This window comes from Leucopleurus acutus (genome assembly GCF_964270905.1).
Source record: "Leucopleurus acutus genome assembly, chromosome: 1".
NCBI classification, from domain to species: domain Eukaryota; kingdom Metazoa; phylum Chordata; class Mammalia; order Artiodactyla; family Delphinidae; genus Leucopleurus; species Leucopleurus acutus.
Window position 1 is genome coordinate 25,167,826 of NC_139142.1, and position 69,352 is coordinate 25,237,177.

Sequence of the window (69,352 nt, forward strand, 5' to 3'; positions counted from 1 at the left end):
GAGAAGAGGCTTCTCTTCTCTCCCATGTATCCAGCCCCAGGTCCTGGGAGGATGGTTCCCTAAGGGCAGGGGCTACAGTCGGCCAAATCTCAGGCCTCCACGTTCCTGAGCAGCAGGGCAGCTACGCATGTTGATGACCTGGACCCCACGGAGGCCCCGGGCCTGGAACATGTGATAGCCTCTCTGACATAAAACTGCAGGCCCAGAAATCCACAGAGGCTCTTCTTTCTCATGAGCTGTGGTCATTCAGTGAGGCCTCAACTCTACTCATCCCACTGCCCCCCCGCCCCCCCGTCCTTCCCATCCCTCAGGGGGTCCTGAGCTGGTGGCTCCCCTGGGCCTGCCTTCTCTTGGCAGCCCTTCTGAATCCATCCCCCCAGGTCCCCTCACCTCTACAGCCCCAGCCCCCAAAGGCCACAGGAGACTCCAGAAAGTTCCGGCAGGCCCTTGGGAGCTGAGTTGGTCCTGCGTCAGTCTTCTCCTTGGCTCCAGGTGAAGAAGTCAGCAAGGCTGGCTCCCAGCCCTGGCCTGGAGACCAGCTTGTGTTGCTACACACTGTGTGGAGAGCTCTATGGCTTAGGTTCTAGCTTTTTTTTTTTTTTTTTTTGGTCGAACCGCACGGCGGGGTCTTAGTTTCCCAACCAGGCATCAAACCCGGGCCCCCTGCAGTGGAAGCATGGTGTCCTAACTGCTGGACCGCCAGGGAATTCCCATGGTTCTAGCTTTAAAATACAAAAATCTCCTTCACAAAGGAGAAGGACTCCTTTGTGAAGTCCTTGAGACATCATGAAACAAGGAGAAGGGCTATGGTTCTCCTACAGCTGAGAACCACCAAGGTTAGTCAGCCGTGTCTCTGGGTGGCTCAGGTCATGGATGTGGGGACACTTGAAGAACCCAGCACTTCCCAGGTGAGGCAGCTCAGAGGAGCCTGGAGTGAGTTTCTTTGGCTTAGACACATCTGTTTTTGTGAGGAAGGACAGGTTTGTCTGGGTTTGGAGAAAACCAGATGATAAAGGAGGGCCTCAGAAATGTCATGGACTCCAAGGATCTCACTGAGCCCAGAGGAAAAGCCACAGCGTTTGATCCCTCCCCTCCCCTACCCATGGCTGGTTTTCACCTCACACTCGGACACGTATCACAAAACTCCTGTTGAACTAGAGGACCAGAACTATGAGAAAAATATTAAAATGAGTTTTGTGCATTAAATGAGGATGGTTTTTATAAATGCTTGATAACGGAGGCTGTATTGCCTCTTTACTTGATTTAGATTTCCTTAAAATCTAAATTTTAAGGTGGCCAGCTCAGCTTTGGCCACCAGTTTTACGATGGCTGATGGAGCCTCAGGTTAACCAAATTAATATCAGACAGACAAGCAGATAGGCAACAGGCCCATGACGTTGAGGGGTGGAGATAGAGACGGCCAGTTAAATTTCCAGGAATAAGTGGAGGGACATAAGCTCAGTAAGAGCAGGGGCCATGTCTGCCATATCCCCAGTCACACAGCCACACCCGCAGCTCCCAGCGCGGGGAGTCCCCTGGCAGGGCTCACTGCATGCTGAGTGGGGGGAAGTGGGACGTGCACTAGCAGCTGGAGCAGGACAGCCACCAGATAGTTTCCTTCTAGGAAGAACCCCAGTCCGCCCGCTCATTATACCTAGTTCCCCATAGAACCATTCAGGGCTGGGGAGTGGTCTCAGGTTGTCTCTGCGCCTGTACCTTGTCCTAGATGTGGATTCTATCTACTGCCTGTACTTCCCAGAAGTCTCTGTGCTCCTCTGTTGCCTGGAAACGAGACTGGGAGGAGGGAGGAGTAGGGGAACCTGGTAACCTCAGCACTACTGGAAATTGTTTTGGATTATTTGGGCTCCCAAAGGCACCTGTTAGTGACAGGTAGAGCCAGCTGCCTCCTTAATCTGGGCGAGTGGTGGCAGCGCCCCGTTTGGCCAAGGCTAGCCCTGCAGCTTGCCCGCTGCTCCTGGCTGGGCCCATGTCTCTCCAGGGCCAGGGAGCACACTGCCGGGGGAGTTGTAGGAGCACAGCCTGAAGTATGGGCTTCCCTCCTTTCCCCTGAGTTCATTTTCTCTTTAAAATCCACAGGAGCTTGAATCACCTTCAATTTCAAAAGTCCAAGTCAGGTGACGGTTACTGATCCCTGAGCTGAGGAGATTAGTCTCTTATCTCAAGTCAAGGTTTCTTGGCGAGAGCCCAGCTGAGCCTTATGCAGCCAGGCAGGTCTGGAGTAATCTGAGGAAAAGGTCCAGGTGGCAGCAGGGCAGGGCAGGCACAGCATCCCTCACCATTGCTGTGCCTCCTCTACCTTCCTGGGCTTCTCTCTGGGCTCTGCCAGGACAAACTCACCTTGGGAACAAGAGTGGCCCACCTTGGTCATTCTAGAGCCTGGAGCCCAGGCCATCCAAGAGAGAAGGAGAGGCCACGAAGGAGCCCGGGATGAGAGGGGAGAACTAGGTGCCCTGGCATTGGAGCTAAAGAAAAGGGACTCATGGCCGAGAAAGGTGGCTTCCACTTGGACCAGACACATCTATCTTAATTCCTTGTTTAAACCTCAGCTACACAGGGGAAATGAAATCTCACATATGGAACATAAATGTCATCTTGTTTCACTCCCAGAAGTGACCCGCCTACAGTATCTCCCTACAGTATCTCTGCCCGAGGTGATCCTGGTTCTGGCTGAGCACTGCCAGGCATGGGGACCTGCTCCCTCCAGGGCAGCCCAAGGTAAGCCGTTACCCGGCTGGCCTCCTGCTAGCTTGGTCAGTAGCTGTTCATACTGCCCAAGCAGGAGCCTGCCTCCAGCTCCCAGCACCGCTCACACGTGGATGTATCCTAAGCACCTAATCCTGAGGCTGCTCCAGAGAACGCTGCCCCTGAAGATGAGGGACTGGGCTGAGCGGGCCAGCGTCTCCTCAGCGCTGCCATGGAAGTGAGCAACGGGACCACTCCCAGGCCTGGGCACTCAGCTGGTCGCAGGAGGCTTTCTTTCCTGCTTCTTATACCTGTTCTCTTCTGGATCTTGTCTGATTTTCTCAGGCAGGCTTTTGGGCTTATTTCTCTTCCTTGCCCTTAGGTCCCAGGGGCCAGGCCAACCACAGGGTGGGCAAGTGGCTGGCTGGCTTTCTCTCCTGGTCCAGACACAGAGGGATTCCAGCTAGGAAGAGTGTTCACCTTCTGCAACCCAGCTCAGCTTTAAGTGAACAACCCGGGGGCCTGGGCTTTAGTTTAATTACCAGATTTCAGTGTGGGCATTCTTTGGAGTCAGGTACAGTCGAGGGGACGGGAAGAGGCGCTCAGACTTCCTCATGGCTCTCTGGTAAACTCGGCATACGTTTTAGTCTACGTTCACGTCATCTTCATGACTGCCCGCGACACAGTCATGAAGACTTCCTGCCTACCCACCTCCCGGCATTCTCCCACCCCATTCTGCCCGCATGTGACAGATGAAGGGGCTGAGGCAGAAGGAGTTTCAGTGGGAAGGCAAATCCAGGGCCTAGAGTTCAAGGTCAAGGGCTAGGAGTTCAGGTCTTCCGCCTCTCCAGTTAAGGCTCGCTGGCTTCCAGGCCTCTTCAGCCCATGCAGCTTCTGCTCCCGCACCCGCTCCCGGCCCCTGCACCAGTGGGGCGCAGTTTGAGAGCTAGGCCCTCAGCTCAGGGGGTGTATCTGGCTGCCGGCAGGGGTGAGACACTTGGAAGGCCTCCAAGGCCAGCAGTGACTTGTTGATACGGCTGATGGTAGGGTAGGGAGTGAGATCCACCTTGAACCTGTGGCAGAGAAACATCCCCCTGAGCCAAGGTCTGCAGGGGCCCAGGGAGACTGCCCTGCAGGCGATGGGGAAGCACAGAGGCAGGGCTGGATGAGGTCCCTGGGGCTGGCCAGGGAAGGCCTAGGAAGGCAGCCCTGCCAGGTTGGGGGTCCTTGTTCACAGGTAGCTCTCTGGGGAGGGACAGTCTTGTGCAGTATCGTTTGGCATCTCAGTTTCCTACTGCTCCTATTCCAGGCCATGGCTATCTATACAACCTACTATGTGTAAGGCCAGTGCTGGGCATTTATATACAGATCATCTCCCCACCCATGTCATAAGCTTCTCAGGCGCAGGGAATGTGTCACACATTTCCATACCCCTAACAGTGCCCAGCACGATGCCTTCCACAGAGAGGTTCTCATCCATGCCCTCCTGAAGGGCTGATGGAGCAAAGCAGAGGCAGAGCTCACTGCCGGGCACAGACACACCACGTCTGGGGAGAGCAGGCTCTTGGAGTGGACTCTTGCAGGGGCGTCCACCAGGTGACACGCCTCCTCTTAGGAGCGGGGGCTATGCGGTATCACCTGGGCTGCAGTGGGCATGGGAAGGGTGTTACACCGGCTTCTGCCTGTCTCTTACGGCCACAGTGGCTGCTGGGGGCAGTGGGGGAGAGTCTGCGTGAGATGCTACCTCAGTCGATGAAGTCAGGGCCTGACTGTAGGAGGCAGCTGGGCATTTTGAGGGGAGGAGCCAGGAGGAAGAGGGAGGGTGGCAGGGCTGTCTCTTACCTGTCAGCATTTGCCACCTGAGGCGCTAAGCACAGATCAGCCATGGACACCTGCAAAGAGGGTCGGGCGGGCTTGCATCAGGGTGCGCACCCCAGACTCCCACCGGTGACAGCACTGGGGTGCTGCCCCTGGCATTCCCCTCTGCTTCTGGCTCTTCTACCCCACCCCCACTGCCCCACCCCCTCCTCATCTCCCCGGGCTGGCTGGGTCTGTCCCTGCAGCTGAAGTGCTTCTCCCAGGCTAGTGCAGTTGCGCTGACAACCAACTGTGGGTAGCCAGAGAAGGCTCGATTGCCTTAGTGGATGTTACTGTGCTTGTTCAAAATTGCCACCACAAGCACTTAGTGGGGGCTCCCAGCAGGGAGGGAAAGCCTCTGGGTGCAGGTGGGGGACTCTGGAACCAGAATTACCATAGAGCCAGGGCCTTAGCCTGTAGGAGTCAAGGGCACCTGAATCCTAGAATCCTAGCATTGGAAGGGAATGGAGACATCACCTAGTCTGATCCCTCATCTGATGGCTGGACCACCTCCTCATCTCAGAGATGAGGTCTTCAACTTGAATACCTCCAGCAATGAGAAACTCACTTCCTCTTGAGGCAGCTGACCAGGAAGGGGCTGAGAAGCTCCCCGTGAGCTAACTTCTGCTTAACGCAGAGAGGACGACCTTGGGTTGCTGACTCCCCACCCTTGCTACAGCTGCCTCCTCAGGAAGCTCTCTGAGCTGTGCCTGCCCTGGGCTGGAGGGAGGTAGCTGAGTCTAAGTGGAAGACAGTGGCAGCCTGAGGTAGGCCTGAGGGAGGAGGCCACCCCCATGGGCCTGGGGAGAGCTTACCTCATCTCCCACACAGTACTTCCCCGCTGTGCTCTGCAGGATCTGCTCCAGAGCTGGAGGGAAGCAACATGAATACTCTAAGGGGAGAGCAGCCTTTCTGGGCCTTGGTGCATAGCTATGACATGGCAGCTATCTGAGTGGCAGGCTGGAGCGTGTGCTAGAGGGAACACGGCAGTCAGATCTGGAGAGAGGTGATGGGCACATGGGGATAAGATGATGCCTCCCTGCGCTCTGCAAGTTCAGCTACCATTCCCTCCTCTGAGGGGACAAGGCCTGCCACTGGCCAAGGCAGCAGTTCTCACACCGATGTGCTGACACTTTGCTGGCCCTGGCTTCCTGCCTGGAGTGGGCAATGGAGCAGAAGTTGGGCCATCCATCTCCAAAAGGCCTCAGGCATGAGGTTCCCAGAAGTGCCAGGGGTTGAGGCCAGGTTGGATTCTGCCCAGCCCACTGCCTCCTCGGCCCTGCCCCCCCACCCTCATCCATGCCACTGCCAAGGCCAAAGAGCCCGGGACGCTGCCAGATGCCAGGGCCCCCGGTGTGAGGGCCATTTCTCTAAGAGGTCACCAGGGGCAGCTCACAGGGGCAAGGACTCACCGTTAAAGCCAGAACTGATGGCCTGCTGGGCCCAGGTCAGCTGGTTCTCCGGTCCCACTTGCTTCAGGACAGACAGGTTCTGTGTAGCCCAAGAAAACTCTGGGATGAGCTTTGGGAGCCAGGCTGAGCCGCGCACTCAGCCAAGTCCCCTCAGGTGAGCTTGGTTCCCGTGTGTCCCTGGCTGTACACCTGTCCTACCCTGGACCCTGTGAGCTCCCACCCTGTGGGCCCTGAGGTGGAAGGGAGGTGACGATCCCAGAGGCCACTTTCTCTGGCTGCCCTCGTGGCCCCTATCCCTCTGGCAGAGATGTGTAAGGGTGGAGGCACAACCCAAGGCCTCTCTCCATTGCATCCAATGCTTCTCCCTGACATGGTCCCTTGTGAGGAGAGGGAGTGTGACACAGGGTTGGGGAGGGCAGCATGGGGGAGGCACATAGGATTGGCTTTCAGGAGATTTGGATGTCTGTCTGCTTCAACTTCCTCTGTTAAAAAAAAAAAAGTGACATGGGGCGGCGGGCCACAGATACACAGTCAGGGGGTCTGTCACACTTAGAGTGACTCTGCAGTCACTCCACCTTTCTGGGGCTATTTCCTTACTTGCAAAGTCAGGGATTAGCACAGATGAATTTCTTTTTTTAAAACAGATGAATTGTTTTAATACTTTTTTGTTTTACCAGTGAAAACTTACCAAAAAAATCTTAGGAGAATCCCAATCTATGACACAGAACAGGTGAAAGGAAGGCTGCTCTGGTTAAAGGCGGGAGGCGGGGGCATGCGCTGCTCAGCCTCTCCCTGCCACCTGGCCCTTTCCCCACCTGGGCAACTCCGGACGTGTCCTTGGAAACCTGGGGCTTCCCAGAAGGCGGCTGGCGTCCCAGGGAGTGGATGCTTTCTGGCCTCCCTCCTCCCTCCGCCACAGGGGCCAGGGCCAAGCCCCTGAGAATCCCCTCTGTCCTCCTGCCACCCCGCAAGGCACCTCACGGTGGGCTGGCCAGGGTGCGCGTGCATGCGGAGGGGAGAGTGCATGCGTGTGGGGATGCGAGGGTGAGAGGCGTGTGAGGGAGAAAGCGCACGGGAGCCGCACCTGCAGGGGCTGGATGCCGCTGGCCAGGAGGTGGGAAATCATGCGCACGTGGGCCCTCTTCTTTGGGTCCTGAGGCAGGAGTCGCGGCGTGGGCCGGGTCTCCTCCAGGTACTCAATGATGGCCAGCTGTCCGGAGGCGAGCCGTGAGGCAGGGACCATGGGGGGACTGTAAACTCCTCTTCCTCCCCCACTTCCAACACCACCATCGTCACCACCCCGCTTCTTACCCTTCTTACCATCCTCCCCTTGAGCCCTGTGAAGCCAAGAGGCTCCCCAGGAGGATGAGATCATTTTGGACCCTTGTCCTACAGAAGTTAGTCCCCCATATGCTTGAGTCCCCCTTCACTTCCCAAAGCAAGCAAGCAACCTTCCTCCCTCCCCCGCTCATCCCTGCTGAGAGCTGGGTGCCCTGGGCAGACACAGGCAGAAGAGCTACAGGGAAGAGCTACGAGGTCCTCTTGCTCAGGGCACCCCGCTCATGAGGGGCCTCCCAAAGCCGCCACTCACTGACTGGCCAATGGTGATTCCATCAATCTTCAGGGCTGGCACCTGCTTCATGGGATTCAGGGCCTGGAATTCTTCAGAGAACTGTGGAGACAAGGCCCTGGTGGACTGGGCAGCCTGGCCTGAGCTGGCAAGCAGGAAGCCCCTCGCCTACTGCCCACCTGTACCTCCCTCCCCTGGGAAAGGCCCTGGCTCCCAGGCCCAGGGTGACACCTGGGGGATCTGTGAAGTATCCTGAACCCCAGTGGCTGCTGAGATACAGGTTTCATCCCAGTGGCCTGGCTATGTGCTTGTCCCTGCACCTTATATGTGGTCACCAAGGCACATCCAGAGGGCCTGGCATGGGGCGAGGACCCGCTCACCACCCGCACTTCTGGAGCCAGACATGGAGAGGCCAGGCTGTGGTGCGGAGCCTGGAACTTGGGCCCTTCCCATGGCTCCTCTTGCTGCACAGCTGGCCGCCCTGTCCCACAGGGCAGGGCCAGCAGCCTCCTCTGGCCATGGGGACCACAGGGCACATGCTCATCTCTTGCCTGCAGAAGTCTGCACCCCCTGCCGGGCCCCTCTCCAAGGCCTCTGACTCCTACATTGTGGCCTGGGGGCAGCCTCCTTACCTGCTGCCCCCCATCCTTTGTGAGGTTGATGGTTATCGTCTCATAGTCCATCTTTTTCAAGGCCAGAGCTAGGAGAGACAGCAGACAAGTCAGTGACAGCCTCTGACCACACTTCCCAGGGTGACGAGAGGGAAGGAGGCTTCTTTCTCCACACTGCTGGGTAGCCCTGTCGCCTTCTTCCCAACTTCCTGGATCACCACCCGCTCCCCTACCCCAGGGCCATGACGCTCTGCCTCTCTTGCCCCTGGACTCTCTGTATCCCCAGCGGACCTCTCATGCCTCTAGGTGGTGCTATGAGGGTGTGTGCCCTGGCCCGCTGAGGGCTCCTGGAGGGCAGCAGGGAAATGTCCCCTTCATCTCTGCCCCTGGCAGGGCCTTACCCAGTGGCAAGCAGGGCTTATTTGTTGGAGACATGCAATCATTCCTCCATAAAGGTCATCTGAGGGCCAGGGGAAGGTGCTCAGTGGCTGCGCAGGGCCCACACAGGCAGAGGACACTCTTGCTCTGTTTAGAGGAGAGCCCCTTCCTAATCCATTCTCTCCGTTCTCAGGGCTGTTCACTACAGATCCCAAGGCATCAGGGCTCTCTGGTGACCTCAGCACATCTGCTGTGACTCCCAGTGGCTGGATTTCCTCTCCATCTCCTTTGATCTTTTCCTCCCAGCACGGTGAGGGCAAAACACTCGGTCAACCCTAGTGGAGGAGACTGTGTGTGTAAGTGTGCACACTTGTGCCTTAAAATATGGCGATGGCCGGTATCAGGCAAATGAGCGAGGGGAGGAGCGCAAGACGTGTCGCAGTCTGCAGACAGCCCAGGAGACGCAGGGCTCCTTCTCAGCGCCGGTCAGCTCCACCCTGGAGAGTGGAAGTGGTCGGGGCCAGGCAGGAGGCCAATGCGTGGTGGCCCTGCAGAGAAGTGCCCACGCTGCTGGTCTGGCCCCATCAGGGCAGAGGCTCTGGGCCCAGGGAGGGCGCCTTCTTGGAGAAATGTGTCCTCGGGCACCCCAGTGCTCTTGCCTACTGATTCTAGCAAATACCAAGTGACTGTGGGAGGGGGAGGGTCATGAGGATGGCTTCCGAGTCAGGAACAGGCTCCTGGCAGCAGGCTACCTGGGTTTAAATGTCATCACATTCACTTGCTAGCTGTGTGGCCCTGGACAAGTAACGTCAGCCTCTGTGCCTGTTTCCCCATCTGACAGGCAGCATAGCGTAGTAAAGAGCATGGACTAGCTGGAGCTAGGCTAGCTGGTTCAGATTCCAGGCCTGCCTCTTACTAGCTACATGATCTTGGGCAAGTTACTTAACCTCCCCGTGCCCCAGTTTTCCCACCTGTACAATGGTGATGATAATAATACCTCCCTCCCAGGGTCGTTGAGGTTTAAATGGAGTCATGTACACAAAAACACTCAGCACTGTTCTCTTTCTGTACGAGCTGCTACGACTATGACCTTGGCCGAGGGCTGACTTAAGCTGAGGGACAGAAGGGTCGAACCAGGACTAAACCAGAGGGCCCAGTTTCTCCTTCCCGAAGCCTCTGGGGTCCACACTGGCCAGCTCTGTTTAATTTGCCAGATCAAATAAGATAAGAACTGAGGAAGGCCAGCTGTTCCCTGCCAGTTACCAAGGGTCTCTGGATTCTGTGAGCCTGCCTGAAGCATGGTTGCTAAGGGGCTTTGGAGAGCAGAGTGGGAGAGGTGGCAGGCCCAAGAGGAAAAACACCCCTCCCCCCTTCCTCTAGTTGGGCTTCCGAGGTGGAGGTGCCATTCGAGGCTGAGGGCTCCAGGAGACTGGGGATGCCGTGGCTGGTGCCCTGTCTGACAGAGGCTTTTCACCCAGGCCTCCCTCCACCCCATACCACCCCACTCCAGCTCTCGGTGGAGGTACAGCTCTTACCGATTCGAACTCTCCATGAGCAGGAGCTTCGGAAGTAGGAATAGAGGATGGGCTGAGGAGAGAAGACGAGGATGCATGTTAACCCGTGCTTGGTGGGTTCTCAGCCCCAGGAGCCCACTGCAGGGGAGGCAACAGCTCCCAGCCAGGGGTCTCCAAGCCAGCACTGTTTCTTCCCAGCCTGCCAGGCCTCCTCCCTCAGGCCTGCATCTGGAAAACTCAGGCCAGACTCAGAGCTCTCTGGGTGAGAGGCCTGGGGAGTCATGTGGGGTCCCTCAGCTCCAAACTGTGCTGTCATGCATTCCTGATGTCCAGGGGGCCCCCAAAGGGGCAGCCAGACTGCAGGTGCCCTCCTTACCTTCCTAGACTCAGCCATGATGATGTGGTGACCCCTGGCCTCTCAGGGAATGTCTCCTCCCACAGAACTGCGGGGCAGGGGGAGGAACCCTAAAGGGGTGGATCCCATGAGCCAATGGGGAAGCTGGGCTAAACAGGCATCAGGAGAACTTTGACTCTGGTCAGAAAGGGCATCTCTTTCTAATCTGGGGGAAGCTTTTTATGCTCCTGGTGGAGCCAGGTCTGGTGTCCTGGGCAGACAGCGAGGCCTGGTTTTGAAGCAGTAGTTCATGTGGTACAGTGGGCTGGGAGCTGGCATACTGGGAGTCTGGTCCCAGTGCAGGACCTAGCCCCGCATGACTGGGGACAAATCCCTACCTTCTCTAGTCTTCAGCTCCCTCATCTGTAAAATGAAGGGTTGCCCTAAAACGATAGCTTATTTTCTTCCAACAGTGGCAGAAAGACCAGGAAATCTAGTTTTCTGCACTTTGGTGCCCATCTCTTTCAACATTCCACCCACCAGTCCACCAGACTCTCAGCTGATCTCAAAAATAGCATCTGGAAAACTCAGGCCAGACTCAGAGGGGGGAACTTTCCTGGCGGTCCAGAGGTTAAGATTTTTGCCTTCCAATGCAGGGGGTGTGGGTTTGATCCCTGGTCAGGAAGCTAAGATCCCACATGCCTTGCAGCCAAAAAACCAAAAAACATTTAAAAAAAACCCAGAAGCAATATTGTAATAAATTCAATAAAGACTTTAAAAATGGTACACATCAAAAAAAAATCTATAAAAAAAAATAGCTGGGGAATATGCCCACTGACTCCAAAGCTGAGGTCATAAGCTGGCAGCCCACAGTGTTCTGTTTGGTCTATACTGTATTTAAAAATGTTTCAATTCATTGCTAACATTAAAAGTCACATTGTTTCATATACAAATCTTGTTGTCCGTTTTTTCTTAAAAAAAAAATCTGGAGATAATGAACTCAGTTTCCTGAGGAGCAAAATTGATCAGAGCCAATTAATGGCCCCTTTTAGAGAGGGCATGCCCTCTCAGATCTGCTATGGCCCCCACCTGGTCCACTTCTCTCATTTTTGTTACTCTGAGGCCCCTGAAGGCAGCAGGGTGTGTGACCTCTCCTCTAAAGTTTAGGGGACTCAAAGTTAATTTCTCTGGTGCTTCTTGGTCACCAGCATTTCAAAGCAGAACCCAGAACAGAGTTACCAGTAATTAGCACTCATGAATCTTCTGGCAGACACATATGTAGCCTTTTGGATGAGGGAGAACTCAATAGAATTTCTTAGATCACCCTTGTCTACCATCCCTCTGACTACAGACATTTCACCCAAGTTCGCTCTCCCTTCTGTATGCCCCAGCTCACCAAGCTGCTACCTGACCTTGCTTTCATCATCCCTGAACTACCAACTCCATCTTCTACTCCATCTTCTACGTGGGCAAGGGCACAAGTGGGAACCCAGTCCCTCCCAAGTTAGTTCCTGACCCTGGGAGTTCCAGTCTATTCTGAAGGCAACTTTCGTGGGGAAAGTGAAGATAGTTCTGGCACAAAGGTCAAGTGATAGGCAGCAGGCATTCTTGGAGGGAGAAGAGTTCGTAGGCTACAACTGGATGTACCCTGTTTCAGGGTACATCCCTTTCCTTATTTGGTTAGGCTGGAGGAGCCCCTGGGGCCAAGAGGCAGCTACACTGAAACAGAATGGAACCACTAGAGAGCTGCAGACATCAGCTTAGAATCCTTAAAGAAATGCCTTACCTAATTACTAAATGTTACACCTTTGACCTAGACTAAGGGTGACCACAGAATCACTGTAAATGCCCTGCCCTCAGGTTTCTTACTTGTGGGCCATCAGGAGATGTAATGGAGGGCGGTTTCTGATCTTTCTCTTACCAATGATAACTTCATAAACTATCCCATGTTCCTTTTTGCATTTGTAGGGCTAAATTTTAAGCCCAAGTAAAATATCCGTTTCATCACCACTCCTGGAGGAATTGTTTTTAATTCAAATATGGATTCTCACCACTCTAGCAGATTTTATTTTAAAACCATCTCTTACACATGATTTTCGAGAAAGACTCCTAAACTCCTATTTGGGAGTGAGTGGGAGGGCTATACACTGTTAGTGATACTATAGGGCTTCCCTGGTGGCGCAGTGGTTGAGCGTCCGCCTGCCGATGCAGGGGACACGGGTTCGTGCCCCGGTCCGGGAAGATCCCACATGCCGCAGAGCGGCTGGGCCCGTGAGCCATGGCCGCTGGGCCTGCGCATCCAGAGCCTGTGCTCCGCAACGGGAGAGGCCACAACAGTGAGAGGCCCGCGTACCGCAAAAAAAAAAAAAAAAAAAGTGATGCTATATTCCACCTGATGGGCCTGCCACCTTCCTTTGAGCTACAATAGCTATTCCAAATCTTTAATAGAGACTGATAACAGTGGTTCTGGAGTTAGTCCTGGGAAATACAAATTAAAACTGGTAATAAGGTCCCCAAGTGATTATGATGACTGTAAGTGCCACAGTTTCCCCTCGCCCCTGGCGCTCTCTCAAAATGCAAACAACCCTGAAAGGCCATTTAACTGTTAAGACCTGCCGGGCCGACCGGCAGGGCTGTGCGGATCAGGGAGACGAGGGACGACGCTTGGAAGCCCTAGCAGGTCGAGTGGGGTTGGGGGTGGGTGGACAGACAGATGAAGAGCAAGGGTACAGCCACCAAACCAAGCCGGGTACTCTCCACGAGGACCATGCACCTCGCGCCCAATCCTCTCGGGATCACAGGCCACAGCGGGTAGCGCGCAGGTGCAGAGCGGTGCCAGCGCGGCGCATTGCATGCTGGGAGTCACCGTAGGAGCTGTGCGCGGGGCCGAGCGGCTCACCTTTGACCCCGCCCCCCAAGATTTCTCCCTGTTTCTAAGTAGAGCCTCTCTCCCCGGATGCGTGACACAGACCTTCCCCACTTGCATCTCGCACTCTGGGCGACCCCTCTTCCAGGCCAGGAAACTTCGCGCCTGCGACTCTCCGAGTCGTCGACGATTCAGGCCCAGTGAGACCCCGACACGTCAGAACTTACGTCTTCGTCTCGGTAAAGCTAGAGCTTGGACTAGAATGAGCTTTAAGGTCTCTTCTAGCTTGCCCCGCCCTGCCGCCACGCCCCCACTCCTGGCGCTGCTGGGAATTGCAGTTCTTTGAGCCCGCTTTCTCCCCGGCCCGCCCGGACGTCATGCTCTGCGCCACTAGCCGCCTCCTAGCGGCCCGGGCGGCGACCGCGCTCCCCTTCCAGCCCAGAGTCCGGGGTAGGGAACTACATTTCCCAGGGCCCCCGGCTGCCGGCGCAGGGAACTACATTTCCCAGGGCACCCCGAGCCGCCGCTTGGTGACTTATTGGCGGGGCGGCTCGCAAGACCCAGCGTGCTTGCGGGCCGGAGGGCCATCCTGAGCAGGGGAAGGATGCTGCCGGCCGTAGGCGGAGGCCTGTCAGGGTCTGAGCTGCGTCCCCGGAGGGGCCGCTGTGGGTCCCAGGCTGCTAGGGCCGTGGGCCCGGACGTGGCCACCGAAGCTACAGCGCGGAGCCCCAAACGGCCTGCTCCGAGCTCGCGGCGCTTCGAGGCGCCCGGCCGGTGGGCTCTGCTGGCCCTGGTGACGCTGATGTCCTTTGCCACCCGCTTCCACCGTCTGGACCAGCCGCCGCACATCTGGCGAGTGATGGGAGGGACTGGGCAGGCACCATGGCAACTGGGAGGGAGGGGCGCGCCTTCTCATTGGTCTGGAGGCACGGAGAGGGCGGGATTCACAGGCGGAGGGGCGGGGCCGCGCTGGAGGGGAAACAGGTTTCTGGTGGTTGCCTCTGCCCAGGTGCAGTCTCCGTGAGAGAAATCTTTTTGCTCCGGTGTGTGTGAGAGTGGGATTCCTTAGGATCTGAGGAAGCAGTCTTCATGTCTTGCAGGTTATGCTGCAGCGTCTCACCTGGCTCTCAAATGGTAGCTTTTAAAGGTGCTTTGAACTGACCCAGGAGAATTGGAAATTCTTAGTACAGAATTTCCTAAGGCCTGCGTTCCTAATCTGCAGGATTTAGACCTCCACGGAGGGGAACATTCCTATCTGAGTACCACATTCTCGGGAGCCAGGACAACCTGTGTGCCCACGGATGATAACAAGTGTCCCAGGAAGCAGGTCTGGGGTCATCCTGTGAGGATGTATTTTCTTAAAGGCTTTATTTTGTAGGACTAAGGTGCAGGAGTCAGATTTCGTTAAAAAAGCTTAAAAAGTCTCCAGCTCGGAGGAAAATTTTTATACAGTTTGAAAATGGTTAATTTGTTTGGCCAAGACGTGATACCATGTTTTCTCAGTATCACTGAGGAGAAAGTGTAGAGGTTGTTAGAAATGGAACTCCTTGACTAAAAAGCAAGCAGGCTAACAAGCTATCAGGGTTACCCTACTTGGAAGTTAATGAATTAGCTTGTTACTATTTCATGAGTGCTGGCGGAAGATGTGAGACTCCTGGGTCAGAGTCAAAAAACTTATTACTGGTAGCAAAGGAAGCAGGATGAACATGGGCATATTGGATTCAGTTTCTCATGGCTCCGCAGTCCTACGGGGTGACGCTATGAGCTCAGATGGATGACTGCACACACTGTGCGTTGCCTTGCAGCTAAAGAGCAACAAGCTTGGGGAATTTACAAAAAGCAAGCGCACTTTTTGCCCTGGAGAGATGTTACCTCATCTCTCAAGGCTGCTTGGTGCAAACACAACTTTGGGAAATGGCCCAGGTAAAGTGCAGTCAAGGCCCTGCATTCTCCGCATACCCAGCAAGATGTGTGGAAGTACAAGAGACCCATGGAGGACTGTCTCTCCCAACAGTCTCACTCCTTGATTTTACACTCTCTTGGCTTCTAGCAAATTTTCACATGAATGTGCAACTCCGTTGGCTACTCTGATTAACCTGGCCGGGGCAGGGACCCAGTCTATTTAGTTTGTCTCATACAACATTTATTTAAAGCTGCTCTCACCAGGAGTCAAAACAGCAGGGTGGGGCTTCCCTGGTGGCGCAGTGGTTGAGAGTCCGCCTGCCGATGCAGGGGACACGGGTTCGTGCCCTGGTCCGGGAAGATCCCACATGCCGCGGAGCGTCTGGGCCCGTGCGCCATGGCCGCTGAGCCTGCGCGTCTGGAGCCTGTGCTCCGCAACGGGAGAGGCCACAACAGTGAGAGGCCCGCGTACCGCAAGAAAACAAAACAGCAGGATGAGGCCAACCTGTGGTGTTAACCTGTGCCCTCCGGGGTGCTGGAGTGGGGTGGGGAGGGACCAGGAAGTCTTATTTCAGATAGCTGAGATGTAGTCTAAGGCCAGTCTGTTAGCCATTATAGTCTGTACACAGGTGTTTAGACTGACCTCTGATTTTTGATGTCACTGCCAATAATTACAATGAGTTCTCCCATTTAAAAAGCAACTCCCACGCCCAGTGGAAAGGCATTCCACAGCACATTCTTCCCTGCATTCTAATGTACTACCTGAAGGGGTGCAGATCACTCCAGTTCAGGATTTTTTGTTAAACATTATTTGGATTTCCATCAGATTTGATTTAGATCATCATTACAGTGATTTGGTTAAGCCCCGCGGGCAGTGAGAGTCACTGCGTAGTTGCAGCCTCAATCACTATACAAGGCATAACCTAAGGTCCCTAGGGTGTCAGGAGAAGCTTATGAATTTATATCAGTCATACTAACAGAAGGTTGTGCCAGTCTGTGTTTTTGCGCACATGCGAGGGAGGTCCATGTTTGGGAGTTAATGTTGATGTCGTCAGGGACATGAGGATAGTTCAAGACCGGCCATGTCCACATGAGTTTTTCTGATTTCATGGTGGAATAACAGAGTCAGCAATAGGTCAGATTGCTAGCTACAGCTGCCACTGACTTAGTTGAACTGTGTTAGTATTTTGCCAGGCTGGGTGCTGGGCCTAGGAGGCAAAGAGAGCATTAATTGTTTCCCTTCTCTTTACATTTCCAGGGGCCTAAGATGTTCCTTCCCCAGGTGGAAAGGTTGTTTGTTTCCTCCCACTGCCATATAATAAGTGTGTCCCACTCTAGTACCTGTAATTTCACCTTTACTCCAGCTATTGCATACTAATATCCAGACCTTTCTGTCATGGGCACTGTCAGAAACTTGACAGAGACTTATTATGTCTCCCATCTTGGCCCATGTGAGCCACTGTAGCGGGACCTCACAAGCAGTGTGCTCAACCAGGTGATCTTTATGCACTAAAACCACGTCACTCCAACAAGAAAACCCAAGTGACTGAACTGGAATTAAGTTTGAATCCCATAAATCCCCAACTGCACCCCCAGGCTGATCCAGAATTGCTGTTAGGGGAGACCAGTCGAGCCCAGGAATAGTCAAGGAAGAATCTCAAATTTTCAAAATGGGTTTTTATAACCTCCACCCCTTTTGTTCTGATCATTACCCAGTTGGTGGCCAAGAGGAGATGAACACCTAGTTAGGTGACCAAACTACTTGCCTCAGGTGTGTGAACAAGGAGGAAGGTGAGGGAAGTTGACTCAGAAATCGTTTTGAGAAGACTGTTCAGTGCTTGACAATATCAGATACCCGTGGATGGCCTGGAGTGTGGAATGTCATCAGGTTTTTGGCTATTCAGCCATTGCAAAAAAAAAAAAAAAAGGGTGTACCATTATCAGACTGTAGATGGTTTGGAAAGCTGAAAACACAACACAGTTTAGTCTCAAGGGCCGCAGTGATATATCTAGAGTCAGATGATTGGACTGGAACAGCATCATCAGCACTAACCCGAAACGGTGTCAACAGCAGCGGGGCACCAGTGATAGCCTGGAACGCGGAACAAAGGCCTAGTACAATCAGTTTCCTTGGAGTGGTCAGTACCCCACGCAATGTGGCTTCCTTCACTGCAAGACAAACGTGCCAACTTCTGGCAGGAGTCACAAGTTACCACAATGTAGCAATGGCTTCTGCTTTGGAGACGTATAGTCCTTTACTTTGTGCCCAGTCCACGGTGGTAGATGTGTTTCCATGCCTGGTGTATTGACGTATGCAGGTGGCAATGGCAGCAGTCTGGATGGTGCAGGTTTGATCAGCAGCTTGATTCTAATCCGTCTTATCAGAATACTGGCCCTTACTGGGGGCATCAACATGAGTGATCCAGATTGGCCCATTGGCAGGCAGCCATGATTTTTTTCCACAGTTCTTGGCTCCGAAGAGGGGTGTTTTACATTTCTTAGTATATGGCCTTACAAGTGACACACCAGATGGTTAGGCCAATGGCAAAAGCCTAAGGGAAAATAAAAATATAACTTGTCTGTTTCTTAGGAGTATTGTCTAAGGCAAGGGTGATGACTTTCAATTCAGTGCATTGTGCCAATCAACCCTTATTGCAGTCGGTCTTCCAGAAACGTCAGTGGGGCTCGATGATAGCTACTGCCCTGTGGACACCATCTGCTTTTAATTTAGCCTAACCGTCAGTGAACCAGGCACAAACATTAGGAGGAACCTCTGGGAATCAAGACCCCACTGAGTCAGCGGCTTTGCTTCAGGCGGTGGAGTGGAAGATAGTTTCTTCCAAAGGGGCAGCTGCCACCTCTTCTTGAAAAACCAAGATGCCTCTAGGGCCAACACTTGAATATACCACTTCCATTTCACCAGCGAGGCTTGTTGAGCCCTTCCGTCGTTAGCCATAGATTTCAAGTTGACCCACCCCAAAGTGACAGTATCAGGCCAAAGAGTCCTAAGGTCTTCATGGTTCAGGCCCTCAAGTTCAACAAGAGCTTAGTAGTAGGTTGACAGTTGCCCCTTTAAAAGGGTGTGTACCTGGTACCTATGTCCAGCAGATGGCGCTGTCATGGAGCTCTCCAAGCCCCCCTCCCCAACCCCCCGCCCTGAAATTCCATCTTTAAAGCTGTAATGTCCCTTTCTCGTCTTGTGATTTATGTTATTTCTGTAGGACCACTTGGGAGGGGACAGGATCACCTCTCACTAAATTAGCAGTCTCTCAATGGGATAATCTTGGACACATATGGGATAAATACGACTATGTCTTCAGCAGTGGGAGACGCAACCGTAGTTGCAAGGGGCCTACCCAAGGCCACTTTCCCTTCCCTTCCCCACTGGGAACTTGGCTCAGACCCTATCAGTTGAATTTAGGTGCTTTTTCCCCTTTCAACTAACAAGTCTAATAGGCCTGCATCAGGAGCTATAATGACAGCCACCTAGAGGTTATGCCATTCCCAGGTGGGAGGTGTGGCGAGTGCTGGATGCAGGGCGCAGGAGGAGGCCTTTTTGCTCCGTCAGCCCCTCGGCAGGCTTGGCACCACTTCTTCCCAGTCTGCTTTCCTGTGTCTGGTGAGCACCTGGGCTTAGGGGCTTTTTCTTTCAGTCCCTGTACACACTGCCATGGTCCTCCCTGCAGTCCCTGGCACCTTTGGTAATCCCTGCGCCTAGCAAATCCTCTTACTCCAAGGGATTGAGTAGGGTGCTCGTGTATCCAGTAGGACTTTGAGCTTGAGTCCCCCTCCTCCCCAGAGCTCCCCACCACACTAGGATGGGTGTGTATGGCCTTTAGTCCCCTTTAGGGACAGGGAGACCTTAGCCCCACCTGTAATCATCTTACTCTTTAAAGAAGCTGAGATTGTGCCAGAGGGGGAGGGGTCACGGGACACGGAGGGACGGAGTGGCTCTGAGCCTCTAAGCAAGGCACACCTTTAGCTTGAGCACACAGCTCACCCGAGAACCTTTCAATGTTTTCATTTTACCCAGAGTTCTGCGTTGAATACCAAGGTCCTTACCACTGGCACCGTTAAGCTTGGGGGCCTCCTAGGTTCATCAGCCCTTCTGCGTTGAATAGCAAGGTCCTTACCACTGGCACCATTAAGCTTGGGGGCCTCCTAGGTTCATCAGCCCGTCCATCTTGCCTTTTGGCTGGGGCTGCTTAGCCTGTTGCCCCAGGGTTGCGATTATATCCTTTCCTCCTTTTGCCCAGAAGGCCGTGGGCAGGAACCAAGGCAGCATTCAGACTGTTTGTTTCAATCCTGCCTCTCTCCCCTCAACCTCATTCATAGGCAGGACAGTGGGGGATTCTTGCTACCTGCCTTCCCTACCACTTGGGCAAGAACATTCACCACCAGGGTGATTCCAGGGCGTCTTCTCTTATCCCCTAACCCAGTCCATGATGGCCCTTGTCCTTTCTCTTAAGGAAAGCTATGACTCAGCATCCTATGCTTGTCACCGAAACTGTCAGGGTTTGGGGTTTTATTTTTATGCTACTTGCCAACTAATGAGTTAGCCTGTCAGTGTTTTATGGATGCTGGCAGGAGACAAAGTCCTGGGTCAGAGACAAAGGCCTTTATTTCTCACAGCACAGCAAGCAGGATGAGCATCAGTATGTTGGCATCAGTTCCCCTTGCCCCCAGTGTCCCATGTGATACCCTGGGTCTGGATGAATGCCTGCACGTGCAGGGGGTTGAATCACAGCTTAGGAGTATTGATCTTGGGGAATCCGCTGTTTTATAATAAGCAGTAAACAAGACTGCTCTCTGTCCCAGAGGGAGACGTGGTGTCTTCCTCAAGGTTGCTGCAAGCATAACCCTGAGAAGTGGCCTGAGTAAAGAGCAGCCAGGACCTTGCATTCTTGGCGTAGCCTGCAAGGTCTGCAGAGCAAGAGAGAGCCAGAGAAGACCGTCCATCCCACCGCAAACACGCAGTAAAAGCCAAGAGGAAGCGTGACTATTGCTACTAGTTTTACTTGAAGTAAAAATCTTACACCCCTTTATCAATATGTTTCCAAACAGACTTCAAAACTAACCACAAATGTTGGGACAGTTTAAATAGTGCCCAGCATGTGTGGGACTTTATAGTCTGTAAAGTTCTTTCCCATGCGTTGCCTCATACCTGCCTGCCTGCGAGGTGGACTGGCAGATGCTACTGTTGTCTTCATCACGTAGATGAGAAAAGAGATCCGGAGAGGGGGAGTGATTTTGCCAGGTCATGCTCCCACAGTGGGTGGCGGAGCTGGGACCGGATCTCTCTTTTTTCTGCAAACGTATTTTGTCACACCGCTTGGAAGTTATTTTTCTGTTTGACATCGCCATGTCACTGTCCTCATTTCATGTCAAGCCATGTGCTTAGCAGACGCAGAAGTAGATTTACCCTTCTGCCTGTTTATTAGACCCAGGGTGTAAAACACACAAACAAAAAAAAGACCCTGCATTTTTGGTAAGAGCATGTTTTGCCCCTTATTCTGTAGGACAGTGATAACTACTTATAGAAGCTGACCTGGGGATGGATAGTCACTAGAAAGCAACTGTTCTTCTGAGCTGCAGGGAGAGATGGACAAACAGAAATGGCCAGGTTCTGCTGGGTTACTAGCCTGCCGCTGTGAAGCCCCCGTGTAGGGTGTGAAAGGTTTACTGTGGTTGTGTAGAAGAACAAGATTTTTGCATTGTGCTTAAAAGCTAGTGTATTAGAATCACTTACTTGCAAAATAATTTTTAAATAATTTGTAAATAATGAGGATAGGTTTTTAGACTGGTTGTTAACTTAGTAAGAAAGCCCTCACTTTTTATATACTTGTTAGTTCATTATAATAAGGTCAGTGAGTTCATAGTTAGCAGGTTAATTATCACAAGGTTGGGAGCAAAATCAGACTCCAGGCACAACCATGGTCTATAGGCTCTTACTGATCAGTAGCCCACAGTGTAGTTTGTAACAGCAAGAGTAATGTAGTTTCTAGTAGCAAAAATAGTCTTAGGGTTAGAAGTTAGCAGACTTGGGGCTTCCCTGGTGGCGCAGTGGTTAAAAATCCACCTGCCAAGGCAGGGGACACAGGTTCGAGCCCTGGTCCAGGAAGATCCCACATGCCGCGGAGCAACTAAGCCCGTGTGCCACAACGACTGAGCCTGTGCTCTAGAGTCTGTGAGCCACAACTACTGAGCCCATGTACCACAACTACAGAAGCCCACGCACCTAGAGCCCATGCTCCACAACAAGAGAAGCCACTGCAATGAGAAGCCCTTGCACCACAACGAAGAGTAGCGCCCGCAACTAGAGAAAGCCCGTGCGCAGCCACAAAGACCCAATGCAGCCACAAATAAATAATAAATAAATAAATAAACTTATTTTTTAAAAAAAGTTAGCAGACTTGGAAGAAAACTCTTATTGCAAAACTTTTTATAGTATAGGAAACTCTTCGCCTTTTTAAAATAAATAGAAACTCAAGATACAGAATAAGTGTAGATTTAACTTAAATTTATGAAACTGGTTGGTAAGTATTTGCTAGCCTTTCTCAGCTGTCTAAATGAAGATTAAGGAACAACCTGATGTCTTGCTTCCTCAAATCACTTGTGTCAAAAGCTTTTTTTTTTAAATCCAGATTTTCTCATTAACTGCTTGAAACTTATAACCTTTGGTTTTAACTGTAATTTTAACCATGCTTTATTAAGGCTGTTTGGGTTGTATGATAATTTTAAGAATTTCATTTCTCTTTCTGTTTTCTTTTTAGTTGGGATGAGACTCACTTTGGAAAAATGGGAAGTTACTATATCAACCGCACCTTTTTCTTTGATGTGCACCCGCCTCTGGGAAAGGTGAGCAGTGTGGTGAATGACAGTGCTCTCCTAAGAGTTGGAGCCAAGTCTTAGATTTGGATTTAATTCTTGGGCTTGTAGAAGGAATTCCCTGACATTCCAGAACAGCTGCTTTCATGGGAAACCTTTGGTGTTTTTAGGAGTCCTCTGGGCTCAGAAATGGAGAGAGATTCCACCAACTGATGGATGGATAAACAAAATGTGGTATTATCTATACAGTGGAATATTATTGAGCCATAAAAAGGAGTGAAATATTGACACATGCTGCGACATGGATGAGTCTCATAAACATTATATTAAGTGGAAGAAGTCAGACATAAAGGGCCACATATTATATGTTTCCAGAATTGGCAAATCCACAGAGACAGAAACTAGATTAGCAGTTGCCAGGGTCTGGGGGGAGGGAGGATTGGGGAGTGACTATAAATGGGTGTGGGATTTCTTTTTGGGGTGATGAAATAGTCTGGAATTAGGTAGTGGTGATGGTCGCACAACCTTGTGCATAAACTAAAAGCCACTGAATTGTACACCTTAAAATGGTGAATTTTATGGTATATGAATTTTACCTTAATTGAAAAAAAAAAAGAGATGGAGAGAAGGAATCTGTTGCATAAAAAGCAGAAATAGCTTAGGGGAGCTGACTGTCCACAAGGACCTGAAACTCCTCCCCACTCCCCGTTCCCAGCGTGCACGTTGTTTGGCTTGTTCTTTTCACATGATGTACAATTAGAAATTCCACCAATCAGAATTCATTTTACTCTCTTAAAAACAAATACCCCCGAGAAGGCTAATGGATTAGCCTTGGCATTTCGCTCAGTCCTTTCTTCCTAACTGGAGGCTGAGCTCTCTGGTACTAAGGGGACAGGAATTTGCCTGGTATGAAGATGGGGAGTGTTCTTGGAGCGTGGAGTACTTGGGGATGAAGGCAGGGGGTGAGGGGTGGCAGGGGTGGTGACTGTGACGGGTGGGCTTAGGGGGAAAGCACCAGAGCATAGGGTAGGGACCAGGGGCAAGGCCCTGCAGGTGGGAGTGGTGGAGAGGAAGGTGGGATAGGTGGCCCTTCCTTCCTTCCTCCCTCCCTCCCTCCCTCCCTCTCCGGGTCTCAGTTGTGGCACATGTGATCTGTAGTTGCGGCATGTGGGCTCTTAGTTGCGGCATGCAGGATCTAGTTCCATGACCAGGGATCGAATCCGGGCCCCCTGCATTGAGAGCGTTGAGTCTTAACTGCTGGACCACCAGGGTAGTCCCTAGGTGGCCTATTTCAAAATTAGCTCCGAGCCCAGAGAAGGAGCAAAAAATGTAATGCCTCTTTCTGTCTCCTTTATAAGATAACAACAATAAGATTGGAGCAATTGAACAGTCTCTTTTAGTCACTTTAGATGCATTAACTTATATAATGCTCAGGACAACCTTATGAAGTAGGTACTGTTGTATCCTCATGTTACGGAAGGGGAAACTGGGACTCAGAGACGATAAGTAGTTTGCCATAGGGATTAAAGCTAGTAAGTGGCAGCTGGTAAGGTTCAGACTGGCTTAGAGTCTGCTCTGTTAACCATTATACCACTGCCTGATGAACTTGCCTTGCCCCAGTATTCGGGCAAGTACATCTGTTACCGCTGTAGAATTAAGCCACAGAACGTGCTGAATATTGGCACTGGGCTCGCCTGGGCCCCAGCCCACCAGTAGAGGAGGAAACCTAGCCCGGTCTTTCATCTGGGGACTGCCTGTCTGTTTTTGGAGTCTGCTAGTGCTCAGCGCAGTGAAGGCGTGTGGAAAACACTTGCTGATTTGTTTTTGCTGAAGCCTTCCCTTCCTCACATGTGGCCCCTGTGTGAAGGGAGAAATGTGAGGCTTCTTTCTACGGCTGCCCCCAGAGAGTGTGATCCACCTGCCCCTCTAATTTACCTCCTGATGGTCCTGTGCTCCACCTGGATAAAAGAGTGATAAGCAAAGTAGCTTTCATAGGTTCTGAGGCCAAGTCAGTCCAAGAATCAAAAAACCCCATGAAGTGGTGAGTAGAACGTTTTCTCCTACAGTACTGACCCCAATACCTGCCTCTTCACACTGGTCCCAGCCCTGGGCGCCAGGGGCTCCAAGGAAATAGGTACTTTTAAAAGAAATAAAAATACCTGCACATAGCACAAAGTTTGATCAGTACAGAAGGAAATAAAAGGTCAAAAGTTACCTTCCCTCACATTTTTATTCCTCAGAGGCAGCCAGGGTCACCTTTATTAACAGTTTCTTATATATCCTCTCAGAAACTTTATACAAATATAAGTGTGTATGCATTTCTACACACATATATATTAGCACACGGGAACAGCACATTATATATGCAAATGGGATCAGGCTAAAATTGTTGAGCAACTTGTATTTTAAACATAATATATCTTAACTTCTTTCCACGTCAATACATAAAATGTACCCCATTCTTTTTCATGGCTGTAGATTATTCCGTTATACAGCTGCGCCATAAATTATTTTGCCTCTCTTCAACTGGTGGGCATTTATGTTATTTCCAGTTTTTAGCCATTACAAAAGGTAGTGCAATGAACATCCTTGTACATTTATCTTTTCATAGTTTTGCAGGTGAAGCCAAAAGAGCCTCAGTGGCTGAACTAAAGAGTCAAATAATATGCACATTTAGATTTGTGTTAAACATTGTTAAGTTTTCCTGCAAAAATGCTGAGATACTACATACTCCCACCAACAGCGTATGAGGGTGCTTGCTTTCCTCACATCGTTGCCAGCACTGGTATGATCATACTTCCAAAATTTTGCAAATTTGAGAGTAAAAACTGGTATATCACTGTTTTCATTTGCGTGTCTTTCTGAATTATGTTGAACATTTTTCCATATGTTTTTTAGCCATCTGTGTTTTGTTTTCTATGAAAACATTTTTCTAGTAAGTTGCTCTTATTCTTATTGATTTGAATGAGTTCTTTAGTTAGGAAATTAGCTCAGGGCTACTTTTAACCTTATGGAAACTGAGAGGGAGCTGAATTTTGAGTGCTTTTTAAACGCTTGTCAGAGTGCTAAGTGTTTTACCTACAACATTACCTCTAAGCCTCACAACCATCTGCAAGGAAGGTTTTATTACCTGTAGGTAAGAGATTATTATGATCAGAGAGCTAGTATGGGGGGCTCTGAGATCCAAACCATCTGTGCATTTCTTCACTCTACCAGACCGGCCAAGAAGTCTGGGGATTTATGCCAGCACCAGGCGGGTCTGTCCTCTGAGATCCCAGGGGGGAAGGGACATTCATTTGATTGTCATTTGTCAGTTTAAGTTCACCTGGGTATTCGGATGGCTCTGTCTTCTCAATACCTTATATTACTTTACATTAAATTAATTAATATTAAATTAACTTCCGGACCCTGGGATTCCTTTTTTTTTTTTTTTTTAAATAAGGCTTCATAATAATTTATTGCTGAACTTTGGCTTCTGTACCTTGACACAGAACTACAGAGAGTGACTGTGTTTAGAACTACTTAGAGAAAAAAGTGAGCTGGTTAGCGGTCCAAATCCAAGCCCGCACAAGCAGCGTCGCTGGGAAGGGCTTTCCCTCCACACAGCCAGTGTATTCTGCCCCTCCACACAGCCGAACCCGAGCACAGGGGTCAGGCCAAGGCAGCCTGGGGCCGTTACAGATATTTGCTGACAGTTTTTATGTTTTAGCTGCTTCTGATTACGTGTGTGGAAAAGAAAATTTCACACTGTTGACGGTCAAGGAAAGACAGAAATGAAGAGGCTGACCCTCTCGAACGTTTTGAAGCATTTACAGCTCACAGTCTAAGTTTACAGTTGATTTGTTCTGTTTCGGGAGGTGCCAGGTGGCCTCCCTTTGGAATACTGGCGGTAGGAGAAACCAGTCCCAGGCCTTTTGGCATTGTTTCCACTGGGCCTTCTCTCTTCCCCTCTGGGGAAATGCATCTGTGTTTGCGTTCTGCTTTCCCATTTTCTCCCCTTCTCTCTATTCCTGGTGTGTAGCAACTTGGCCACTTTCCTCCCTCCTCATTCTGACTTGGAACCTCATTTTCTTTTCAGTGGCCCAGTCTCCCAGGAATCAGCCCCTGCCCATGGCCTACCCCATGAGCTGTCGTGTTTTACTTCATAACAAATGAAAGAAGGCTGAATGAGAGAGCCCCTCACTGGCCCTGCCCTTCGAACTGTGGGATTATTTTCTTCCTAAATACTCAGTCTGCACTGTTCCCAAGAACTTGGCCTTAACACAAGAGAGGATTTGTTTCAGGCAATGAGTTCTGTAGACAAAAGATTCTTTGCTCTGCAACAGCTGCCGGAGAAAATGTCACAGTGGGAGCTCCTTCTATGGACAGTTGTCAAGGGAAGCCAAGGTCTGGGCGCAGCTGGAGGGAAGTTCAGGGGGCGGAGGCATCTTCTCTCTGAGGCCTCTCCTTCTCTCCTCAGATGCTGATAGGCCTTGCTGGCCACCTGACTGGATATGACGGCACCTTTTTGTTCCAGAAGCCTGGGGACGAATATGAGCATCACAGCTACCTGGGAATGAGAGGAGTAAGGCTTCCTGACTTGCTATTGCCCGACTCAACCCTGGGGCCACGCTCAGTCAGAAATGTGACAGCTGGAAGCCCTGGAGTGGTGGCAGGTGTAGATAAGGGGACTTTGGTGGGGGAGCATGATTGGACCTGTACCCTGTAGTAGAGATTCAGAGCTGGGGTGGGCGGGAAGGGAGAGGGAGGCCACAGATGATACAGCGATGACACAGACAGGAGCAAGCGCACCCCGTCACCTGTTCTCCTGCCAACGTGAGGCATCAGATTTCAGATCAGAGGGCAGCCCGGGACTCAGGCAGCCAGGAATCTCCTGCAATCCCAGCATTGGCCTCAGCACATTGGCAGGCTACGCGTCCTTCCCCTGCAGCCACAACTGCTAGGGTGTTGCCTACCTCTGAGGGCCTTTATTAACATTTCAGCATCCCCACACCCATGTCACCAGGTTCTTCTTTCTTTCCCCACAAAGGTGTCGGGCACACAAGGGGTTTTCCAGTCTTTTAAGGGAAGTGTGTGTTTGCCTGGTCCCTCTGTGCTCTGAGTCCCAACACCAGCCTTGATGGGGCACGGCAGGGCCTGAATACCCAGCTGTCTGGGGACCTTGTATCTGGAGCCAATAAGACCTGTGGAGACTGTCCTCAGTGTGGAGCTCTCAGAGCAGGTAGCATCTACAAGCCCCTTTCCTCAAGGAACTGCTTTATCAAAGCAGTTTAGATAAATGCCATGTGATTACTTGGGCTAATCACTGGCTTGTTTGTGTGGTCATACCATTCCATATTAAACAAGAAGTGTCCACTACCCTCAAGTTCATATTCTTAAGTGATTCTGTGTCTTCCTAATGACGTTTGAATACCACATAGCATGCATAATTGGATATAGGCCTGACTCACTGTGGACTTGCTATGGAAATGAGAAGGCCAGATATATCAGCCCTGTCCCCTTTCACACTAGAGCACATTGCTTTCTGCTAACAACAAGTGACAACCCAAATGTGAGAATTTCCATTCCCCTGGGTTTGTCTGATTACTTTTGATGGACAGGGTAGGGGGATGGAGAGAACACTGGTGGTTAAAAACAAAACAAAACTGAAAAACAACCCTCCAGATGCTGAAGTGTCAAGCAGTCTTTTTTCTAAAATCAAAATACAACCTATAGATTAAAGAGTGATTCCTGGTGTGATTGAATAAAAGGACCAAGGGAGAAATAACATTAGAGTTCTCTAAAATATTAAAACACCTTCAGAGAGGTATTTCTCAACTTGCACCCAGTTTCATAACAGAAGCTAGTGTTTATCAAGAACTTTCTGTGTGGTAATAAACTTGAGCTCATTTAATCTAAAAAGTAAACCCTATGAGGTAGGAACTCTTAAGTTTCACATTACACAGAAGGAGAGGCTGAGATACAGAGACGTGACTTTGTCAAGGTCACAGCTAGCAGTGATGGGACGGTCCATTCCCGGAGTCTCCCACTTGAAATCGTGGGCCGTCTTGCCCACACCTCCCTGGCTGAACTTTGCTGATTTCTTGTCAGTGCACAAGTTGGTGCTTAGTGGGAACGTAAATGTTGCTTGATTTGATGCTTCACTGTTACACCACCCCTTTCATATTTAAACATATTGCAGGTGATTTTAGGTCACCAAGTCATGCCATCATCAGGGCCCTCCATCTTAAAAGATTAGTTTGTACCAAGCCAAGTAGGTCCCTGATGCTTTGCTTAGTTAGTTACTTGACTGCTTCTCCCGTCCTTCCATAGTTCTGTGCGTTCCTCGGCGCTTTGCTGATCCCCTTTGCCTACCTCACTGTACTGGAGCTGTCCCAGTCCCTCCCGGCAGCGCTGCTCACGGCTGCCCTCCTCACCTTTGGTAAGTTGTCCTAGACCACGTTTCTTGGGATATTGACTGCCACACTATGAATGTAGCTGGAAATCAATATACTTAAAGATCCTGTCTACGGGCCCAGTTCTTAAGTAACTTGAGGATTGGGTAAATGTACTACGTCTCCTTTTATTCACTAGTAATACTTACATATATAAATACTTATATGTAGCAAGCCTTTATATTTTATTGGAGTGGTGAGTTGGTATGGGTAATCCCAAGGAGTAGATTATCTGCAGGTTATCCACATTTAAGTTTGGAATGGATAACAAGTTTGTGTGCTTGTGTGTGCGTGTGTGTGTGTTTGAAGGAGGCTTACAGTTCTAATTCTGCTTCTCTTAGGTTACTGTCAAGATTAGTTTGCATTCCTTAAACTAATTTCAACTGAATGCAAAGGTAGATGCCACAGAAGTAGCTGGGTGGCAGAGGATAAAATGGGAACTTTATTTCTGTGGATAATTCTCACATGGCTAATTGAGAGTTGATCCAGAGAAATTGATCCTGTTTTTAGCCTTGCTCATATGAAAGTGAATTCCTGACCTCATAGAGCTTAACATTTGAAGAAGTCCAGACCAGTTTAGGTGGTTAATTTAGGGGCGATTCTGGCTTTGTTTCTTTTTCTTTGTCTTCGTTGGGTCTTCGTTGCTGTGCGCGGGCTTTCTCTAGTTGCAGTGAGCAGGGACTACTCTTCATTGTGGTGTGTGCGCTTTTCATTGCGGTGGCTTCTGTTGTTGCGGAGTATGGGCTCTAGGCGCTCAGGCTTCAGTAGTTGCGGCACACAGGCCGTAGAGTGTGTGGGCTTCAGTAGTTGCAGTGTGTGGGCTCAGTAGTTATGGCTCGCAGGCTCTAGGGTGCGCGGGCTTCAGTAGTTGTGGTGCACAGGCTTAGCTGCTCTGCGGCATGTGGGATCTTCCCGGACCAGGGATCAAACCTGTGTCCCCTGCATTGTCAGGTGGATTCTTAACCAGTGCACCACCAGGGAAGTCCCTCTGGCTTTGCTTTGACAGATAATGTTGCAAGACTACAAGGTCTCTTTCTAGAGGACTGGTGGCTTTTCCCTTGGGTCTTTAACTTCCCTCTTCAGTTATTCGTTTATTCATTTTTCATTCCACAACTATTTTCAAGCATCTACTCTGTGCTAAGCCACTTTCTTGGCCTCAGAGGATACGCAGATGAGACACTGCTGTCATGGAGCTTGCTCGTTAGTGGGGCAGATGATAAATAAGCAAGTAAATTAAGTCTGTAATGTAACACCTTAAGCAATAAGTACAATGTAGAAAATAGGGTAGGGTAAGGGATAGAGTAATGGGGAGTGATTCTGTTTTAGGCAGGGTGGTCTGTGAAGAGCCCCCTGAGGAGGTGGCCTTGAGCAGAGACCTGAGTGAAGCCAAAGATTAAGCCATGCAGAGATCTGAGGGAAGAGTGTTTAGGCAGAGGAAATAGCATGTGCAGTGGTCCTGGTGCAAGGCGGCACCTGGTGGATTCAGGGAACAGCAAGAAGACCAGTGAGGCCAGAGTAGAGTGAGTGAGGCAGAGGGTGTTGGGAGAGGAGGCTGGATAGGTGGGGAGACCATGAAGGCTTTGGTGGCCATCTTGAGGCTGTCTGAAGGAGCTTGTTAGTCTGAATGAGATGGGAAGGCATTGGAGGACTTAGGCCAGGCCATGATGTAATGAAATTTTGTTTAAAAGAAAAATCACTTCAGCACCTGCATGGAGAATCAACTCCCAACAGAGACTTCATATGAAATGGTAAGATTCTTTCCCGGGTGTATGTAGTTTGTGGCTGCATAGGCATGGTAGCAGAACTCCCTTTTTGATGGTGGAAATTAGCAGGAGCCCTCTTCTCAGGATCACTGTATCTGAATGCATGACATGATCCCTTTGTGGGGCAAGGGGCTGGAAGCAGTGTGAGATATTCTTTCATATCATTGGGCTTTGGTGTACCCCAAAGCTGTGGCCTTCCACCTTCCAGATGACTCAGTTGCCCATCTAATCTTGACTGCACAAATGCAACTAAGCACAAGGGGGACTGTTTCTTACCACTGGGGTGTTTGGTTCTCAGGGGGGCCCATCTCTGATTCCACTTTTTGACCACTGAGCTCATGTTTTTCAGACACAGGATGCCTCACTCTGTCCCAGTACATCCTCCTTGACCCCATCTTGATGTTCTTCATCATGGCTGCCATGCTGAGCATGGTCAAGTACAACTCCTGTGCCAACAGGTCAGAAACACCATCTTTGGGAGGGGGTGTCAGAAGCTGTGGCAGCTCTGGAATTTATATAATGGCCAGGGACAGGGTGGGTGTGATGCCTAGGGTGGGGGGCACCAGAATAGATATTGCCTGGGAACTGTTTGTCTCCCTGCCCTCAGTGGTTGCAGCCAGTCCTGACTTGGTGATGGGAATAAGGTATATAAAGTTTGGCTTGAAGGGTCTACATCAGTCAAGAGGATCCCTGCAGGCCCCAGTCAATTCTAAAGCTGTTCTGGAGGGCCTGGCCTTCTTCCAGAATAGTCCCTTCCAGATCATCCTTCTGCCTCTGAGAGAGTAGAGTAGGTCATTCATTTTATTCAGACCCAAAGAGCTGGCTCTGCTAAGGCTTTTTCGGAAGTCACCTTGGTTTCGCCACAACCAAGCAGTGACCACCAGCTCTCTCCGGATTTGGGTTATCTTCTACTTGCACCACATCCCCTTCCACCTGCCATTTCTTTTTTGTTGTTTTTTTTTTGTGTTTTTTTTTGCGGTATGCCGGCCTCTCACTGTTGTGGCCTCTCCCGTTGCGGAGCACAGGCTCCGGACGCGCAGGCTCAGCGGCCATGGCGCACGGGCCCAGCCGCTCCGCGGCATGTGGGATCTTCCCGGACCGGGGCACGAACCCGCGTCCCCTGCATCGGCAGGCGGACTCCCGACCACTGCGCCACCAGGGAAGCCCCACCTGCCATTTCTTGAATACATGCTATGTGCCAGGTACTGTGCCAGGAGCTAGAGGTACAGGAACACATAGGTCTTGGCTGTTCAGGAGCATTTGCTGTGGCAGGGGGTCAGCCAGGGGATGAGGAGACTGCAGCTCAGAGCACCAGGTGATCTAAGTGCAGCAAGCTTGGGAACCGACTGCTGGGCTTAGCACTGTGCTCCCCCGCTGGCTGGCTGTATTACCTAACCTCTCTGTACCTCGAGTCCTCGAGTCCTCGTGTGGAAGAAGAGGCTGATGACAGGATCTGCTTCCAGGGGGTTGTAGGGAAGGCTAAATAGTTAATATGTGTAAAGTGCTTGCAACAGTGCCTGACACATAGTAGGCACTCAGTAACGGCTGGCTTTTACAGGGTCCAGAGGTGGCACAAAAGACAGGGCTGACTGAATCCATCAGGCTCCTCTGGATTTTCCTTTTCCTTCCACTTGATTGGCCACCACTGAAGAATAAGCCTCTTGCTTACTTGAAGCCCTGTACTTAGCGAGGAAGACGATGGCGTGTCTCCCCAGAAGAATCACCTACTGACTCTCACACTGTGCTTCCTGCAGTTTCAGGGGTTTCACAGACCACCTCCTCCTCGGAGCCATGCATGGTCCCTGAGGTTGGGAGCCCTCAAGAGAGAGGCCACAGTGCAGCCTCCCAGAGTCAGAGGACCTCTGCCTTCCCCATTGCTGCTCTTGCTTTTGAGTTTGGTTCCAGCTGCCAAGCTGAACTCTGTGCCTTGTTGCTTTTCAGGCCCTTCTCTGCCCCCTGGTGGCTCTGGCTCAGCCTGACTGGCGTTAATCTAGCTGGTGCTCTGGGGGTCAAGTTTGTTGGCCTCTTTATCATCCTGCAAGTGGGGTGGAACACCGTTTCAGACCTTTGGCACCTGTTTGGAGACCTCAGTCTTTCAATGGTGAGAACCCAAGTGCTTGTAGAAATGTCTTTGCTCCCCTGCTCCTCGCTTAGCAGAGCCAGTGGTCTCTCTCTGCTTCTGCTGCAGGTGGCAGAACAGCTGTGTTCTGGGCCCGAGGTGGGTTGCATCTGGCTGCCCTCTGTAGGGAGCAGGGCAGCAGGGAGTGGGCCATGGCTGACAGGCTGGAGAGGTATAAAGAGAGAGGATGGACTGATATCCTTGGGATTCTCTTTTGGCATTTGTTCCTGCATTGGTTTTTAAATGCTTTGCAAACAACCCAGCCAGGGGATTCTGTCCATCTGGGCTCATGCCAAATGTGTGACAGACACTGACTGCCTGGGACTTGAGGTAAAATTGGTAGACTGACTTCCTGAACTTAAAATTTTCTTTTCCTGACCCAGAGTCTCTGCATCTGGAGGCTGGTAAGGGCCTTACGGTTTATTACAATATTATTTATTAAGAGTTGACTCTGTGTCAGGCAGTATGCAAAATGCTTTACTTTCATCATCTCATTTCCTCCTCATAACAAACCCGTGAGGCAGGTAGTTATTACCCTCTTGCCAAATGAGGAAATTGAGACCTAGAGAGGTAATAATGTTCCCAAAGTCATACAAGTAGTAAGAGGTAGATCTAGGATTCAAACAGGCGAGGCTGACTCCAGGCCTGAACTATTGATACTTTGCTGTAATGTACCTCTGAACCAAAGTCCCAACAAGTTCATTTATTCATTCAGAACATATAGACAGACCATCCGCTAAGTGTGAGACACAGAATATGCAGATGATTAAAACAAGATTCCTGCCCTCTAGAGACAATGGAGAGAGAGAAATAAGAAAGAAAGAAAGAAAAGAAAAAATAAGTCATGGTCCAGCCAACAAAGGCTGTGAAAGCACAGAGGAGAGCATAAACCCAGTCTCGGGCAATCCAGGAAGGCTTCCAGGAGGAAGCTGAGGCCTAAAGTTAAGATAAGGAGCAGTTATCAATGTGATGGGTGGGGCTGGTACAGTGCAAGAAGCATGGGGAAAGTGCAGGGCGTCAGTGTGACTAGGATGGAGAGGGAGTGATGAGTGACGATGCTGAAGATGCAGGCCACGCCTTGGCAGTAACGCGGGGACAGCCCGGGGTCCTCGGTGAGGGTCTGGACAGGCAGCGGAGGGCTGGCCCAGGTTCAGCCCCCTGCAGTGCTTGGTTGGTGGGGGGTGTTATGGGAAGGCTTAGGGTTTCCCCATGTCTTTCTTTCTTGATAGCCATTAGTGTTTCAATTGTTTCTGATTATGACTTACACATAAAAACTTACAGATAACACACATGTCAGGCATAAGGCAAATAATGCCTCATATGCCCAGCACCCTGCACTGGCTTGGTTTGCAGGTGACGGTGGGAAAACATCTGACCGCTCGCATCCTGTGCCTCATAGTGCTGCCGCTGGCTCTCTACACGGCCACGTACGCTGTTCACTTCATGGTGCTGAATAAAAGGTACAGCCAGAGCCTTTCCAGTGTCTCACTTCTGGTCTTCCTCTTGCCTCTAAGCCTATGGAGGGGCCGTGTGATTTCCTGGGTCTGGTTGGGATGCTCGGAGGGGACCCAGGGTTTTTTTTCTGTTGGTTTCCTCTTATGTTCTATCTTTTGGGTACCCTGGCCTGAAGGAAGAAGAGAATGTTCTAATAGCCAAACTGCCCCTTATCCCTAAACACAGTTCCTTGTGCTTAACAGGGATGGGCCACCATAAGCATGTGCAGTTGGAGTGAGGATAATAATAACAATAACACCAGCAGCAGCTCCCATTTAACAGGTAGTGACTATGTGTCAGGAACTGTGTTCAGCATTTTATATACGTTATCTCATTTAGTCATAATAATTCTATTTAAAAAAAAAATTTTTGGCCGTGCCACACGGCATGTGGGATCTCAGTTCCACGACCAGGGATCTAACCCGTGTCCCTTGCATTGTAAGCACAGAATCTTAACCACTGGACCACCAGGGAAGTCCCATAATAATTCTTTTGATTTTTTTTTTAAATCCCTGATTTATAAATGAAGAATTGAAGCTAAACAAGGCCAGGTATCTTCCAAAGTTCACCCAGCTAGTAAGTGGCTGAGTTATAATTTGGACCCCAGTTTCTCTGACTCTATCCCCCATGTCTGTCCACAATACCACACTGCCACTCCCTTGTACTTCTTTTAAACCAGCTGTGCAGAGCTCTTCCTAGGGCTCCTGGGAAATCACAGTTTCACTCCATTAATTTGGCTGCCTTCTCTCTGCCTTTCCCCACAGTGGTCCTGGTGATGGCTTCTTCAGTTCTGCCTTCCAGGCCCGGCTTTCAGGAAACAACCTTCACAATGCTTCCATCCCCGAACGTGAGTGTCTCTTGTCCTTTACAAAGGTAGAAGGACAGAAGGGATTCCTGGGAGTTGTATTGGAAAAGATGATATGACAGCCTGAGTTATTTTAGATGGGCACAGTGGGAGAAAGATCCAGTTAAATCTGGTCCGAGCGCTCAAAAGAGTGAATAGGAGCACAGGAGGTGCAGAGGAAGACATCCTGAGCAACGAGCTCTTTGACCCTAAAGAATAACTTGTCCGTCGTGGCTGTGGGAAGACCAACAGAGAGAATCTGGTGAAGGAACAAGGCCCTTCAGGGCTAGAGGCCAGTTCCCACCAGAGTATCCTGCTACTCGTATCCATTCACTATTCACACCGGGCAACTGAGCAAGTGTTAGCCACGTCGGAGGCTGTAAGCGGATGCCCTCCAGCTTAGAGAGTCTGGAGGAGAGTCTGCAGTAGAGGACCTCTACATGATGTGACTGTATGTGTTAAGTATAGAAAGAGGGAACGCAGAGCTGTGGGGATCAAAGGTGTAAGAGATCACTTCTGTTAGGGGGTTGGGGGGTGATCAGAGTGAGTGAGTTGCCTTGGAGTCAGGCCCTGGAAAAATGGGTGGGTTTCAGCAGAGGGAGATGGGGGAGAGGGCGTATCAGGCAGAAGGGAGAGCATGATCAAAGCCAAGAGCAGGGCAGAATTTAAGGCATAGGTTATATGCAGAAAAATACTGGAAGATAAGGTTGACAAGATAGGTTGGGCCCAGGTCATTATTTCCTGGAGGCAAGGGCAATGTCTTTTAGTCTCTCCAGGGCCTAGAACACAGTGGGCCCACCCAGAGTGTGGAAAGAATGAAAAATAGGAAAGCAGGCAAAAATTGGTTCGGAAAGGCAGACACTGGATTCCACATTGGAGAAGTCAGCCTTGAGTTGCTTGAGGAAATCCATGCAGTGGGGCCAGTGGGCTTGGGGCTGAGGCTTTCAAAGGAGGACTAGCCAAGTAAGGGATGGTCGATGCTGTGCAGTGGCTGTGGTCTGTGAGGAAGCTGTAGAAAGAGGAAGACGACAGGGTGCGGTCAGGCCACTGGGCATGCAGGAGGAAGGGGCTGCTCAGGAGCAGTCCGTGAGGGAGTGTGGGGTTGAGATGGGGGACAGAGCATAATCGAGAAGCAGCTGCGGTCAGCAGCGTGCGGGGCTGCGTGTGTTGACCAGCACGAGGACTTAGGAGGATGGAGTGGTGGCGTTAGCAAATTTCTACTCGTTATTTAAAAGGCCTAGCTCAGCTATATGCTCTTCCATCAAGCCATCCTCTTTTTACTCTTTGGGCAAGAATTTGTTCTACCCTGCTCTGGGCTCCCACCATGTCACACCTTGTCGCACCTTTGCTGGAGCGTTTGCTGATCATCCTATGCTGCTCAGTGTGTGACGCCATCATCCCCAAGACTGGGCTCCACTAGGTCTGCAGCCAGGTCTCCTCCACCTTTGGATCCACCGTGTAATCGATACGGTCTAGCGACCAAATGAATGAACAAAGGGAGACCGGAGCAGCCAGCACTGGTGCAGTGAGACCTGTTTCGGTGGAGTGGGGAATGGCGGGCAGCCAGATTGCAGGGCGTGGAGAAGAGGGACAGTAAGAAGGCACAGAGGCTCCTCCATAAGCCGGGGCCTATGTGGGGAGGGGATGGATGCTCTTGGGTAAGCTGTTTACTCTGGGCTTTTGTTTTTGTTTTTTTAAATTCAGAGTAAAAACCCAAAACACCATTGAACAGTTACTACATGTGGTACTAGATTCAAAAGGCACAAAAGGATATATAGTGAAAAGTCTCTCTTAACAGTCTATAGTAACACTGTATCTTGGAGAACATTCCAGATGAAGATATAAGATGCTTCTTCCTTCTTTATTCCATGGAATGTATATGATAGACCTTGAATGAAGGACAAGTTGTTCCTAGTCTTTTGCTTTGATAATAGCATTGTTAATACCCAGCTTCTTCTGAAGTCCTTAGGAAGGAGGGGAGGGGACAGGCGAGACTCTTTGGTGAGATCCTCTTGAGTTGACTCCACTGGGGTGAGAAGGCAGCCGCGCATCTTGCTTTCGGCAGTCCGGGACCCAGTGGAGTCTGTTAGGGGCTGGGGAGGCCTGTGGCTTCAGCGGCCCCTGCAGTCAGGGGCAGGTCTAGCGCTGCGCCAGCTCACACCGTCGCCGTTCGCCCGCAGACCTGGCCTATGGCTCTGTGATCACCGTGAAGAGCGCGCGGATGGCCGTCGGCTACCTCCACTCGCACGGGCACCTCTACCCCGAGGGCATCGGCGCCCGCCAGCAGCAGGTCAGTGAGCCCTTTGTGCGCTTGAGTTGCGGCAGCACTAAGCTGTTTGCCATGACTGAACCCTCCGTTCTCTTTCTGGCTTCCCCTCCTTTACCCGCACTGTTTCCCCGGCTTGAAACATCCTTTTCCTCTGCCTAACTCCAGCTTCCCTAGGCTTCAGCTGGGGAGTTCCCCTCTGACCACCATGACCTCCCTCTGCCTGCTCCTGGGTTAGGTGCGTCTGGTGTGGGCGGCTTTCCCGGCACCTTTACAAGCTTGTGTGGTAACCCTCTTCGCATTGAATTGTGAGTGCTTCCTTCCTCCTGTCTCTTTGCTGTTTGATTGCTGGCTCCTGGAAGGCTCAGTGCCCAGCACGAAGTGGATGATGGGTAGAGAGTAATGGTTATAAACACAGGCCTGGGAACCAGACTAGTTTATCTGGGTTCGAATCCTGGTTCCACTAGAGTGTGACTTCGAACAAATTCCTTAACCTCTCTGTGCTTCAGTGGGCTCATCTGTAAATTGGGGAAAATAAATAGTACTTCTCTCCATCATAAGGTTGTTGTGAGGATTAAGTGAGATAAACCGTATGACGTGCATGCTGGAGGATTAGCCGTGAGTATGATCTGAACGAATGAGCGACACTGTCCGCGTCCACGTTAAGGAGTGGGGGATGTGGCTGTGGTGGATGATGCCTGAGAGGGAGAAGGATGGGTTCGGAGAGGTCCGTGGGGCCAGATTATGGAGAGGCCTTACGTGTTACAGTAGATTTAATTTTGTTCTGTAGACGCTGGGGAGGCATTGAAACTTATTAAGGGGTAAGATGTGCTTAGATTTCTAGATTAGAAGGACAGCTCTGGCAGGAGTGTGGTGGATTGGAAGGAGGAGGAGACTAGAGGCAATAATCATGACAAAGGATGGTGAACGGAGGCAGGGACCACAGGGGGAGAGGTGGGAAGTGATTTAGGAAACTCTTCACAGGTTGAATGTCAGGGCCTGGTAACTGATAGAAGTCAGGGATGAGTCATGTCCAGGTCTGTAGTCTGGAGGTCAAGGTGTTTGTGTGATAATGCTGTTTCACCATAATCAGAAATGGAGGAGGAAGCATGGCTTTGGAGATGAGTTTCCTTTGTGTATTTTAGCTCTGGGAATTGTCTCAGGAAAGAGACATGAGTGTGTAGCATACAGGTGTCAGTGACACAGTGGGGGATGGGTGACATTGCCCTGAAGCAGTGTGCAGAGGGAGGAGGGCCAGCAGAGGAGCCCTGGGGAGCAGGAGCACGTAAGGCAGCATTAAAGGCGCTCAGAGTGGTGCTGGTAGAAGTGGCTGAGAAGGAAGGGGTGGACGGGAAGGTTGGAGGAGAACGGGAGGAGAGTGCCGAGCAGAGGGTCTCCAGTGGGAGGAGACGCCAGCAGTTCAGGTGCTGCAGAGACCTCGGAGAAGGTGAGGACAGAGGAAGAGGCCTTCGAAGGGCAACATGGGAGGCCTGGCAACTCTGACGAGGGTGGCTTCCATGGCGTGGGCAGGGCGGAGGCCTCGGATGCAGTGACCCGAGGAGAGGAGAGTGCGGAGGTCGGGGCTTCAGGGCTGGCTGCTGCTCTGAGAAGCTTGAAGTGAAGTTTCTCTTCCTGCAAAATGACCAAAACCTTTACTTTGTGAAAAAACTTTTGCTTCTCAAAATATTTTATTGTTATTATTTCCTTATTTACTAGAAGGTTGACCCAGAGTATTGGGTTTTGGTATCAGTTTCCCATTCTTGACTCTCCGCTTCTCTCTAGCACAGTGGTTCTCAACCCTGGCTGCGCTTTAGAGTCCATTGGAGAGCTTTTAAAAAATACTGATGCCTGAGGTCCACCCCAGAGATTCTGACTTAATTGACCTAGGATGGGGCCCATGCATTGTGCATTTTTGTTTTGGTTTTAAGCTCTCCAGAAGAGTCTAATGTACTGCTAGCCCTTCCATAGTGATACCTTGCTGCTGGTGTCATGTAGGAGATAAAGTTACAGATGTGGTGACGAGGAACATCTATACTGTGCAAAGGGAGAGAAGAGCCACGTTCTGAAAGGCCCTATTAAGCTGGTCTTAGTGTTACACACTTGAAGCCCATGGGTAGAGGCATGAAGTTGTGACAGTCATCTAGAGAGAGCACATTAGGCCAAGGGACAGAGAGCCTGGCTTTGTCACTGACTGAGTCACTGAGCCTTTCGCAGCCTGTGTCTTCATCTGTAAATGAGGGGACCACACTAAATAACCTCTAGTAGCCCTCCTCTGCCCTGTAGTTTAATGTCTTGTTAACAGCTCTAGGTCTCGATTTTTAAATGTTTTTAAAGCATAACGTTTATAAAGTAAGATTGGAAAGTGTAGAAAAGTATAAAAAAAAACCCCAAAGTTACACATAATCCAAGGATCATTGTTTATCCACGTAGTTTGATGTACAACATTCTGCTGTAATAGCATACCTGTGTCCCTAGGAGACCTCATATTATAAAAAACTCCATTGTAAAAATAAATGTTGCAAGGGGAAAAAGAGGCCATGGACTATATTCACAATAAGTGATTTTTCTAATAGGAATTTTAATAATAATGGTTTTTGGAAAGAAAACCCAAAAAACAAAATGACAGCGCAGGGTGCACACACAAGCACCACAAAAGCTTAACATCCTTGAGCAAAATCAAGCTGGGTGAGCTTGATGTGTGCAGCTTTTGATGGAGAGCGTGGACTTAATTTCTCTGTGGCTGCCACAACTTTTAACGTGTATGTTCTTAATACCATTATTCCTAATTGCTTCTGAGAAAGCAAAAACCACTGAAACAAAGCAGCCATGATACACGCATAATTATTTTCCTACACGCTAATTCCAAATCTCTTTGCAAGTAAATAAGTCATGTTTTGTCCAATTGGAGTTATTAAAACTCACGTTGTAAGAGAGATGCCTTTGTTTCCGTTGCTTCTGGGTATTTATGTGCTTGTATACATAATTAGCATAATTGTATGTATGCAGTCTCTATCCTGGGAGCTTTGGAGCTAGCTCCCTCCGTTTGAATCCTGTCTCTCCAGCTGACAAGCTGTGAGACCTTTACTTAACCTCAGAGAATTACTTACCCTCAGTTTGCTTGTAAGTAAGGTGGAGGTAACCATAGTCCCTACAACCTAGCGATAAGACCTGTCCAGTGCTTAGAGCAGTGCCTAGTGATAAATGGTAACCATTTTCAACAGCAGCATGTTATACACCTTCTCCTGTGCTGGGTAAAAATGCCCTGAAACATTTTCTGCGGCTGCATAATATTCTATCCTGTGGACATAACCAGCACGTAACTCTTCCTTTACTATTGGACATTTATATTGTTCCCAGGATTTTTGCTGGTAGTTTAATTGCAGCATTACATGCGTGTACACACATGCACACACATACAATTTTTTAAAAATCAGTGTATACAAAATGGCTATGTCTAAAACTTCAGGCTTCTAGGATAAGATTTTTTTTTTTTTTTTTTTTTTTTTTACGGTATGCGGGCCTCTCACCACTGCGGCCTCTCCCGTTGCGGAGCACAGGCTCCAGATGCGCAGGCTCAGTGGCCATGGCTCACAGGCCCAGCCGCTCCGCGGCATGTGGGATCCTCCCGGACCGGGTCACAAACCCGTGTCCCCTGCATCGGCAGGCGGACTCCCAACCACTGCGCCACCAGGGAAGCCCCTAGGGTAAGATATTAATAGAGTTTTTTTCGTTTCATTTGGCCATATTCTAGAAACTATTTGGCCATATTCTAGAAAATACCATGAATTTTTCATTTAGAAAGTTTGAGACATGGTCTTGATGACTTTTTAAAAATGAACTAAATCCTCTTTGTGTGCTGGAGACTGTGTTACACAAGGTGTTATTGTTCCTCCCTCTAGGAGGTGGGAAGTTGAAAGATAGGATGCAGAGGGGTACACAGAGACAAATCAAAAAGGCTTTTGTGGGAAAAGACCTCTAAATACAGAAGGAAGGAGAGAAAGTAGCATTTACCAAATGCTACTTCGGAGCCCTGTCGGGAAACACAGCCCCTCGGGTTGGTGGCTGGGGATTCTGAAAAAGGCTTAAGCAACATTGGCTTGCTATTGATTGTCCTGTGGCCGGCTGCGCTGATAGTGACTGTCTTCTCCCTCCCACCTCCTCCTCCCTCCCGCACCCTACCCAGGTCACCACCTATTTGCACAAGGACTACAACAACCTGTGGATTATCAAGAAACATAATACAAATTCAGGTAATGCGGTAGGGAACTGGCGCTTCTTGTATTATTACTTACTCTGAGCCCTCCTTAACATTTCTCATGCCTCCAAAAGAATGGTGCTGGGATGGGCTTTCCTGAGCATTCTTTGCCATCTTTACGGATCTCAGTTATCCTTTCAACAGTTATTTATTGAGCCCCTGCTACGTTACAAGGACTGTTACAGGCATAGGGATAAGCAGTGAGCAAGACAGATAAGATCTCACTCTTAGAGCTGTCTTTTCTTTTTTAATTTTTAAATTTAATTTATTAATTTTTTTATACAGCAGGTTCTTATTAGTCACCCATTTTATAGACAACAGTGTATACATGTCAATCCCAATCTCCCAATTCATCACACCACCCCCACCCCCACCCCCTGCCGCTTTCCCCCCTTGGTGTCCATACATTTGTTCTCTACGTCTGTTCTCAATTTCTGCCCTGCAAACCGGTTCATCTGTACCATTTTTCTAGGTTCCACATATATGGGTTAATATACGATATTCGTTTTTCTCTTTCTCACTTACTTCACTTTCTGTGACAGTCTCTAGATCCATCCATGTCTCTACAAATGACCCAATTTCGTTCCTTTTTATGGCTGAGTAATATTCCATTGTATATATGTACCATATCTTCTTTATCCATTTGTCTGTCGATGGGCATTTAGGTTGCTTCCATGACCTGGCTATTGTAAACAGTGCTGCAGTGAACAGTGGGGTGCATGTGTCTTTTTGAATTATGGTTTTCTCTGGGTATATGCCCAGTAGTGGGATTGCTGGGTCATCTGGTAATTCTATTTTTCGTTTTTTAAGGAACCTCCATACTGTTCTCCATAGTGGCTGTATCAATTTACATTCCCACCAATAGTGCAAGGGGGTTCCCTTTTCTCCACACACTCTCCAGCATTTGTTGTTTGTAGATTTTCTGATGATGCCCTTTCTAACTGGTGTGAGGTGATACCTCATTGTAGTTTTGATTTGCATTTCTCTAATAATTAGTGATGTTGAGTGGCTTTTCATGTGCTTCTTGGCCATCTGTATGTCTTCTTTGGAGAAATGTCTATTTAGGTCTTCTGCCCATTTTTGGATTGGGTTGTTTGTTTTTTTAATATTGAGCTGCATAAGCTGTTTATATATTTTGGAGATTAATCCTTTGTCCATTTGTTCGTTTGCAAATATTTTCTCCCATTCTGACTGAGGGTTGTCTTTTCGTCTTGTTTGTAGTTTCCCTTGCTTTGCAAAAGCTTTTAAGTTTCATTAGGTCCCATTTGTTTATTTTTGTTTTTATTTCCATTACTCTAGGAGGTGGATCAAAAAAGATCTTGCTGTGATTTATGTCAAAGAGTGTTCTTCCTCTGTTTTCCTCTAAGAGTTTTATAGTGTCCAATCTTACATTTAGGTCTCTAATCCATTTTGAGTTTATTTTTCTGTATGGTGTTAGGGAGTGTTCTAATTTCATTCTTTTACATGTAGCTGTCCAGTTTTCCCAGCACCACTTATTAAAGAGACTGTCTTTCCTCTGTTGTATATCCTTGCCTCCTTTGTCATAGATTAGATGACCATAGGTGCATGGGTTTATCTCTGGGCTTTCTATCCTGTTCCATTGATCTATATTTCTGGTTTTGTGCCAGTACCATATTATCTTGATTACTGTAGCTTTGTAGTATAGTCTGAAGTCAGGGAGTCTGATTCCTCCAGCTCCATTTTTTTCCCTCAAGACTGCTTTGGCTATTCGGGGTCTTTAGTGTCTCCATACAGATTTTAAGATTTTTTGTTCTAGTTCTGTAAAAAATGCCATTGGTAATTTGATAGGGATTGCATTGAATCTATAGATTGCTTTGGGTAGTATAGTCATATTCACAATATTGATTCTTCCAATCCAAGAACATGGTATATATCTCTGCATCTGTTTGTATCATCTTTAATTTCTTTCATCAGTGTCTTATAGTTTTCTGCATACAGGTCTTTTGTCTCCCTAGGTAGGTTTATTCCTAGGTATTTTATTCTTTTTGTTGCAGTGGTAAATGGGAGTGTTTCCTTAATTTCTCTTTCAGATTTTTCATCATTAGTGTATAGAAATGCAAGAGATTTCTGTGCATTAATTTTGTATCCTGCAACTTTACCAAATTCATTGATTAGCTCTAGTAGTTTTCTGGTGGCATCTTTAGGATTCTCTATGTATAGTACCATGTCATCTGCAAACAGTGACAGTTTTACTTCTTCTTTTCCAATTTGTATTCCTTTTATTTCTTTTTCTTCTCTGATTGCTATGGCTAGGACTTCCAAGACCATGTTGAATAATAGTGGTGAGAGTGGACACCCTTGTCTTGTTCCTGATCTTAGAGGAAATGCTTTCAGCTTTTCACCATTGAGAATGATGTTTGCTGTGGGTTTGTCGTATGTGGCCTTTATTATGTTGAGGTAGGTTCCCTCTATGCCCACTTTCTGGAGAGTTTTTATCATAAATGGGTGTTGAATTTTGTCAAAAGCTTTTTCTGCATCTATTGAGATGATCATATGGTTTTTCTCCTTCAGTTTGTTAATATGGTGTATCACATTGATTGATTTGAGTATATTGAAGAATCCTTGCATCCCTGGGATAAATCCCGCTTGATCATGGTGTATGATCCTTTCAAAGTATTGTTGGATTCCATTTGCTAGTATTTTGTTGAGGATTTTTGCATCTATATTCATGAGTGATATTGGTCTGTAATTTTCTTTTTTTGTAGTATCTTTTTCTAGTTTTGGTATCAGGGTGATGGTGGCCTCATAGAATGGGTTTGGGAGTGTTCCTTCCTCTGCAATTTTTTGGAAGAGTTTGAGAAGGATAGGTATTAGCTCTTCTCTAAATGTTTGATAGAATTTGCCTGTGAAGGCATCTGGTCCTGGACTTTTGTTTGTTGCAAGATTTTTTTTTTTTTTTTTTTGCAGTACGCGGGTCTCTCACTGTTGTGGCCTCTCCCGTTGCGGAGCACAGGCTCCGGACGTGCAGGCTCAGCGGCCATGGCTCACGGGCCTAGCCGCTCCGCGGCATGTGGGATCTTCCTGGACCGGGGCATGAACCTGTGTCCCCTGCATCAGCAGGCGGACTCTCAACCACTGTGCCACCAGGGAAGCCCTGTTGCAAGATTTTTAATCGCAGTTTCAATTTCACTACTTGTGATTCGTCTGTTCATATTTTCTATTTCGTCCCTGTTCAGTCTTGGAAGGTTATACGTTTCTAAGAATTTGTCCATTTCTTCCACGTTGTCCATTTTATTGGCATAGAGTTGCTTGTTGTAGTCTCTTAGGATGCTTTGTATTTCTGTGGTGTCTGTTGTAACTTCTCCTTTTTCATTTCTAATTTTATTGATTTGAGTCCTCTCCCTCTTTTTCTTGATGAGTCTGGCTAATGGTTTATCAATTTTGTTTATCTTCTCAAAGAACCAGCTTTTAGTTTTATTGATCTTTGCTATTGTTTTCTTTGTTTCTATTTCATTTATTTCTGCTCTGATCTTTATGATTTCTTTCCTTCTACTAACTTTGGGTTCTGTTTTCTTCTTGTTTCTCTAGTTTCTTTAGGTGTAAGGTTAGATTGTTTATTTGAGATTTTTCTTGTTTCTTTAGGTAGGCTTGTATAGCTATAAACTTCCCCCTTAGAACTGCTTTTGCTGCATCCCATAGGTTTTGGATCGTAGTCTTTTCGTTGTCATTTGTCTCTAGGTATTTTTTGATTTCCTCTTTGATTTCTTCAGTGATCTCTTGGTTATTTAGTAACATACTGTTTAGCCTCCATGTGTTTGTGTTTTTTATGTTTTTTTCCCTGTAATGGATTTCTAATCTCATAGCATTTGGTCAGAAAAGATGCTTGATATGATTTCAATTTTCTTAAATTTACTAAGACTTGATTTGTGACCCGAGATGTGATCTATCCTGGAGAATATTCTGTGTGCACTTGAGAAGAAAGTGTAATCTGTTGTTTTTGGATGGAATGTCCTATAAATATCAATTAAATCTATCTGGTCTGTTGTGTCATTTAAAGCTTGTTTTTCCTTATTAAGTTTCTGTTTGGATGATCTGTCCATTGGTGTAAGTGAGGTGTTAAAGTCCCCCACCATTATTGTGTTACTGTCGATTTCCTCTTTTATAGCTGTTAGCAGTTGCGTTATGTATTGAGGTGCTCGTATGTTGGGTGCATATATATTCATAATTGTTATATCTTCTTCTTGGATTGATCCCTTGATCATTATGTAGTGTCCTTCCTTGTCTCTTGTAACATCTTTATTTTCTAGTCTATTTTATCTGATATGAGTAATGCTACTCCAGCTTTCTTTTGATTTCCAAGTGCATGGAATATCTTTTTCCATCCCCTCACTTTCAGTCTGTATGTGTCTCTAGGTCTGAAGTGGGCCTCTTGTAGACAGCATATAGATGGGACTCAGACAGCTGAGGCTCAGACTTAATCCAGAAGAGGTTACCTGGACACGTGCCTGGGGCACACTGTGGCTGCTTTCATTTCTGATTTAGAGCACACCAAGCCTTGCAGACCCCAGCATGTGGTACAGCTCAGGTTGTCTGGATGTGATAGAGGGCTGCTGCCCACTGGTCATCCCAGGCCTGGGCCAGTCTGTTGGATATCTGCGGGCCTGCCAGCCCTGTGGCTGGGCTCGTCTAGGCTGGTGCCCGGGACCTCCCTCAATGCCTGCGCATCTGCCTCTGACAGGCCAGGGTGAAGCTGCTCTGAAGCACACCTATGGGGCTCCCAGGGCTTTGTGACAAGGGCTATGTCTGGATCTTCTGGTTTTTCGGTCAGACAGCTGGCTACCTGCAGACTGTGCCCTTTGCTGCGGCCGAGAAGAGAACAGAACAGAGGGCATCTCCCGCTCACCTTCTGATTGTCTTATGCCACAGGTGTTCTCTCCTCAGCAAACACCACCTGGCTCAGCCTGTCTCGAGTCAGCTGCTCCTGACCTTTGTGGGGAAGTGGGCAGCTGCTCATCTAAATTTACCTTCTCTGTTCCTTTCGCCACCTCCCCTTATTGCCATGGTTTTTAGCCTTGAAACGTGGCCCGTATGACCACTGTCTTTGCATCCTAGTCCTCGGTAATATAAATTATGACACCATGGGGCAGGATCTATTTCTCTCCCTTATAGTACTGTTATAGATTGTGTTTTGATTCAACAGGCCAAACATAAGCGGTCTGTTGCAATGAGGGGTTCTGAGGGAAGACCAGCTTTCCTTCTAAAGTCATGTGGGCACGGACCAAGTCTTTGAACGTCCCTGTTCTGTTATTCCACTGTGGCTTCCAGGTTAAGGTGGCTGCATATCACTCCAGTGACTAAGGATTCGTGTGAAGGCAGATCACTACAGGCATTCTGGGAAGGGGGAGCTGTCTAGACAAAGGTCTTTGTGTTCTTCATGGCCATAAGTGCCCCTCCCCCACAGATCCATATTAAGTAAAACTTCCCTCCCCTTTGACTTATTTGATTTGTCATCTTGCTGATTCTTCTTCTTTTTTTAAATTAATTTATTAATTTATTTTTGGCTGTGTTGGGTCTTCATTGCTGTGCACAGGCTTTCTCTGGTTGCGGTGAGCAGGGGCTACTCTTGGTTGCAGTGCACGGGCTTCTCATTGCAGTGGCTTCTTTTGTTGTGGAGCATGGGCTCTAGGGAGCGTGGGCTTCAGTAGTTGTGGCACGCAGGCTCCGTAGTTGTGGCTTGCAGGCTCAGTGGTTGTGGCTCATGGGCTCTAGAGCACAGGCTCAGTAGTTGTGGTACACAGGCTTAGTTGCTCTGTGGCATGTGGGATCTTCCTGGACCAGGGATCGAACCTGTGTCCCCTGCATTGGCAGGCGGATTCTTAACCACTGTGCCACCAGGGAAGTCCTGATTATTCTTCTTAAGAGACCTTAGGAGGCAGCGCAGGAATGGGCATTTCTACAGTTGAGTTCTCTAATTCTCTTGAGAGCCAGTGATTTGTCCTGGCAGATTTGTCTTTCCTGACCTTGAGTGTTAGTGTCTACTGCCTGGGACAGAAATTTGCAAGGACCTTCTGTGTTGCTGTGATTACTGCCAACTCCTTTTCCACTGTCATCACTTTTCTAGATCCTCAATGGTCTTGACTTCTTGACGATACAGAAGTAGTTCTTTTCTTTCATCATTTTCTTTGCCTCACGTTTATCAAGTCTATAGCCAGAGACAAGATAATCACTGGCCAAATATGCAGGGTTTAACATTTGATTTTTAAGAGAGCTGGGCAAATGGTCTTTTGCATGGAATTCATATTTGGAAGACTATATTTTTACTTCTAAAAGGGAAATCTTATTATTTAGCTTCCCAGCTTAAAAATCCTCTAGTGGGGGCTTCAGTGCTTGTCAGATAAAGGCCACATTTCCTAGCATGGCATACACAGTCTGGCCCCGTTTGTCCATACCCTCACCAATTCCCACTCTCCTTCCTGCCCACCCTCCCTAACCATGTGAATTCATTTGCCACTGATTCAGATGAGTTTTGCTCTTTCATACCTCTCTGGCTTTTCCCCACTTGCTCACCTGACAAGTTCTCCCTCTCCTTTGAGAGTCTTTTCAGTCATTATCTCTGGGATACCCTTCCCTCATCCTCTGAGACAGTTCACTTTGGTCCCACAGCACTCTGTCAGTACCTCATGCGCATACCACGTTGTACTATAACTCTTTACCGGTAGGTCCTTAATTAATGCTAGCTTAATGAGTGAACGGTTTCAGACATCAATGCTTGTTTCTTCTTGACAGATCCCCTAGACCCTTCACTCCCTGTGGAGTTTGTAAGACATGGAGATGTCATTCGACTAGAACACAAAGAGTAAGTAAATTTGCTGTTTGGGATAAATGAGTGGCATGAGCATCAAAGGTACAGAGCTCTTTTAAGCTGGAAATAAACAGAAGTCAAATGTGGATGAGGCTCTAGTAAATGGAACAAGGCTGCTGTGCTAGAATGGGAGAATGATTACTTTGCCTGTTTTGGCTTTGGGAAGCTTTGGATTTTGAAGGTACCTTTCAACTGCCCTTTTCCTAGGGGGAAGAAAGAAAACAATTGAGTTGCCCAAAGCTTTTTCTTAAGCGGCTGCCTTGAGAAAGGTATAGGAGTCTGTTTCTGAATATAGCAAACTAGTTCATTTAACCAGTGTTCTCACTGAGAATGACTAAAAATGCTGGAAAATGTAGAAACATCTTAAAAGCATAAAGAACTGACAAGATAGTAAGGAGTTACTAGGTCAAAATCTCAGTGAAAGGGGGAATCCAGAGAAAAAGTGGGACACTGTGGCCACTTCTGCCTTGAACCCACAATCTTGAGCTTTGATTTTTGGGTTTTGACTGCCTCTAGAGAGAAGAAGTTTTAAAGTCAAAGCTCTAGGCTCACCCGAAGTGGTAAATTATTGTGATCTTCCCCAAAATTTGTAACCCCCAAAGGCTTAGGGTTAGGATAAATCCGCCCTATCTACCTATATCCAGAGTGTGTTTGGGAGAGAAGGGCGGGGGGTGAGGTTGGTAGGGACACTAAATCTGGTTCCTGAGAAGCTGTAATTACCAGTTGATCTTCACATGGATTTGCACCCCAAATTCCTTTCACCTGGATGGTCTCAAAATCTTCAGGCCATGAATTTAAATGAACATGGTCCTAAGACTGTGGTAATGTTCCCTAGGTGCCTGGCTAAAAGCAAATGTTAATCCTCTTTTGGGAAATACATGGTTATCTATTCCTATAAATAGTTTTTCAGTGACAGTGAATAGTACACAGTAAAAAATAACTAAGCACACAAGGAAATAGGGCACCATGTGCAAGAATGAACAGGAAAAATAGGCAACAGAAGCAGCCCTGCAGAAATTTCATATGAATTGTCAGATACAGAATTTTTTTTTTTAATCAGGGATTTTTTAATATACATATAGAAAAGCTATGAGCAGTGTTTCTTCCCTAGTCAGTAAGATTATGGATACTTAAAATTTTAATTTAATTTTTTTAAATAAATTAAAATTTATTAACTAAATTTTATTTTTGCAAATTTCCAATATTTTTATAATGAACATTGATTACTTATTATGGATAAAAGTAAGGATTATTACAAAAAGCACAAAGTAAACAAAATCTAAATGAAACCCTCCACTTCCCCCACAGATCCCTACTTTGTAAAACTCGTGATAGGAGTAGAAAGCATAGATGGTAGGGAGGAAGTTTACCTATCTCAGGCATACATAGATCACAAATTTTAATTTTCTTCTCCCTAAACCTGCCTCTTAAGTCAGGCTAGCTTGCCTCAAAGCCACCAATGTGTTCAGTCATCCCCCTGCCCCCCACCTGAAGTTGTGGGGTGAACAGGAAGTGAAGCCCCTTTCTTGGCGTATGGTCCAGTACTCCTCGCGATATGTTGGATTTAATGGTTTGGATTCTAATTTTTCTTATCCAAACAGATGACTCTGAGTAGCCTTGGTAAAAGAAGAAACATTGCACATCTCTTTTCTTCAGGATAGTGGCACTTCTCTCTTTTAATTTCTAGGACTTCTCGGAACTTGCACAGTCACTATCACGAGGCCCCCCTGACCCGGAAGCACTATCAGGTCACAGGCTATGGCATAGTAAGTGAGCCATTCGAGTGTCAGCAGGATGTCAAAAACTGTGGGGCCTGGCTCAGGGCCATGTGGCGGAACACATCCTCCCCAGAATTCTGGAATGTTCCTAACGATTGGCTGCACAGGGACTCTTAACATTTAGGAACTTTCTGGCTAGGCTTTTTGCTGTGGGAAAGGCAGCCTATGAAGTCTATTTGTTTCCATCTCTTGCCTCCCATAATTACCATGCCATTTTTATGTTCTGACACTTAATAAATGTCAAATATGAATACTGTAAGGGTCCCTTTTAAAATCATATTATACTTAGAAGCCACAGGGCCACAATATGACCCCAAATGAATATACAAGTTTATCCTTTGCCAGATTCCAAATTCTCATTGGCTTTATTTTTTTATTTTTATTTTTTTTGCGGTACGCGGGCCTCTCACTGCAGCGGCCTCTCGCGTTGCGGAGCACAGGCTCCGGACGCGCAGGCTCAGCGGCCATGGCTCATGGGCCCAGCTGCTCCGCGGCATGTGGGATCCTCCCGGACCGGGGCACGAACCCATGTCCCCTGCATCGGCAGGCGGACTCTCAACCACTGCACCACCAGAGAAGCCCTCATTGGCTTTATTTTTAAGGATTACTTCCCTGTTCCACAGAGGGATATTGTCCCCATTGCTTTGGATTTTTACTGCCTTGGGGTGATGCAGTTAATAGAGGAAGCTCTATGAGTATTTATGGCTTGGGGAGTAATTTGAAAACAGAAACAACTAGTGGGAAAGTAGATTTATGACTATCTGTTACGTTCCCTTCCAAGGGCTTTGGTGCTTCAGTAAAGATTCTGGGTTCCTTAAGGTGGAATTCCCAACCCTCTTTCTATTTGCTCATCTCACATTATACTAGAGCCAAGACTCTGAACTTCATCTTTTTCTGGTGAGCATTTCCTGAGGAGAATTAGACACAACTGTCTTAATTTCCACAGTACGATATCTAGGCCAGACCTTTCTTCGATGAGTGAGTGTCCCCATGGCCACCAGTAATGGATGCAAATAGCCCAAATTTATTTCTGTTGGCACACGGTGATGTCTTGAGTTTAGTTTAAGGGCAAAAACATTTATTTAGAACTTAAACTCTAGTTCTATAAAGTGAAGAATTAGACTTAAGGTTCGAGGAATTATACTACTTTTCTTGGTTGTAATCGCGAGTGCTGGGACAATGGCAGTCACTTGGTATATTTCTGTGGCCCTCTCGTTCCCTTTCCCACCTCAGTCATTTAGGCCAGTTTGGTCTTTGGCCAAACTGGAACATGATGGCATCTGAAAGGGTGACCATCTCCCTTTTCTGATACGTCTTCTCTAAAGTCATCTTACTTTCTTTGTATTTTTTTCTTGATTTATGTGGCAGAATGGGACAGGAGACTCAAATGACTTCTGGAGGATTGAGGTTGTAAACAGAAAATTTGGAAACCGAATCAAAGTGCTGAGAAGTCGAATTCGCCTCATCCATCTGGTGACAGGTTGTGTCCTGGGCTCCTCGGGAAAGGTCCTGCCCAAGTGGTGAGTCTGGGGTTTTGATGTCCCATTAGTGGCTCATGCTTTTCCTTTCACACTACGAGGATACCCAAAACTTCCATTTCGCAGTGGTCGATGTTCACCTCAGGTTTGCTTTTTCTTTGTGGTGAATGGAGGGAGGAAAGGCATCAGGAGTTTTATGGAGCCCAGAGCTCCAGAGTTCCTCTGGTGTTTCGTGTGTTGTAATAGTTGAGCATTTGTACATCTGGCTTGTGATAACTCTCTGGATCTATGTCTCTTTCTAAAATGGGAATGTTGTGTGCTCGACTCCTCCTAGGATAGTTGTGGAATATAAAAGTGTGAGGCTGAAAACAGCATGGCCACTGGGTTGGAAAGAGAGGGGCGCCGTAGATTGAAGAGCAGTTGGCAGTGTTACTCTCCGGTGGGTTTCAGGCCTTCTGAGAGACATCTGTGACTACTTTTCACAGGGGCTGGGAGCAGTTGGAAGTCACCTGCACTCCATACCTAAAGGAAACCCTCAACTCCATCTGGAATGTGGAAGACCATATCAATCCCAAATGTGAGTGAGGCCATGTCCTGGGCTGGCTCTGAAGGGAACATTTCTAAGTAACTCTCATCTTAGGAAAAGAAACCTTTACAGACTCTGCTGCCACTTTATCTTATTGTTGCCATTTTCTTCCTTTTTTAAACCTAATCTCTTCATATGAATTGTCTAGATAGGGAGCTCCTTTTTTCTCCCCACTCACTCAAACTTCCCATCCTCTTTAAACTCCTCTCCCTAAAGTGACCTATGACCTCACTCGGGGCCAGAGCTGGTTGTCTCTGGTCACTTTCCTTGCCTCCCGCTGGATATGACTCTCTTGCCGCCTATAATGCAGGTCCATCTGCTTGCCTCCTGGGCTATTCTATCCCCTCTGTGGTTACCTCCCCACCCTCAAGGCTTAGAGCAGGCAGGTTCTTTCCCTTTCTGCCCCTGTGTAGGCTCCTCCCCTCCCCACATCCAGCCGAGGCTTTTACAGAAAGCAATGGCTGCAGCCCTTGATCTGAGCCCCATATTTATACTACCAGGCTCCAATTGACATTAACACTCCCGCGTCATCTTCAACTCAACGAGTGTCTGGATTCATCATCTGTCCTCTTAAGCTACCCCCTTCGCGCTTCTGCTTGATTTCTCCTCTTCATGCTCCCCATTTCATTCTTTTTACCACCTGATTTAACCAACCAGCTAATTAACTAAGTAATTAAACGGCTCTTTGTTTAGATGCTGGGAGCCATGTGGGGCCCTGGGGATGCCTTGGTGAATGAGACAGGCTCGGTCCCTGTCCTCACTGCCCTGCCTCGTGGGGGAGCAGCATTTGAGGGAGCGGCGTCATGAAGGCTGATGGTGCCGAGGGCTGTGGGAGCTCCGGGGCCAGGGCTTTTCGTCTGTTGCCATTGCCTCCCTCAGAATATCTGCTGAGTGCTTAATACGTGCTCAGTGAATGATCGAGAATCCTTCTGTCTCCTCAACACTCTCACCTGCTGGTTAGCTTGTCAGGAAGGCTACACTCAGACCCTGACAGCAGGGTGGATACCATGGACAGACAGCCATGAGGAGCGGGTGTGTGAGAAAGGTTTACGCCTCTGTCATTTCTTTTTCTAGTGCCAAACATCAGCCTGGACGTGCTGCAGCCCAGTTTTCCTGAGATCATGCTGGAGGCCCACATGGTGATGATCCGGGTACTGTGGCCCCTTCCCATTTGGTGGCTTCTCTAAGAGCTCTTGGGCATCCACAAATTTGGATCATGGATCAGTAACCTTGGTATAGACCCACTGCCCCCTTGTGGAGGACTTAGTGTCTTCACCCATACTGGCTTACTTGGTCTTCAAAGGCATTGAATGGTGGTGGCGATGATGGTGACGGTAATGATGATGAACACTTATGTAGCTCTTATGTGCCAGGCACGACTCTAAGCACTGCACATATATTAACTTAATACTTATTACAGTCCTCCAGAGATTATCGTTCCCAGTTTATCGTTCCCAGTTTATCGTTCCCAGATTATCAATTCCCAGATGAGGGAATTGAGGCACAGAGGTTAAGGAACTTGCCCAGGGTCACACAGCTAAATGTAAGAGGTGGATCCAGGCCTTCAGAGTCAGTGCTAGTTACCACTACACTCCTCTGCCTCTAAGTGAGTCTCACATCTGTTGAAGTGGCAGAGCTCCTGAAAATCATAGTGCCCTTGGTTGAAAATCATGAGACACTGATAGGTGATTCCATCATATGAAATTAGGATTAGTTAGGATGAACAGCTAATCTGAGTGTGTTGTTTATATGCAGCATAAAATCCCAACCAAGAGCCCACTCAGGTTCCCAGACAGAAACAAACTGTTTAGGGGGCATGGTTGATTCATTTTAAGGTTTTAAAGACTCGTCGTTTGTACTGTCTATCGTTAGTAGCTGACAGCTGACATCAAAGGTTTAAGAACAATTGAGAGAAGAAATCTTTAAATGGAGAAAGTTCTACCTAGTAGCTTAAAGTTTCCCCTGTGAATTGGAAAAACCCTGATGCGGTTTCGATGTTGAGGGGGAAACCTCTTCACTTTGGCTTCTGGAAAACCGGTGTTCTGCAGGAATGATGTTTAAGAATCACGGTATCTCAAGCCAGGTTCGTGTATCTGTGCAGGATTGCAGAGAGGTGTAGCAGTTGTTATTTTTCCCCTGGTGAGCCATTGTCAATTGGTCTTTCCTGGAAGTGATTATGTAAGCAGTACTCAGTAAATATAGTTGACTTATTTCAGCAGATTAAATTTAAAAATTCAAAGTTTGTCATTTCTGCACATTGGGAGGTGATGAGTTGACAATAAGCAATCTCTGGGTACCTTCTTCTCTGACTCTCTGTTTGTAGCTGTCACTCTGGCCTGATGACATAGTTCTTTTGAATATGTGCCTGTCGGTCAAAATATCGTTTTAGATCCGGGTAGAATTTTAAGACTAAGTCTAAATAAATAGTCTCGTTTTTTCTTTCATTATCTGAGAGGTAGAGTCAAAGAAGAAAAGGGACATAAGGAACCTTTCTTATTCAACTGATGTAGAGTCAGGATGGGGAGAGAGATCAAAATTGTCTGGACTATAGAAACTGCAGGGGACAGGGCTTCTGCTATCTGAGCAGAGGGCCTAAGGCCTGGGCGGAGAAGGCTGCCCAGCCTGCTGAGGTTAGCTGGAATAAGCCCACTAGGCGTTAAGCACAGAGAACAATGTACAGATACACATGCCTATAATGGTTACAGATTTTCCTTCCTTCCGTTCCCTTGGTTTACTAAAGGAGCTGGATTTCTTAAGAGTTTAATGTGTAGGATGCCCTTGGCTTGGTATAGCTCCGGCTGGAGTGCCTGGGTTTGGGACTGGACTGGACTGGTTGAAGGAATTGATTGCCCTCAGCAGCTGCTCTGGGGTCCAGAATGATTCATTCTTCATTCCAAGGCCCTTCAGATGGCCATGATGGTTCAGGGGCTGTGCAGCTGACCCCTTTGGGCGTGACACCCCACTGGCTCTTTTAACCCTGGAGGATCAATCCAGCCACCATAGGGAGGCCTGCAAATGATTCCCAAGACCTCAAGGAGTTGGGTTAGTAAGGCACTGGGTGGTGGTTCACTGAACCAGACCTGGATCTTTCTTGGGCTAGGCCAGTGGTTCTCAACAGAGGGCGAATTTTGCCTCTGAGGGGATATTTAACAATGACTGGAGACATTTTTGGCTGGCATCATGGAGGGCTAGGAATGCTTCTGGCATCTAGTGAGTAGAGGCCAGGGATGCTAAACACCCTACATGGCACAGGCCAGCCCACACCAGAGACTTCTCCAGCCCCAAATGTCAATAGTGCCGAGGTGGAGAAACCCCAGCCTAACTCCTAGCACCTCACTCCCCTTCTCGGGAATGACTTCTCAGTCTGTCCTGATGACGAGGCTGAGGCCGTCCTGCTGGGTAGGATCCAGGGTCCTGCTCCTTTTCCTTCTTGTTTCAGCAAAGGCCTGATTTTGCCATTTAGAGACAGGTTGTTGGGTATTCTTGGCTGTTGGACTGAATGGGCTGTGTCTGGGTCCTTCAGGCTAAAGTGTGCATTCTCAACCAGAGCGATATCGCTCCCAGGGGGCAAAATGTATTCTTGGAGGGTGGGAAAAAGAAAAAAAAGCCCTTAACTTTTTAATGTATAAAGCACAGGTATTCCTGCATTATGTAAACAGATATACAGAATAGCTATGGTATTAAAGTGTCATGAGGGGACTTATTGTGGTGATTGTTTTGCAATATATACAAATATTAAATCATTATGTTGTATATCTGAAACTAATATGTTATATATCAATTATACCGCAATGAAAATGTCTTTAAAATGTCATGGCGGGGGAGTGTTTAGGGAATAGGTGTCTTAAAAAGGTTGAGGGGGGCAGGCACTAATGGGAAAAACGCTGAGAGACATCAGGCTAAAGTAACTTTTTCGAAGCCCAGGAACCTAGAGTTTCTGGGTTTGTGTTTGAAATTGGCCTTCCAAGGGAACAAGTGAGTCAGCCCTGATTTTCTATGCCCCACCCCATCCTCTTGACGCCTCATCCTTGGCCTGGAGACGGATATGTATTTTGTGCCTGTGGGAAACAAGTCTCCCATTCCTCTTTCTCCCGAGCAGAGAGGGTCTGAATGGACTGTCTTTGCTGGGACATGGAGGCTTGCTTGTTGGGAAAAGTAGGTCAGTTTTTGTAAGCAGGTGGGCAGTGACTGAGAATGAGCACCTGATTCTTCCCTGCAAGGGGAGGGGAGGGGAGAGGAGAGAGGGTTTCTCTTGACACCTGGCCACACGTCAGATCCCCATCCCTCACGTTCCTGTCGGCCTTCTAGAGCTCTGCTTTGACTAGCTTTTCTTTGCCACTTTCCTGCAGGGGAACAATGGCCTCAAACCCAAAGACAACGAGTTCACGTCCAAACCCTGGCACTGGCCTATCAACTATCAGGTAGGGCCCGAGGCAAGAAAGAGGGCGTTGAGATTTGGTGGATGTGGGGTGCGCTGGGGGCGCAGGGCGCGGCCTCGCCTGGCTCGGGGTGGCCAGAGGCGGGCTCTGTCTTCTGCCCCGATTCGGATCAGCCTTCCCAGGGAGCTCCCGTAGAAGGCGCCCACTCCAAGCCTCCCGTCAGGGCTCCCTGTCTACGAAGGGTGACCCGTCTTCCTGCTCCTGGAACTCGTGCGGCTGGGAGGAGCTGAGCTCTGGGCCAGCAGCGTGTCCTCTGCTCCACAGGGCCTGCGCTTCTCAGGGATCAATGACACCGACTTCCGAGTGTATCTGCTCGGCAACCCGGTGAGTGCCCGTGCACCGCGCTTTGGCCCCTGAGCTGTGCCCGTGGAGAGCTGCTGCTTTCTCTCACCCTCCTGTTCTCGTTTCCCTGCAGGTGGTTTGGTGGCTGAATCTGCTGAGCATTGCCCTCTACCTGCTCTCAGGGAGCATCTTTGCTGTGGCTCTGCAGAGAGGGGCACGTCTGCCCGCCGAGGTTGAAGGTCAGGTCCCTGGGCTCTCCCGCCCTCCCACCTAGCAGTCAGGAGGGCGCCTGCACTCGGGGAGGGCCCGCCTGCTGATGGCCCTTCCTTTGCCTTTCCCTCCCCTTCTTCCCTCCTCTTTTGCTTTTTAGAACTCAGTCACCAAAAGCCCAGTGCTGTGTTAAACACTACATCCTCCCAACAACCCTATAAAGTAGAGTTTATTACTCCTGCTTTATGGATTAGGAAATCAAGGCACAAAGAGGTTAGGAAACTTGTCCCAGTAAGGGATAGAACTGAGGTTCACACCCAAGCGGACTGAGTTCACAGCCTTCACTTTTGACCTCTATGCTCTATGCAGAGCTTCCCACCTTTTCTCTTCTGCCCCTTCCTCATCCCATGGCCCTGTCCTCTAGTCACGTAGAGAGCAGCCCCCAGGCCGTGGGCCACAGCATCTGAGACATTCACACAGGCTCTCTCTGCCTCTGCAGCTCCGCGTCTGAACAGACATAGTCCCCGACCGCCCCCTCTCCCACCTCCGTCCTTACCTCTGCCCGCACCTCCGCCCCGTCTGCTGCTGCAAAGACCTGCATGACAGCAGAGATATGGGAGCTGGAGCTGGAGGCCAGGCTGCCTGCTGCTGGGGTTTGGCGCCCCTGCCGTGGGTGCCGAGGCCTCCCTGGGCCGGGTAGCAAGCAGTTGCTCCTCTCCTGCCAGCTGCTGTAGGATTGTTCAGCTTGGGCAGAGGAGAGAAGGAAGGCTTATGCAAGTCACACAGCAAGGAAGGGGCAGAGCTGGGCTAGACCAGGCTCTCTGCCCGCTCCCTGTCGGCTGACCGGGCTGTGCTGCTTGGGGCCCAGGGCTGTCCCAGGTCCTGCTGCAAGGAGGCGGGCAGCTCCTGCTGGGCTGGATGATGCATTACTTCCCGTTCTTCCTGATGGGCCGGATCCTCTACTTCCACCACTACTTCCCCGCCATGCTCTTCTCCAGCATGCTGACAGGTCAGCACTGCCCTCCTGGGCCTGGGGAATGAGGGCGGGGCCGGGGAGGAGGCCACCATGGAGCGCCCGCGCTGGGGGGAGCCCTCTGCTTCCCTGACCTGGGGGGCTCCGTCTGCTGCCTCCCCAGAAGGCATCCTCTGCCAGACCGGTGCGAGGTTTCTCTTCCTTCCATAGGCCTTCTGTGGGACACACTCCTGCGGCTCTGTGCCTGGAGCCTGGCCTCCTTTTCTCTGGCTGGGCACGTACACACGCTGGGAATCCTGAGCCTGCTCCTGGGAATTGCCTACAGGTGAGCACCCCCTGCACCTTGCATTGCTGCCCCCCAGCACTGAGGCCTCGGTCCCAGGTGCGTTTTAGGACCCCCTGGCATGCTTTTGAAGCACACTGGTGTCCGGCTCCATCTCCAGAGGTTCTGATTCAGTTGAGCCCAATTTGGATCCCGTGGTCCAGCCACAGTTTTTAAAGCTCCCCACGTGACCCGAATGTGCAGCCAGATGGGCGAAGCACGGGCTACCTCTCTGCATTCTTTCCTCTTGCCAGTGGCTCCCAGCTTATGGACCACTCCGGCTCACGTGGGAGGGCGCCCCTCTTTAGTCACGTGGCTCCCAGCCAGAACAGCTCTCAGTGGGGTGAGGGAGCGGATGGTGGAGGGGCACCCGGGCTGTGGTGCGGCTCAGAATGACTAGGAGGGGGTGTTGTTTGGTAAGCCGCCCTCTTCCCCACCTCGCAGGCCTCACAGATCCGCGCTGAGAATCACTGGCCTTTAGGGGCGGCGGGGCAACATAAAAGCCTGAGCAGGGAATCGGGGGCCTGAGGCCCGGGAGCATTTCCACATTTTAACAAAAGGTCTGGGCCAAACAGTCCATGACCAGACCCTGGACTTCTCTGTCTCCTGGGCCTCTTGGGAAGAGCCCTTTCCCTCACTGGCATTAAGCCAGCCTCTTCCAAGTTCACAGCCTCTGGTATGGCCAGGTGGCAAACTCACGCAGACATGGTGACCAAAAGGGGTGGGTCTTGTAGGTAGAGAGGGTCCGATGAGCCCCGGCAGGAGGAGCTGAATCTCATGGGTCTGCAGGGCACCTCGCCTTCACTGAGGCGGCAGGGCGCCCACTGCCTCCCCCTGGGTTCTCTCCCTCAGCTTCTACCTCTTCCATCCTCTGGCATATGGGATGGTTGGTCCGCTAGCCCAGGACCCCCGAAGTCCGATGGCAGGACTAAGGTGGCTGGAATCATGGGACTTTTGAGGCCACTGCAAGGACTCCAGCCTGGGTCCAGGAACTTCCTGGGGACAGCCAGCTGTGGAGCCAGTCCCTGGACCCTCCCAGCTGTGGAGGAAGCTGCCTGAGGAGCCCGCGGAATTCTGCCGCCTGCCAGGACCATGCCCTGGGAGCATACCCGGAGTGTAAGCCACTAGAGAGGGCCATGGCTCTGCTCTAACCACAGCCGGTCCTCCGCTGGGGCTGGCTCAGCAACAGGCGACACATCTCTCAGGCCCGTTTCCCCAAGTCTGCAGCATGAGGAGGGATGCGTGTGCAAGAGGGTGGGTGTGAGTGTGTGGGGGAGTGTGCGTGTGAGGGTGCGTGTGTCCGTATACCTGCGGAAGATAGACCGTGACTGTGGACAGCTGAGTGTCATAAACTCTAAGAAGTCGTCCAGGGCTACAGTAGTATTCTCTGGGGGTTTTTCACACTGGATTTGCTTTGTAAGATTCATCAAAAATTCTCAGACCTCCAAGAAGACTGAAAGCACTGACCCCACCTTGGGATGTCACCAAGGGCAGAGCAGATGGTATCGTCACGGCTGTGCTGCCCTCCTTCCCACAAATAAGCAAATACAGCTGAGGCCCCTGAGCTGGAGGGCCCGCCTCCCAGCTGCTTCCCCACGTGGCTGCTGCCGGGAAGTCTCCTCCGTGGCCGCAGGCGGCTGGACTTCTGCCTGCGATGTGCGCAGAGGACTGGGCCCCAGAGCGAGGCAGCTGAGGACTCACCAGCCCTGTTGGCCCTCTTCAGCCCTCGGTTCCTCGCTGTCTGAGAACGTCACGTCACGAGGTTGGTGGGAGGGGTGGCACCCTGTCCTTGGCTACTGTGTGTTCTCAGGCCCTGTGAGCCAGAGGTGATTTCTGGCTGCCCATCCCTTACCCTCTGCGTCCAGCCTGACTGTGAGGGTGGGCCCAAGGCATTCTCCTGATTGCAGGGAGAGCCTTTGGGGCCCCTCTCTTAGCAGCTGAGGTGGATGTGTGGCAGCGCAGGGATGTGTATGGTGCTGGGCTGGGGTCCCAGCAGGGCGTCGGGGTGTGGGCTGCCTCGGCCTTTCCGGGCTGGTGTTCCTGTCACTCACTAAGCTTTCCCCAGTTTTACTTCTCTAGTCCTCCCCTGCTGACAGCCCCCTCCCTTTCACTTCCTTTCATTTCCCTTGCTCTGTGTCACTGTCTCACCAATCTCTTTTTCCCCAGAGACCCAGAGCACCTAGAAATGCCTTGGAGCTTCTCCTCTCTACCACTCTGAAGCCCAAGCAGGAAGCTCAGAGCTGTTCCTTTTACTTCCTCCCCATATGAAAGAGATAAAGAAAACCCTTGGGTTAGCACTGAACAAACCCAAGGCCAGTCCTCCAGCCGGCCCCCGTCCTCCCAGTGCATGACAAAATATTATTTTGTCTCAGAGAACTGTCATGCTTCAAGGTTTAATGATGCATCTCTGCCACCCTCCATCTTCCCTCCTCTGTAGCCCCCACCAGCTCTGACAGGGTCAGAGCTCTTTAGAGCATCTTTGCTAGGCGGTTGCCACGGAGACTGGAAATTGGTCCCAAGGACAGGCTGCACTACGTACTGGGTGGTGGGGAGGGAAGCTTCTGGCCATGCTTGGACGTTCAGACCAACCATCATTAAAGTTAATAGAGGAAATGCAGCAATGTCAAAAGCAAGGGAGGTTCGTTAATTAGATCTGGGGCCTGATGACCTCCCTTTCCCAGGGCTGCAGCCCTTTTGACTTCCCCCAGCAGGAAGCGCTGCCGGGTGCTGAGTCGGGGCTGCTTGCTTAATTGAATTTCTGGAAGGGAAGGAGAACTGGGATGGAGAACCTCCCGCTCTCCCCTCCTCCTCCGCTTCTCCCTTTCTCTCCCCCAGGCCAATTTCGTTTCTTCTGAGCTGGGTGGGGGCAGCCATCTTGGTGGGCTCTCCTGGAGGTGGAATTCAGGAACCCGTGCTTGGCTCTTAGCAAAGAACAACGGCCCCACGATGACAACTGGAAGGTGGCTGATGTTCCCTTGTGCCTTATTTCCTAATAGGAACTTGTTGGAAGGGAGGTGCTCTGAAGGCAGCCGCTCTGAGTGAGGGTGAGGAAGGAGAAAGCTTAGCCGGCTTCCTGCCCATCCCTCCCTCCTAATTTGGCCACACTGGGGACAAAAGTTTCCTTTGTCTCTTACACTGCTTTCCAAAGATGCAGAAGAACTGTCCGCCCACTCCCTCCTCTTCTTCCTTGCCCAGACTGGCAGACACTTCTCTGGGGACAAGGCCGCATGGGTTGATGCAGCTTCAGGTACTCAGGTTCTGTTGTTGGAAGATGCTGAGGAGAGGGGCTGTCGTGGTGGTGCTCTGAATATGGGCTCCAGCCCCCAGGAGCAGGCAGAATGTGACACGCCCCACAGACTTGCTGGCGGAGGAAGGAGACGTTTGCTAGCTCAACCTCCAGCCGGCTTCTTGAACCACATTTTATATTAAAAAAAACTTTCCACAGATAATCAGAGGCCGTTTACTTTTGTAATAAATAGCGCTTATTTTGAACGCCATGTTGTTCTTGTTGTACTTAATTGAACCTGACTTGCCCTCTGGCTCCCAGAAAGAAGAGAAGAATGTTTTGAGTGCAGGAACCATTCCATTGTGTCTGGAGTCTAAGGCCATTCTAATTCCAGCAGAGGCCCTGGGCTAGGCAGGCGAGCCTGATTACACCAGGGAACATTTAGGCCCTCTCATGGATAAGGTTACTTGAGTAATGTTGGTTGTTATTGTGATTTATTTAAACTTATTCTAAAATAAGTAGGAAGCTGGACCTTTCTCTCTTTTAACCTCCTCACACAAGTATAGAAAGGAATGAGAGAGAGAGTAACGGTTGTCCACTTCTGAGACAGCTGAGTGGCCCAGCATGGTAGCAGCAGTGTCCATTCTGCTTACAAAGAGGCCCCCATCTTTTTTGTTTTGTTTTATTTTGGTTTGGTTTTTTTTGTTTGGCTGGTTGGTTTTTGGCCGCACCATGCGGCCTGCGGGATCTTAGTTCCCTGACCAGGGATCAAACCCGTGCCCCCTGCATTGGAAGTACGGAGTCCTAGCCACTGGACCGCCAGGGAAGTCCTAGAGGCCCCCGTCTTGACAGGGGTCACCTGTTATCAGGAGTCATGTTAAGGGTCCAAAGGAGGTAAGAGCTGACATGTTTTAGACAGAAGCTGAGGGAGGAGAGGAGTCCACTGCACTGTGAAACTCGGGATCTTCTGGGCTGTCTGACCAACCTCCTTCTTAGGACCGAGAGTAGCTGGAGGTGGAGAGAGGGGATCGTGCAGATCCTCAGGAGATGGAACTGCCGCGGACAGGAAGGTTAGAGAAGGACCAAATGCTGCTTGACGCACAGCTTAGTTTACCAGCTCATGATGCGTCTGTGACACTGAATCCTCATAAAGGCCCAGTGAAGGCCGTGCTGTTTTTGTCCCCATTCCACCCGGGAGAGATTCAGTTAATTGCCTGGTTAGTAAATAGCAGAGCCAGGACTGGGTGCCGAGTTGGGCTTTTTCTGCTTCTCCAGCCTGGTCCTGGGCCTAGGAGCGCCTGCCCAGGACAACCTGGATCCCCTGCGGAAAAGGCTTAGATCAGCACGTTCCTTTGTACCTTCTGCCTAAAGCATTGCTAGCTCATCCAGGGCCCAGTGTTTCCTGGTGCACCCAGACCAGTGGTTTGCTGGGAGGAAAAAAGCCCTGATTTGTAGTATATGCCAATTTTCCTGGTGTATATACTCCACCATGGCCTCTTTCAGGCTACCAGCCTGATGTTCCTGAATGAGAAGCCGGAACGGTGAGCGCAGTTGGCTGTCACAAGCCATCTGAGAGCCAGCTCTGACACACCTTTGACCCAGACCCAGTGATCCGGGCTTGGTCTGAACTTAGGGCACAGCTCTTGGGCACAGTCCGTTAGAGTGAGGAAGGCAGTGGAGCACGGAGGCCCACTGGAGGGGCCAGGGTCAGTCCAGAGGTCAAATCCTGGCCCTACCACGGATTAGCTACGTGACCTCGGGCCAGTTACTTAGCTTCATTGCCTCCGTTTCCTCAGCAGTAAAACAGGCTATAATAAATAGGGTCTACTTCGCAGAGTTATCATGAGAATAAAAAAAGTTAATGATGCAGAGTCCCTTGCACAGTGTCTGGACATGGATGCCCAATAAAGGCTAACCCTTTACTGTTGGTGATAAGTCGGCCTCAGTGACAGCACTGGCTCTAGAACAGCACTTGAACCCTCTCCTCGATTAGAACCTCCTGCCCAAGTTGTGGCCAGATGCCAGGGAGGGGAGCTCCGGTGACTTCCCCGCAGCCCCTCAAATGTGGAGTCAGACCCTCTGTCTCCTGGCTGGAAAACACCACGCTGACTGCTTAGACCCAGCCAGGTTCTTGGACCTTTTCACTAAGGGGAGTGGAGACTAGAGTGCACTCAGCTCTCTCCTCCTACCTCCTGGCTCTAGAAAGGCAGAGTGAGTGCTGGCTTCACCACTTACTAGCTAAGGCCATCAACTCATTAACCTATCAGACTCCAGACCCTGCCCAAAGGAGAAAACAGGCAGGGAGGGCCCTGAGTGTAGACTGTTGGCAGGAAGTGCAAACTGGGTGGCGTGGGAAGCCTTAGACAAGCCAGGTGGCCTGGAGCACTGGGCATCTGGGCACTGAAAGGTAAAGGTCGCCAGAGATATACGTGGTTTTCTCCTGTGACCTGCTGACCTGGCTGCAGGGCCATGGGACACCAACCTGGGAGTCCAATCCCTGAGCACCCCGGCCTTCTCCCTTCAACCCCCAGGCCCTTTGTGTTCTCACTTGGGGATCTCCTGGACTCCTTAGGACACAAGCCAGGCTGCCTTACAGCTCTGCTCCCCTGCTCCAGCCCAGAGCCCCCCGAGATGCGGGGAGGGATGGGGAAGAGAGGAATAGGGTCATATTCCTATATTATTAGCTAAATTCCTAATAGCTCTAAACTCTCGAGTCCCCGGAAGAGGGAGGGCAGCGGGATGGTCACCGGGCTCGGCTGGGAGCAAGAAAGAGCAGTTCTGCTGAGGCCCTCAGTCCTGACGGGGGACCAGCAGGAGAAGTTCTAGAAGGCAAAGATTCAACACTTCAGGCCTAGCACAGGGTTGGGCACGGAGCCGCAGCCTGTTCGTGACCCAAGGCCCCAGCACACTCACCCTGTACCCAGGGACCGGAGGAGGCGGGCTGAGAGGCTCCTGGAGACCTCTCTCCCAACCCCCTCCGTACAGCTTAGGAAACGGAAAAAGAGAGGTGGGCAGACTGAGAGGAGACAGGCTCAGAGACTTGACATAATGAAAGGTAAATGAGGGTCTTGCTCTTCAAAACCTGGGCCACTGGAACTGGGCTGGGGCCTGAGGAACTTTCATGCTTGAAAGAGAAAGGTTTAGGACTTCCCCGGTGGCGCAGTGGTTAAGAATCTGCCTGCCAGTGCAGGGGACATGCGTTCGAGCCCTGGTCCGAGAAGATCCCACATGCCGTGGAGCAACTAAGCCTGTGTGCCACAACTACTGAGCCTGCGCTCTAGAGCCCACGAGCCACAACTACTGAGCACACGTGCCACAACTACTGAAGCCTGCACGCCTAGATCCCATGCTCCGCAACAAGAGAAGCCACTGTTGAGAGCAGCCCGTGCACCGCAACGAAGAGTAGGCCCTGCTTGCCGCGACTACAGAAATCCCGTGTGCAGCAACGAAAACCCAATGCGGCCAAAATAAATAAATTTATATTTTAAAAAAAAGAAAGAGGTTTAGGTCTAATTGACTTCACACCCTGAATGGCAAACATGAGATTCTGTATCCTGAACTTCAAATTAAAGAAATAAATAGTACTTCTATCTAAACATTTACAAAAGTCTATTAAAAATCGCTGAATAGTAGAATGTTCTAGCGTAACTCCCTTAATGTCCAAGTAGTGGAATGCTCACAGCTGCTGCACCCAAGACCCCACCCTGGCCAAGCAGAGCTGGGTTTAGAACCTGAGCTGACAAATTTCTAAAGATGGCAGCTGACAGATTTCTCAAGAAAACCCAGGCCTGGCTGCAAATGGCTGTGGTCTTGGCCCTGTCCCTAAAGCTGAGAGTCCTGGTGGTCCCCAAATGTCACAGGGTGCCTCAGTCATACCCAGAACTGGGGCAGACCTCCTCCCCCCGTTCCCTGGCTTCTGCCTTGTCACACAGGTAGGCGCCCTGGCATTCTCTGGCCCACCTTGGGGCATAAGGAAGGGGACCCTGTACCAAGGGGTCAGATGCCTCCAGGCAGTGTTTGAGTGGGGCTCTTGGAGAGGTGGCTCTCGCAGAGCTTACCTAAGACGATCAAATTGAACTCCTTGCCCTAACTAGGGAGTGTCACCAGATGAGAAACTGAGGTCCCAAGAGGCTCGACGATTTCTGCAAAGCTCTGAAGCCCGGTCGTTTCCCAGGCCACCGGGTCATCCCCGGCCGGAGCCAGTTGCCCAGAGATGCACGTCCTTACGGACGAGAGGAGGGCGGGGGCGCGGTTGCTTTAAAGCGCCCCAGCCGGGGCGGCGGGGGGCGGGGCGCTCTCGGAGCCGTGGGGTGCAGGGCGCGGCGGCCGGAGCGGGGTCCCCGGAAGCGCCAGCGGGGAAGGCCCGGCGGGGGCTCCTCCACCTGGGCGGGGAAGGAGCGGTTGCAGGACCCCGCCCGGCCGAGGCGCGGGGGCCGTAGGAGGTGCCGACTGGCCGCGTCGCCGCGGAGATGGCGCGGCACGTGCGGTGACGGTGCCCGCGCCCCGAGGGTCCCAGCCTAGCGCCCCGCGTCCCCGGGCGAGCATGGAGCGCCCGGAACCCGAGCTGATCCGGCAGAGCTGGCGGGAGGTGAGCCGCAGCCCGCTGGAGCACGGCACCGTCCTGTTCGCCAGGTGAGGGCGGCCCGAGCGCCCCCGGGGTGCGGGTACCGGGGTGCCTCGCCAGGAATGGGTTCGATGCGGCTGAGCTGGCGCCGGAGGAGGGAAACTAGCCCGCTGCTGGGGCGCTGGGGCGCCTCCAGATGTGCGCCAGAGGAGCGGCGCAGGGCGACGGGTGGCGCGGGCCCTGCTGCTCTTCCCGCGGTGGTGGCCCGTCTTGCGAGCCAGCACGCCCCGCTCTCTATGGGGCTCTCTGGGTGCCGGACAGCGTCCGCTCCGGAGGACCTCCTTATACTTGGGCCAGCGGCCCCCGGTCCCCACGCTGCACCCCCTCCCTGGCTGTGTGCCTCCTGAGTGGTCTTTTCTTGGGTGGTGACTGCAGGGGTGCCCACTGCTGCCCATACGGGTAGACTGGGGTGTCCCGAGGGCTTGTGTGGGGAGGGTTTACTGGGTGCCTGGCCTGCAGAGCACAGGGTCTGGGCCCCAGAAGTGTGAGCTTCCAGCAACAGGAGAGTAAACCTTTCTAAGGAAAGGACTGGGCTAGGACCAGAGGACTGCCAGGGAAGGGATGACAGATGCCCAATTCTCACCACTAGAGAGAGGGGTAAGGGGGTGTGCAGACCCCAAAGGGGAAGGGGAGGCCAGTCTTCAACCGCAGCTTGAGGTTGTCTAGGTAACCCCTCTGCCATCACCAAAGAGGCAATGCTACCTCACCATGGTATTTCAGGAGCCTTGGCTCCCTAAGCCAGCCCAGAACTTCTGAAGAGGCTTTCGCAAAACCTCCCCCAAACAAAAAGGGAATAAATTTGCAGAGTTACACAAAACCCCAGTGGCTTTCCCCGATGTGGCTGAGAGCTGCTTCTTGTGCCTCCCAGCTTTCCCCAAACCCACTGTTTTGTCAGGCACCCTCTGTGGCTCTGCTACTCCTAAGCTGTGTGACCTTAGGCAAGTTACTTAACCTCTCTGGGCTTCTGTTTCCTCCTCTATAAACTTGGGATAACAGTTACACCCACTGCTTAGGATTGTGAGGAATACATGAGTTAACCACGTGTAAAGTACTCAATTCTCAGTAAGTGTAAGGGGTTCTATATACTATAATTATCATTGCTGGCCCAAGCCCCCTTGGGCATGATGACATTGGGAGGTTCTGACCCAAGAATGGGAGGGAGGGAGAGGGATAGAGGCAGAGAGGGGGGTGGGTGGGGAGAGAGGGGGAGATAGGGAGAGAGAGAGGTTTTCTTTTCTCCACCGTGGACTCCAGGCTTCCTGTTTGAGAACCCCTTCCTGTCCCAGTCCACACCCCTCAGTGGTTTATGCAGGCGCTACCCTATGCCAGGTCGTATGAGAGGCCTGGGGACACATTGTTTTTTCCAGGATGCCAGGAAGGTTGTGGAAGGGTGAGAGAGGGGCACCGGCAAAGCTGGCCAAGGGGTGCGTGCTAGGTTGGAGGGTGTGCTATAGTTCACAGCCAAGGCTCTGCCCACCCTCTCCTGCTGCTGGGCAGCCAGGGCCCATGGAGCCTGCAGGGGCAACACCCCAAGGCTGACACCGGGCCTCCACCCACAGGCTGTTTGACCTGGAGCCGGACCTGCTGCCCCTCTTCCAGTACAACTGCCGCCAGTTCTCCAGCCCGGAGGACTGCCTCTCTTCCCCTGAGTTCCTGGACCACATCAGGAAGGTGAGGGGTGGGCGGAGCACCTTCCTGGGAGAGAATAAGAAGTCGGGAGAGTTACTTCGTTTCCTGCCCCAGCCCTGGTCTTAGCCCCTCCTTCTGCTCCCTCCTGTCAGAGGCATCTGCCCCTTTCCCTTTGCGCTGAGCTGGGCAGAGTTTGGGGCACCCGAGTCAGCCTCCTCCCCCACCCTGTTCTCAGCCAGCTGCTCCCAGCTCTGCCATTTGCCCTTGGCCTTGTCCCCTGGCTCCTGTAGGTGGTGTTGGCGCTGATCCATCAGGGGCCATCTGCCTGTGAAAACCAAGCTGGGGTTTTCTTAGAGGCTGGCGACTCTCACAGGGCCTCCGTGTCCCCTCGTCCCAGGAGGACAACACTGTCCAGCAGGTGTGTTTAGGGCTTTGAGACCCTCAGAAGACAGCAGCTTCCTCCATGGTGTAACATTAGTAGTTTGGCCACCATATGTTGAGCGCCTACTGTATGCAGACGCAGGCTGCCTTTCGTCTCTGATACTGGAAAACTGAGGGTCCTCTCTTCCTTCTGGTTGGGACCCCCAGGTTCTGGATTATGGTTGAGTGGGGATGGGGAGTTGCTCTGGTCTCTCTTTCACCACCACCTTGGCCTTGGCAGGTGATGCTCGTGATCGATGCTGCGGTGACCAATGTGGAGGACCTGTCCTCGCTGGAGGAGTACCTTGCCAGCCTGGGCAGGAAGCATCGGGCAGTGGGTGTGAAGCTCAGCTCCTTCTCGGTGGGTAAAGGGGCTCTTTCTCTCTCCAGAGCTCCTGGCCTGAGGCCACCACTCTCTCCCAGGCCTCTCCTATCCACCTGTTCATCCCTCCCACTCCTATACCCTCAGATGACCGGGGCTGGGCATGCATTGTTATGCACTTGCTGTGTGACCCTGGCACTGCCTTGACCTCTCTGAGCCTCCAATTTTTCTTCTCTGGTATGGCTTCCCTTAGAACCATAGGAAGTGAAGGAGCCTTTGGGATTAGCTGGTCTGCTCAGTTTTATATTGCTGTGTATGAAACCATCCCAGAACAGCCTGGCTTAAAACAATGATTTCTGATTTCTCTGGGCTCAGTTGAGCGGTTCTTCTGTTCCACGTGCTGTGGCTGGAGCCACGCGTGCACTGCATTCAGCTGGGAGCTCAGTTGGGGCTGGAATGTCCAAGATGGCCTGTCATCCTTTGGGATCTCTCTCCGTGTGGCCTCTTACTGCTCAATAGTCTAGCTGAGATTCTTTACAGAGTGGCACCTGAGTTTCGAGAGGGAGTGTTTCAAGAGGACAAGCCAGCCTCTGCATGCTAATGTCCCATTTGCCAAAGCCAGTCACATGGATGAGCCCAGTGTCAAGGGTGTGAATCCTTGAGGTGTGGCTCACTGGGGACCCTGACCTGACAGCCTACCACACAGTCACCTTGCCAGACGTACGCACCTTGAGGAAGGCACTGAGTTTGTCTTGTCATTTTCTCCATCCCCAGCACTAGCACAGTATCTGGTATTTAGTGCATATTCAGTAAATATTTGTGGAATAAATAAACTGTATTTTATAATTACTAATAAAGCATGAGAACCGTTATTATTGCTGAAGACTTACTGTGTGTAGATGCTGTGCTAAGAGCTTTTCATAGATGATCTCATTTAATCATCCCAACAATCTGATGAGTTGGAAGTGTTACATTCCCTGTTTTACTGACGAAGCATCTGAGGCTCAGAGAGGTTACCTAACTTGCTCAAGGTCACACAGCTCATAAGTAGTAGAGTCAGAAAGTGAACTCAGGTTCATCTCAGGTTGCA

The 69,352-nt window shown here is 50.1% G+C and overlaps 3 protein-coding genes across 5 annotated transcripts in view; 2 read left to right on the forward strand and 1 right to left on the reverse strand.

Moving 5' to 3' along the window:
* Window positions 1-3,224: 3,224 nt before the first annotated feature.
* On the reverse strand, window positions 3,225-13,494 carry GSTZ1 (glutathione S-transferase zeta 1). 3 transcript variants are annotated; one of them, XM_082844598.1, is made up of 9 exons: window positions 13,351-13,494; window positions 10,067-10,118; window positions 8,175-8,242; window positions 7,564-7,644; window positions 7,057-7,182; window positions 5,973-6,051; window positions 5,376-5,428; window positions 4,546-4,595; window positions 3,225-3,776 (listed from the first exon to the last, which is right to left on the reverse strand). In XM_082844598.1, exons 1-9 carry the CDS (start codon window positions 13,363-13,365, stop codon window positions 3,650-3,652), a joined length of 651 nt encoding a protein of 216 aa, XP_082700724.1. In that variant the 5' UTR covers window positions 13,366-13,494; the 3' UTR covers window positions 3,225-3,649. The 3 variants fall into 3 exon arrangements, with proteins under 3 accessions (XP_082700724.1, XP_082700723.1, XP_082700725.1); XM_082844597.1 differs by lacking the exon at window positions 13,351-13,494 and adding an exon at window positions 10,422-10,463; XM_082844599.1 differs by lacking the exons at window positions 10,067-10,118; window positions 13,351-13,494 and adding an exon at window positions 8,555-8,783.
* Window positions 13,495-13,834: 340 nt separating this feature from the next.
* On the forward strand, window positions 13,835-59,224 carry POMT2 (protein O-mannosyltransferase 2). The gene is made up of 21 exons (XM_082833049.1): window positions 13,835-14,097; window positions 21,921-22,005; window positions 26,435-26,539; window positions 28,288-28,396; window positions 30,522-30,630; window positions 32,114-32,273; window positions 33,645-33,751; window positions 34,550-34,632; window positions 36,810-36,919; window positions 41,079-41,145; window positions 47,898-47,967; window positions 49,661-49,739; window positions 51,120-51,271; window positions 51,715-51,806; window positions 52,890-52,966; window positions 56,165-56,236; window positions 56,519-56,578; window positions 56,670-56,775; window positions 57,615-57,755; window positions 57,930-58,044; window positions 58,894-59,224. Exons 1-21 carry the CDS (start codon window positions 13,850-13,852, stop codon window positions 58,997-58,999), a joined length of 2,253 nt encoding a protein of 750 aa, XP_082689175.1. The 5' UTR covers window positions 13,835-13,849; the 3' UTR covers window positions 59,000-59,224.
* Window positions 59,225-65,810: 6,586 nt separating this feature from the next.
* The window catches only part of NGB (neuroglobin), a gene marked incomplete at both ends in the record, with an annotated part of 4,026 nt that continues 484 nt past the window's right edge, over window positions 65,811-69,352 (forward strand). Inside the window, 3 exons of the mRNA XM_082836610.1 lie at window positions 65,811-65,899; window positions 67,451-67,562; window positions 68,182-68,301. Of these exons, the coding sequence (XP_082692736.1) occupies window positions 65,811-65,899; window positions 67,451-67,562; window positions 68,182-68,301 (321 nt within the window). The remainder of the gene's footprint in view (window positions 65,900-67,450; window positions 67,563-68,181; window positions 68,302-69,352) is intronic.

Coding starts and splice junctions, on each gene's coding strand:
- GSTZ1 (XM_082844597.1), bottom strand. Junction 7,183..7,563: donor GAATCACCATTGGCCAGTCA/GTGAGTGGCGGC, acceptor GCCTCCGGACAG/CTGGCCATCATTGAGTACCT. Junction 3,777..4,545: donor CAGGTGGCAAATGCTGACAG/GTAAGAGACAGC, acceptor TCTCTGCCACAG/GTTCAAGGTGGATCTCACTC.
- POMT2 (XM_082833049.1), top strand. CDS start 13,850: ATGCTGCCGGCCGTAGGCGGAGGCCTGTCAGGGTCTGAGCTGCGTCCC. Junction 28,397..30,521: donor GGCTGCCCTCCTCACCTTTG/GTAAGTTGTCCT, acceptor CATGTTTTTCAG/ACACAGGATGCCTCACTCTG. Junction 51,272..51,714: donor GGAAAGGTCCTGCCCAAGTG/GTGAGTCTGGGG, acceptor TACTTTTCACAG/GGGCTGGGAGCAGTTGGAAG.